The sequence below is a fragment of the Coptis chinensis genome, chromosome 2, assembly GCF_015680905.1.
Source record: "Coptis chinensis isolate HL-2020 chromosome 2, ASM1568090v1, whole genome shotgun sequence".
In the NCBI taxonomy this organism is placed as follows: Eukaryota; Viridiplantae; Streptophyta; class Magnoliopsida; order Ranunculales; family Ranunculaceae; genus Coptis; species Coptis chinensis.
Genome location: NC_141457.1, coordinates 31,627,690 through 31,699,778, shown reverse-complemented (window position 1 = coordinate 31,699,778; position 72,089 = coordinate 31,627,690). Strand labels below are relative to the sequence as shown.

Genomic DNA, 72,089 nt, shown 5'->3' with positions numbered 1-72,089 from the left:
TCCCCAACTATAGATAAGCTATGTGCTTTGCTCCTGTATGGACTCTTATTGCATGACCCAAATTGTATACACCTTACGTTCCTGCAGCGGAAATGGCAAATAGAACATGTTGATTGTATAAAACAAATTGATGGGTGGAATTGCGGAGTGTTTGTACTTGCATATGCAGACTAATTAATCAGAAGTGATCACCTCCAATTCGGAAGACCTGCAAATTGCATCCGCAATACCATGGAAAAGGACCTAGTTGACTGTGGTATTACTGAACATGAGTTTCTCGACATCGACAAAAATATGAAATACTCTGTATAGCTTTTATTCGTGGGGACTTTCACCTTTTCCGTCTTCCGTCTTTTGCGGAGTATTTGTTATAATGTAATTTTGGTCAATTGTCTACTAACCAGGCTACTGTTATGTGCCCTATAATGTTAATCTTAATATTTGTTAGTGATAAAACATAGAAACATTGTATGATATAAATATATCATCGTCTTAAGATTCACCTGAATCATTATACCTACCTACCAACATAATCTCAAATATCTCAAAAATGTCAGATGTAATAATATTCGAAGCATTACAAATATACTATAAAAACATATTTCCTCGAGTGCGATTATCATCGTCGCCGAAAAGCTTATATAGTGCCCTATCAAAACAAGTTAGTAAACTATATAAAAGTTGTTAAAGACACTATATAATAATAAGTAGAGTTAATAATTGATTAAGTGTTTTTATGACAAAGTCCATTTATGTGAATACTTTTTAAGATAAAGCAAAAGTTGAGAACTTATTGAGGCCTACCTTAAGTCCATTATGCTCGGAAAGATGCAATTACCAATCAGTGGAGAAAAGCTTGGATTAACATGCCTTCACGGACATCCCAAAACATGCCTTATCTTAGTAGAGAATTAGGGTAGATAGCTTAGAATAGAAAAGCTTATAAAATAGAACTTGTCCATTAGATTAAAACCAACTATAAAAATGCAGATTTGATCAAATCCGGAAGATCTAACGATTCATGTCTTATTACTAATTTCTTCAAAACGGCTTCAAAATTCTTGTATATTATGATTAAAATCTAAATGGAAATGATTCTTGGAATGATTCAAGGCTAAACCTCCATTAACTCGACTCCCCAACCATACCTTGACATGATTGGTCATAAGGCATTAGGGATTGGCACAAAATCTAACATTAGTTGGAATGACTCCTTATCATAGAATCAACGTAGCCGTGGTTAGATAATCTAACTAGTTGCATCTTGTGGGTAGTTGCATCCAACCTCTTTAGGGAGTTAGATTTTGCTAGAGCACTAGGAGTGGAAACGAACTTATTATCCACTATATCTCATAGGATTAGTAGAAATCTTTGCGAAAATTGATTATCAAATCTGACCACTCCTTCCATCCTCTCGGGTTTTGTTAAATTATACCACACCATTTGCCTTCCACGGCTTCAAAAACTGCAACACCATTATCTGACTTAATAGGCCAATGAAAACATCCTTTCACCACAATGCCCAAATTCATTTTTCCACAGTTAAAAATGCAACACCTCACTATTGAAGGACAACTTCAAATCATTTTCAACCTTCAAATCCATTTCCATTTTATGCGGGAATCGAACTTTTCAACCACATGGCAAACGACTACCCCCGGCAGGTTGTTGACTTCTTCAGATCGTCTTATAGTGTTTCTGCAGTCTTCTGACAAACGCAGTATCATAAACTCCAACGGTTCCACAAAACTCACATACAAACCCATACACTGTGTCCGAAATCTAGTTTTATGACTGGGCAACATAAGCATTTGCTGCGTCGTGGGTTTGCAAAGGTAGTACACGTCCTTCATTTCAACTCCCTTGTGACCTAAAAGGATACCTTGCATTGAAGACGCCAAGATTTTGAAACCGTATCCACAGAAGTCCAGAGTAGGAGTAGGAAGTGGTAGAATGTGATCAACATTCAAAGCAAAGGATGTATACGTTTCCCAACCGTGTGCAGTCTGAATTATGTAACCTAGAAGAGTTCTCGTCTTCAAAACATAATCGTTAATGAATGAGGGGTCAAACCTACTCTTTTCCCACTCATGACAAACAAGCTTTGATTTGTCGAATAATGGGAATGGAGCACAGAGAAGAATCTGTTGGCACATTTTCTGAGGAAGAATGCAACCGCCATCTTTCCCCTTTCTTTTAGAAGATTGGGCCATCATTATGAAAAGTCACCAATAGTTCATGCACCAACACCCATGCTTATATAGCGCATGTTTACTATTTACTGGAAGGTGGAAAGTCACCAACAACCTAAGGACGTTTCAATGTTTCACTTCCAAAGGACACATCACTTCCAAAGGACACATTACTTTAGGGAATCTCTTCCAAAGGACACTTCCAAAGGACGCATTACTTTAGGGAATCTACTTATTTTGTGAAAGATTATTATTTTGTATGCATCACTTTGCAAATGGGATAAAGAAGCTGAAAGAACAAACTAGAAGAAGTTAGAGAAAAGTAAGAGTCATTTCGTCAAACACATACAATTCATACATAAAGGGATAAAAACATAACAACATAATACAAGCCATGAATATGGATATGAAACAGATGAATAGTCTCCCTCATGAATCAAATCGAACTCCCTCCAGAACTGTTCTCTGAATCTAACCAAATAGATTGGATGACTTCCATCTTACGCTCACATCTTTTCACTTTCTTCCGCAACGGCACAATTTTCTTCTTCAATTTTCTTTCCCTCATTTTCATCAGAATATCACTATCAGTAATAAAATTATCCATCTTCCCAAAGAGAATATCAACCTCCTTCATTGCTGACAGATTCACTTGTCTCTTTATCCTATTGATCGTAGTTAGTATGTCTTCGAGTAAATTCACCAACCCAATTGGGGAATGAGACGACACTGACGAAGTTAACATCGAGAAAGAGAATGATTATTATAGTTAAGAATATCGGTATTGGGGAAGTAGGGCACAAACCATATCTAATAAGAAAGCTATTTCACAAGGCTATTTTAGGCCGTCCAACCTCAGGATCTTAATCTCAACCGTTGATCAAGTAATAGAGCAATAGCCATTAAAACCTTCCTTGGACGACAATCAATTAACAGACACTCTATGGGAAGGTTCTAAATGATGGTAATCCTATACCCAACTGAACCCAACAATTATGTATGGGACCTTATTTATGGTCCGCTTATTTAGAATGCACAAGTTAGATTTTAGAAAATAGCAATAGTACTATCGAAATGGTTCATCAACACTATATAAGCGTTCAAGGCGCATTATAAGCTGCTCAAGGCACTATATATGCAAGAATTCCCACGACCATGTTATATAGTGCATGTCCATAACGTATCTAGTGTCCTGAATAACCTAATTAGTGTCATGAATACGAACATGTTAATAAGCGTATATGAACGTAGTTCACAGCACTATATACGTTGTTCAAGCCACTCAATAAACTATTCAAGACTCTCTGTCCATTCACGGATAATCCGTTTAGGAGAAGGCATGATATATATGATGTCCGTTTGCATTATAAGCTGCGCAAACATGTCCGTTTAATACATACATCAGTTCTACCAAGGACAAGTCAGTGTAACCATTTACAGCCCCGAACCATTTACAAGTACCAAAATCCAATCCAACTCTTGCAACTACCAAAATAAATACTAGCCCAAATAAATAAGAGATAAAAAGGGGGCACCCGTTATTCCCACAAATTCCATCTATTACTTGCGAAATTCACATAAAAATTTGCAATAAATGATACTTTGAATTCAAGATCATCATTTACAATAAGATAATGATAATTTCACCATTTTAGTCACCTCATTTACAACCTCAATAAGAAACGTCTCAACAATACTAACCACACAACAGTTGAGCAACTGCACAAGTTAGAATCATTAAAATCGCAATTGTATCTCCCAAATCATTTGCCAAGATACCATTTGCATGGACCTAATATAGGATACTCAGAAGACTATTTAATATTGTCAATAGCTTATATCGTGTTATATACACTTATATAGTAGTATCTTCAAGAGAAACTATAAACAGTTGAAGCCACATCAGATAATTGCAAAATTAAATATAAAGCAGTTGAAGCCATAACCAATTACAAGTTCAAAATTACCCATAAAATCACATTTTTGCAACAACCAAAATATCAATAACAAATAGTTGCAATTCCAAAAGGGAAGAAGGGCAAAAAATGTTAACTGTTTTATCTTGTGTCCTAAATTGCAACAAAGTCAAAACTGTTACTATCATAGCCTGTGACGTTTGTCCACCGCTTCGGGGTTCACAAGACGATGCTCAGCCCCCTTGTCATCGACGAAGTTTTTGCATATACGTTTGTTGTGCCCTTCCATGTTGCACAAAGTGCAACATCTTTTACACTTTGAACCCTTATGCTATGCTCTTATCTTCATTCTCTTCATAGAAATCCGACCAACTTTGCGCTTCAAGGGAGGGGGCAGGATGCGCTCTTCCTCCTCATCAATGTCCCACTGCTCCTTACTCGGAATGCCAACCCACACCTCACTATAACACCATTGCCAGTTTGCAGTACTGTAGTACGAATCGACATATGTCATATGACAAGCTTGGCGGCTCACACTTATGGCTTTGCATGCATGCGCATACGCGATTCCCATATGTTGGAAATACCCACATGAGCAGACCCTATTTTTAAGATTCACACGAAATATTCGACAACGGTCGGTCTTTATTAGATACTCCCCAGTCCCAACTCTTGAGTGTGTGAATTCCAATGCCTTGGTGATGTTGGCTCGCACCAAACCAGTAGCCTTGGGTGTGAACCTCTCATCGCGAGCAACCCAGTCATCCGCCATTTTTCTGTACTTGCAGTAGTGCGCACTGAGATTCTCCCTAATTGCTTCCACTAAACAAACAACTGGAAGGGCTCTATCATCCTTAATCATGTTGTTCCAAGACTCAACATGGTTAGTGTAGGCAATGCCATATCTCTTTACTATAGGGGCGTGACAAGCCCACTTATCCAGCGGAATTTCTATAAGCTTATCGTAGACACGTGAGTTCATTTTCTTTATATTTCTCATCACAGCACGGAAAAACCACTCTTAAGTTGTCTTAGCTGCTATCTTAATCTTCCTCATAAGCGGAAGTGACAGAATCAAACCCGACATGTTCTTACAAATGTGGTTCATGCAAAAGGCATGTTTCGCCCGAGGAAACACCTCAGGGACTTTGACTACCAGACTGGGATGCCGGTCAAATATGATAACTAACGGAGTCTCATACCCAATCACTTGGTCTCTTAGGCATCGCAAAAACCAATTGTAGTTCTCGTTGTCTTCACCGCTAACCAGACCAAAAGCAACAGGGAAAACATGATTATCACCGTCAACAACAATGGCTGAAATCAGACATCCTCTTGATCTCCCCCTCAAATGTGTGTCGTCTATTTCTATGTATGGCCTACATGTGTGACGAAAGCTCCTCACAGTAATCCTATAGCTCCAGAAGTAACACTTGAAGTGATCTGTGTTTCCCACTCTTTGCAGCTCTGTAAAGCTGAAGCGATCAACCTTCCTCAATTCTTTACTGTAGGTGTTGAGTAGTTGATAGGACTGGCCGAAACTACCTTGAATATGTAGACATTACTGTTTCGACCCCTACCTACGTGGCAAACGTCCATTAGTAGGGGTCTCTATTTTATTCATTTAATCAACAGGGCTAAAGCCCAATTTGCAATATCATGGATCAATGTACAGGCCCATTAACTCATGTGTCTAAGGCTGAACCTTAGCCACATGGCTGCCACTAATGTACATTGATTTATGGCCCAGATTCATTTCTTATCAAAGAGATAATTATCAGTTGAGAGTTATATTCTATCACAATTGCTCAAGCAACAAGATTACTTGAGCTACAAGGACTCTCTACTCTACCTATATAAATACCACATTATTTTTCATAAGGAACTACGTTGAAATTTGATCCCTAGAGAATAGATCTTGGAGTGCGAGGGCAGCCATTATTTGGTTCAATTTCATCTCCCCAACATCAAATTCCTCTGTTTCTTAGTGTGTTCTTTACCATTGCTCGTTGTGTTGAGCGGTTCTTTATGAAACATAATTGGCGCCGCCTTTGGAGAATTTAGAATTTATTATCACGTGAAACAATCAAGATGGTAAGCACAAGAAGCGGACCAAATAGTCGACATATTCCTCCCCGCTAATAATACTCGCAATCCTCAAAATTTAAATCGCCAATGCAAGAACCGTTGAACAATCAAGTTGCTCCTAGTGGTAGGATCAATTAGCAACATCCAATCAGAAGAAGCCAAGAACCGCCACCTCCTCCGCCACCGCCATCGAAAAAGGCAAGACAACCGCCGGCACCAACCCTAACAGTCTTGCAACAACAAGAAACCGACAAGTCGGTAATCCTCCATGTGGTCCCGTCTCGTCCATGTCGATCCTTCAGTTGACATGGATATGGGCGTGGACATTACTCTCACACCAACTAACGGAAAAGGTGATAGTAATAGCCAATCCACCCCTAATACGGTCGAGCGTGAGTTAAGACGAGTCAAAAATTTAAATAGGAACTTGAGAAGGAAGCTGGCAAAGAGGCAAAGGCGGTGGACGATCTTTGCAAATTCAACAACATCAAGGCGACCCACGGCGGACGCAGCCATTCCAATGTATGGGACCGTCTTGAAGAACCACTTCATCGTCACCGAACGTGTTATTTCTCAAACACAATCAACCAGATTACGCTCTAAGAGTAATGACCCTATTATCCGTACTTATGGGGAGAATCGGATTGGCAGGGATAACTACTACCCTAGACATGTCCGATCTCAAAAGGAAGATTTACCTATGAGAAGCAATTTCAGGGAAGACCGCCGTCCGAGATATGTCCGATATGACTGGGAAAGCGGGCATCCCAGACAAGAGCAACAAAACATGGAGAAGTGGTATAATTATTCCGACCACCCGGCCAAGGATGACTACCGGCCTAGACAGGCTGGTTACAGGGATAGACAAAGACAATCACCGGTCGGAGCTAATCGTGCGTATCGCCAAAGATCTCTAACTCCAATAAGAGATAATGGAAGGTATCCTTCTCCACATGGGCACGACCGGGGGCATCCAGTTGTTCGAGCCAACACTTTAACTCTAACAGAACAACAGCTGAAAGAGTTGATTACAAAAGAACTTAACGATAGAGAGTCAAGGGATGTAAGAATGAAAAACTTGACAGTCAATGATGGCGTACTTGATAAGTTTTCAATCGACATTCAAGAAGCTTACCACCATCCCGACTTCAAACAACCCAATTTTGAACTTTATGATGAGTCGGAAAGAGATCCTGGCTTGCATGTTCTATCGTTCAAAAATAAGTTGGTGTTATGGGGTGGAGATGACCCGCTCATATGTAAGCTCTTTCCATCAACTCTAAAGGGAGAAGCATTACACTGGTTTAGTGAATTGCCTTCAAGATCAATTCACCAATTCAATGAACTAGAAAATCAATTTGTTAATCGTTTCCGCCACAATTGCAAGACGCCAAAGGATGTCGACTCACTTTTGAACATCAAGCAACAACGCGTGACGAAAAGTTTACGTACTTTTGTTACTAGGTTCGAAGGCGCAGCAGATGTTCTAGAAGTTTCTGATGGGATGCTTCTTTTCGCTTTTAAAGAAGCATTATATTATGAAAGAGACAGAAGTTCGAACTTCATTGTAAGGGATCTTTACCACTCTCTAATTAAAGATGTCCCTAAACCCCCGATGACGATCCGTATGTTAGGGCTGAACAACACATCATCAGATCGAGGGAGAACCTATCGGCGAAAAGCAGCAAGAGACAAAGATATTCGGAGTAAAGATTTTTTTGACAGCAAGAATTCTAAGCCGAAGCAAGGACAGTCAGATCAACAGCATAACAATGGAAAGAATGACAATCAGAAGCAAGTTAGTTTCAATCGTGATGGAAAGACTCTACCTGAGCTAAAACTGACCCCGCTCAATGCCAAGTACTCTGTTATATATGAGAAGTTGAAAAGTGGGAATCTTTTTTCCCTGCCTTATCCACTTTCAGAAGATACCAAAGGGACAAGGGACAAAGCCTTGCGGTGTAAATTCCATAATGACTATGGCCATGAGACAGAACTTTGTCGCTCTCTCCGGGGTCGGATTCAGAAATTAGTGGAGAAAGGACATTTAAACGAATATCTTACTAAAGACTCTCAACAGGCAGTTGTTGTAACTTATGAGCATGTCATTAATGTTTCCCATTCTTATGTTGAGTCTCTTTCCAAAAGTCAGAGTAAGAATCAAAAGCGTTTGAAAGTTAGTTATGTTGGTGAGTTTAACCGTATCAACAAAGTCGATTTTGTCAAAGGAATCCGGATCGAGACTTACGAAGAAGAGCCCCTCCGATTCAGCGATGATGATCTCCTTGGTGTATATCACCCTCACTATGACGCAGGTTATAATTTACGCGGTTCTATAGGTGCTTCGTGTTCAACGGGTAATGATCGACACGGGGGGCCACCTCCGTCATTTTCAGTGGATGTTATTCTCGGATGCAACTTCGAGGGTATGATCATCGCCGAAGACAATCCTATCATCGGTTTTGATGGGAGAACATCTTATTGGTTGGAAGAATTACCTTACCAATCAAATTAATGAACAAAGAAGTTGAGCTCGATTTCTTATTGATGGATCGATCCCACTATAACACAATTTTGGGCAAAGATTGGATACATTCCATGGGGTGTAGTCTCCACATTTCATCAATATGTCAAGTTCCCATTCTACAGGCATATTTGCAAGGTTAAGTAGTGACCGGTATCGCCCATGCCTGTCATGACAAAGCAATGGATGACTATAAAAATCTGAAGTTCGAGGTAATACGATCCTTGCAAGTGCCCCGCCTAATTTACGGTTGCTGCAAGCGGCGTGCCCTCCATTTATAATATTGAGGCTCATGTGCAAGGGCGCTTCTCTGATGGATCGACTTTTGGAAGTGCAAGTAGGAGATTCAGTGAGAAGAAACCACTTTTATTTCGTTGAACTTTTCGGTAGAACAAAAAGAGTTGGTTTCCCTTTTACAGCGAAATAAGCGTATCTTCGCTTGGAAAATTGAGAAAATGCCGGGAATAGACCCTTCTGTTGCCTGTCATAAACTTGACATTGATCCAAGTTTCAGGCCAGTTCGCCAAAAATGAAGAAGAATGGCACCTGATCGGAAGCTCAAAGTTAAAGAGGAGATTGATAAGCTATTTGCGGTTAACTTTATCCGACGAGTTACTTACCTAAAATGGCTTGCTAATGTCGTCGCAGTGCCAAAAAAGAACAGACAAATCAGAATTTGTATTGACTTTACAAACCTTAATGAAGCTTGTCCGATTCATCCGTATCCATTGCCACGAATTTCCGAACTAGTGGATGCCACTTTGGGATTCCAATGCCTATCTTTCATGGATGCTTCTTCAAGGTACTACCAGATCTCTTTGAATGTGGATGACCAAGAGTTCACCGCCTTCATTACCGACCAAGGCATTTTCTGCTACACTGTTATGCCTTTTGGTCTCAAAAATGCCGGTGCAACCTACCAAAAGCTTGTCAATACAATTTTTTCCGATCTGCTGGGGATAATAATGGAGGCTTATATCGATGATATAGTCGTTAAATCGAAGCTTATTGGTGATCATCTTTTCGATCTTCAACTTGTTTTTGATAGGCTTAATAAGTATAACATGAGACTCAATCCCGCCAAATGTTCTTTTGGCCTCTTTTCTGGAAAATTTCTGGGATACCTCATGACTCGTAGAGGTATTGAGGCTAATCCTGATCAGATACGTGTCGTTATTGATATGCCATCACCAAAAAATAAGAAGGAAATTTAACGGCTTACTGGTCGCCTTGCCGCTCTTCATAGATTTATTTCTAAATATTTCGATCGTTGTCATCCCTTCTTCCAGACTTTAAAGGGGGCAGCAACTTGGAACGTTGATTGTGAGATGGAATTGCAACAACTGAAGAAATACTTGGTCAGTCCTCCTATATTGACAAGTCCTTCAACGGGTCAACCTATTGGCATATACCTAGCAGCTACAACTCAAGCTGTTAGTGCTATTCTTTTCGTCGGTGATGGTAGACCCGTTTTTTTTATCAGTAAGACGTTAACCGGAGCTGAGTCTCGTTATTCAAAGATGGAAAAAATTGCACTTGCATTGGATCATGCCGCTCGTCGGTTAAAACCATACTTCTAGGGGAGGTTGGTCAGAGTTTATACTGAGTATCCCTTATGCAAGGTCTTTCGTAATGCACAAGAATCAAGCAGATTAGCCGAATGGGAAAATTATCTTAGTGCATATAGCATTGTCTTTGAAAGTCGTACTGCTGAAAAAGGACATGCTCTAGCTTCTTTGATAGCTGATTTTTCGATTGATGATTCTCCTATTGACGATTTCTTGCGCCAAGAAGAATCTATGGAAGACATTCTGCCACCAATAACTGGGGGCGACGAAGACCAACTTGCAAACGCAATTCCTAATCCCATTGACCTATGGATTGTTTACTCAGATGGCTCCCATAATAAATCTGGGTCTGGAATTGGATGCGTTTTTGTTAAACCCGGTGGAGAGAAGATTATGAAATCTGTGCGACTTGGCTTCGCCGCTTCAAATAACGAAGCCGAGTATGAGGTTGCCGTTTGTGCCTTGAGAACAGCTTTGAAACTGGGGGTGTGAAAGCTCCAGTTATACACGGATTCTCGCCTTGTGGCCAATCAATTTGGCGAGTCTTTTGAAGCAAGAAATGACCGTATGACGGCTTATCTTGGTTTGATACATAGCCTTGCTCGACAATTTGATAGCATCTCTATCACTCAAAGACCCCGAAATGACATACGTCATGCTGATTCATTGGCTTATCTCTCCGTCGCCGTTAGAAGCGAAGAGTCAAGACACATCACTGTGGAGTTCCAGAAAGAGCCAAGCATTGACCTTACCGAAAAAGAATTGCATGACTTGTATGTACATGAAAGCAATTACTTGTTTTGCTTTTACGCAACAGCGAAATACGACCCACGTATAATCGCACCAATCATGACTCGAAAGCGAAAAAGGGAGATGGAAAATTCACAACATGACCATACTTTAGATCTTCCATTAGAATCTATAGATCCATTTGTTCCTCCTGAATTCGCTCCCGAAACAGATAGTGAGTTGGTACATAAAGTAGATGATAGTCCTGAAGTTCCCGATATGATACTATCAGAGCCAGTGATGATCTCCGATGCGCAAGATTGGCATCTTCCTTATATCCACTACTTGCAAGTTTCTTCACTTCGCCGGAACCAAAACTCATTTGAAAAGAATCAAACGCGATGCATGGAAGTTTTGGTGATATCACATTCGACGGAAGTTTGCACTTATATCGCAAAGGCTTGGACTTAAACCCTATGTTGCGATGCCTCTCAAAACAGGAAGGACTTCAAGTTTTGGAAGAGATTTACTCGGCTTATCGCGGAAGCCACTCCAAGGGCTTAAGTTTAGCTCATAAGGCTATGACACGGGGCTATTGGTGACCGAGAGATGCAAAAGGATGCAAAACACCTATCCGAGAGGTGTGAGCCATGCCAAAAGCACGATAATATGAGTAAACTACACATTCTTGAGTTGCATCCCATGCTTAGCCCATGGCCATTTGCCAAATGGGGCTTAGACATTATTGGCCCTTTACCTAAAGCTCCTGGTAGTATACGATTCCTTCTTGTGGCAACCGATTACTTTACCAAATGGGTAGAAGCAAAGCCTTTGGTCCAAATCCATACTTCCAACGTCAAAATGTTTCTATGGAGAAATATTGTTTGTCTTTTTGGCATCCCTGCGGCACTTGTATCAGATAATGGTAAACAATTTGATGCTGTAGAAATTTGTCAGTTCTGTGCTAATTTGAAGATACGGCATAACTTCTCCACACCTTATCATCCGCGAAGCCAATGGCAAGCCGGCGAAGCCACCAATAAGGTGATTTTGGCTAACCCTAAAGAGGCGTTGACTGGCGCCAAAGGAAATTGGGTCAAGGAGTTTCCAGCTGTCTTGTGGGCTTATAGGACAACGCCAAAATATTCAACTGCATTATCACCTTTTAACCTTGCATATGGTCTTTGGCGATCTTACCTACTGAAACTGATTTCCAGTACATCTCGGTCGATTCTTTGTTGAAACAGTTCCAATGACACTACTTTGGCTCACCAAAAGCTCTTATTGATGAGGTTCGCTCGAGGGACTACAATGACTTATTAAGTATCGTTTGACATGAAACGGAACTACGACAAGAAGATCCGTCCTAAATCTTTTGCTCCTGAAGACTGGGTTCTCTGTAGAAACCCAAAGCTTATAGAATCAGGAAAGTGTGGAGAAAATTGGCAAGGACCCTACATCATAGATCGTCCAGCATCTAAGGGGTCATATTTTCTCCGTACTATTTCTGGAAGACTGATAGAGAAGCCATGGAATGCTTACCACCTTCGCAAGTTTTACCATTAGGAAATTTTTTGTATTTTTACATTACTCCATCAATAACGAATCTATCCATCTATGTATTTCGTTCTATTTTATCCATCAATAAAGGCATTCAACTTCCATTCTCTTAGTTTGGTTGTCATTTTACATTACTCTATTCTTCTATAAATTTACTTTCAACAATGTCATTCATTAATGTTCATTCTAGTGAGGTCATTCATATTATGCCTTTTTCGGTCCAAGAAAGTCGCATTCATGCCTACTTGACGGAAATCCGAGTCAATAAGATGGTTATTCTTGCTCGGAACAATTATTGCAATACTCCCACAGTACAATATCCATGCTAATTCCACTACTAAGGCAATGGCGTTGTGTTTTAGTTTGGTCCCAGTGCACGGGTGACAACTTTGAACCTGTGACAACTCTAACAGTTGTCAGGCCTTGCTTCACGTTCGGTACAAATATTTTAACACCTGAATAGCTAGGTTCATTGAGGACGATCATGTCCCATTTGCCTTTCAATAACTTTCTCCAATGGTTCTATATTGGGAGATTTTTCTCTCTACATGGGGGCGTCTCGTTCTTTTACATTCATAAATCAACAACACTAAGTTTTATGCAGGTATGTTATCTGACATCACAATGATATTCAATAGCCAACACATACTTTATTTTTATTTTCATAATTTTTTTTTTTAGCTCTATGGTATTACATACTCGCAATCACATGATTATTGGTTTGGGAAAATCCAATGGTTCCTTCCCAACTTTTCGCATATACAACTCGTACAAATCTTTGTAATTCATCTTCTCACGTTCTAGTTCATCCCGTTTCTATTAAAGTCTCTGTCAATTGTCTTACGGACGATTCACAGTGTGCCATTTGCATGTGATCTTGGCCGAGCTGCTCGTTTAAATCTGTCATTCGCTTGTTATTTTTCTCTATCTCTTTTTGCTCACGTTTAAGTTCCTGATCTTTGGTCACCACGAGTGACTTCAATTCTATCACATCTGCTTTTAAGAGTTTGTGTTCCTCCATTATCTCACAGGCTTTTCCAAATTCTTCGTACGATCTCTCCTCTGCTTCTTCCGTCCGCTCGGTTAAGTTTTTGTTTTCGTCTTCTAACTCTCTGTTGTTTTCGCTTAACGCTTTGTTTGCCTCTTCCAATTTTCGGTTGAGTATCTTCACTTTCTCTATTTCTTCTACGGCATTGAATTTATTCGGAACGATACTTTTCTTCGCAACTTTTTCATGAATTTCTTTGGCCCGTACTACCACCATTTTAACCTGCGGCGAAAAATATCTGATTTCATCAATCTTTCAGACTTAAACACAAGTTTGCAATAACTAATAAAAAAATACTATCATACCTGGTTCATACTGTCGAAAATCATTGACACTGCTCTATCATATTCTCCGATGTTCTCCGTATTCTGGTCACAGTTTTGATATTTTTCGAGCCCCTCCATTGGCGTGGTCCCTGGCGATACCTTCGCTTCATCTTCCAGACTTGAACATCTTTGCTTCATCTACCAATTTCATCGGTTTAGTGTTGGACATAAATTTCTTTACCGTCCTAACGCAATAGTAAAAGTCAACGGTCAACTTACTGTTAACAGATTCGTGGTTTTCCTCCATGAGTAGTAGTATTACCCCGGCGGTTTTGCGGTGGTGGTTGGATTCTTTGCTCCTGCATTTTGTTTTGCTGTTTGTTTTCTTTCACCGACTTTGTGTTTTTCGCTGCACTATCTTTTGTAAGTATCACTGTTTCGTTCTTTTCCCGCCATTCTTTTCCTGTATATACCAAACCAGAACGAGATATTACATCTCACCACACTTTTACATATCTTTTTTCTACGGTACATACCTTTTCCTCTTTATGTTGAGAATGTATTATATTTCGTCTGGGGTGTTTTGTGCATTGTAATCTCGTCTCTCGAGGCATCATACATTGTAACGTTGGTTGTCTCTCTTGGTCTCTGCTCGCCCGTTTTCTTGTGGAACATCTTCTTTTGTACAATTCACTTTTTGTGGTTGGCAAGCTCAACACTAATTCTCGCTCTATTAATTCCGTTCCATCTTCTTTTTCACTATCGCTATCGCTGCCAAATATTGCATTTCTGAGACTCTTACTCTTCTTCGCCATTTCACTATGTGTCTCCTTGGACCTATCGGGCCATTGTTCGATACCCCCATAGTGTCGAAAATCAACAATATCATCAAAGTAGCTCAAATCTACCAATCTTTCATCAGAACATTCATGAAAGAAGAAACGAAGGTTGTTCTCCACTTCCTTGTCCAATTCAATATCTGGTAGTGTACTCGCGTTTTCTGTTAAACACAAAAATAACTCGTGTTAGTCAACTGTTTACTCGTAGTACAATTTTCAATACTTATGTTTTGGCTTACCTCGAAATTTGTTCGGCACTTTAAACTCTGTCGGATTCCACTTCCCTCGCAAGCGTATGAAATCTATCCCCATCCGTGTATACTTTTGGGAACCCTTTAAAACTTCTGTTTGAATCCTTGAATTCAATTTCAAATTTTATGTACCCTTTCGTCAGTATGGCTTTCGATCGTATCAACGCGAAGATTTCTTGAGCCCCAAACCTTCTGTTAAATTCATTTTCTAAACGGTGCGCTCTCGTAAAGATTAACCAGAACGATATTAGCAGTTGTCCCGGTGCAATTTGCCACCACTCCAGTAATTGCGCTATTTCTTTGCTCAACGGAATTGTACTCCTGCAATTTAATTGTGTGTAAGCCATTACTACTTCATCTTCTTCGACTTTCGTTTCAAATTCGTACACTTCATCCATCTCAAATTTCTTGAGTCCTAGTATTTTCTGTATTTCCTTAAGCGACCATCGACGTGGTTCCAAGTAGTCGTTGTATCTGTCACCTTCTTTCCACCTCACCAAGTCTGCGATCGTCATCGAGTTTTCTTTCGAAAGTGTTTTACCCCGGAAAAAAAAAAAAAAAGGTCAGAAAGCACAAAAACCGGGTTCATTGGGCCATATTAATGTGGCACAGGTACGGTGCCCTTCCTTTGTGGGAGCTGCACCATATCATGTTTTGGTTCAAAACTTAAAACCAGTTTTGTATACTGGCGCCACCATCATCTCTCGCAACTACAGAGTTTCGTTTTTTTCTTTCTTTCGTTTTACAACCGCAACGACGACCACAAAACCCAACAAACCCAATCGTGTTTTTCGTTGTTACATTTGGTTGTATTGCTAGCTGGTCGTATTATAGTGGAATTCTTCGCCGATATTGCTCCCAAAACCGCTGAAAATTTCAGGCAATTCTGTAATGGTGAACACATAAAAGGGGTGACACCAGTTGTGTTTCTTCAGTTGGGATGAAGATGGGAACAAGAGTTATCTGAAAACAAGAGAACCGTAAAACTAAACAAACACCGTACTAACCTTTTTTCGTCTTCGACACCAACGACAGCACAGTACGGAATCTCGATGGGGTAGTAGTTTTGTTACCAAGGTGGAGTTTACTTGTGTTTTTTCTCGGTTATCAGTGCTAGCTCGTAACTTTTCTTTCTCTGAAGATTTGTGCTAGGCGGGATGGTATTCTTTTCTCTATACTTGTGTTCACTGTTTTTGCTTCGTTATTATCATGTTCCCTCTGTTTATATATATATATTTTTTTCCTTTGCCCGATCTTGCACTGGTCCAATATTTCAGTCCGTGCATAATTCTATTAGCCAAACCGACTTAAGGTGGGAGACTCGATGATAAGCATTATCCAATCCGGATTTGCTTTTGGAGTCTTCATTTTCTATGGTGTTTTCACGTGCACATCTTCTAGTTATTTCGGAACAAATGCTTGACTCTTGAACATTTTTCGAATTCCAATTATTTCGTTCACAATAATTCGCGATTTTTTTTCAACAGTTTTCAACGGTCTAATCCTCGTATCGCTATTCCGCTTGCACGCGTCGTCGACATCACTTTCGCATTGTTACGTAATGCTTTCGGTACAGTGTTCGGCACTAAATTTCTTTTGAAATTTTATTTATGTGCATCTTTTATTTTATCTGTGCATTTTCAACCATTTTTTATTTAACTATGTTATTGCGACCCGTATACGTTAATTTGACATTTTTTTCATTTCCACTAATTCACGAATTTTTTCCGATTGTCCATTTTCTTATCGTTTACGTTCACACAACACTTTGTTATACACTCCGCTTACTCTTTTATTATTTCAAGTTTTCCTTGGTTTTTCTTCTCTTCTTTTGCCATGTGAACTTTGTTCGCATGACAAAGAGGGGGCGGTGTTTCGACCCCCACCTACATGGCAAACGTCCATTAGTAGGGGTCTCTATTTTATTCATTTAATCAACAGGGCTAAAGCCCAATTCGCAATATCATGGATCAATGTATGCGGGCCCATTAACTCATGTGTCTAAGGTTGAACCTTAGCCACATGGCTTGCCACTAATGTACATTGATTTATGTCCGATTCATTTCTTATCAAAGAGATTATTATTCTATCAGTTAATTATCACAATCAAGCAACAAGATTACTTGAGCTACAAGGACTCTCTACTCTACCTATATAAATATCACATTATTTTTCATAAGGAACTACGTGGAAACTTGATCCCTAGAGAATAGATCTTGGAGTACGTAGGCAGCCATTATTTGGTTCAGTTTCATCTCCCCCAACATCAAATTCCTCTATTTCTTAGTGTGTTCTTTACCATTGCTCTCGTTGTGTTGAAGCAGTTTACTGCCAAAACAATTACAATTATAGTTATTACAACTTCTTCCTATGGGAATACAATAATATATCTAAATACAGTGTTGAACTGAATCACAGTCTATTAGGTCTTAAAGGTGTATAACATATATCATGGAATTTGGGGCGTATATAGTGTCTTTTCAAACCTATATAGTGTCGTGCACAACTTCATAAGTTTAATTTCTAAGTTGTCTTTCACATTTAATATAGTGTCTATCACAGCTTATATAGCCTCGCGAAGAACTTGTATTATGTCTAGAACAACTTTATAAGTTACATATTTAAGCTGTATTTCAATCCGCAATTATTATATAAAGGAAGTCGCATCTTATATAGGGTCGTGCAGTTTTTACAACAACTTCTTATGAAAATACAATAACATATCTTAATACAGTGTTCAACCGAATAGGTATATTAGGTCTACAGAGTATATAGTGTTGTTCACAGTGTATATAATGTCTCGAACAACTTGATCAATTACATATCTAAGCTGCCTATATGACATGCATTTCAAATAGGAACATAAACTGACCGTCTTGCAATGCACGCACCTCTTCAAGAGCCTTTTCCCTTCCCCGCCATGCAGTTTTATAACTGATATCTGCTGAAGTCCACTTTTTAACCATTGCTCTCATGTGCATTGCCTTATATGTTCTGTCATTCTGCAAAAGGTCTTTACATGACATGGAGACATAACTGCTTGACACCTCACGGTTAAACTCACCAGCCTTTTGGCAATCACATGTGTGAAAGTTATATACAGTTCTCACACCCCATATATATGAATCTTTCGTGTTGCAGTACACGTGAAACGGGCATGTGGAACTCAAACTATTCATCTCAGCCCCCTTACATCCAAACTGCACCCTTCCCCAGTCCGTTTTCAATCTTAATAGTTCAAAGTTATGTTTAATTGCAAAAGTCTTCATGTGAAAAATAAACAAACTCCTTTTAGGGAACTCCATACCCACAATAAGTAAATTTGGATCTGGAGCTACCCACTCAGTTGGAGGTGCATCTTCTATGCGACCTTCGTCAACCACAACATCCTTGTAGCGTTGGGATTTCTCTCTTCTTTCCTTCAAGTGGTCAACTCGTTCACTAGTGCACTGATTCTCTTCTGTTAGCTGCTCTCCTTCTCCATCACCCATACCAATTCCAAATGCTGGTAAAACGACTGGTGGTTTGCCAAATATGTCATTATTAGTACCAGTATATTTGGATTGTCACCGCCACCATTGTCCTGCGTACACACGCCGTTATCCATTACTTGCGAGCATATATACTCAAAAGGAAGCATTATTGGATCAAATGGGCACACTCCAGGAGCGGTGTGCGGAGTTCCGAGGACGTGCAGGTATAATACTCCGCCGTAACGTCTTGCACATATCGCCTGACCACCACTGCTTTCTTCCCCCGGCGCAACACCACTAACCTTTTCTGCATGACCACCACTCTTTTCTACCCTTGTCGCAAACACACCATCAAATCCATTAACTTCTTCAACATGACAGCCACTTTCCACACCAGATACGACTCCAGCCATTCCGAAGCATGCAGTAACACAACCTGGGCTATCACTACCACTAAATTCTCCATAAACTAGACCATCATCTTCAAGCATATAATCACTGTCCATAACATCATCCCTATCTGTATCCTTCACATTCTTAGAGTCCATACCTATAGGACCCAGTGGGTTCATATCTCTATCTATCCTGGACGTACCTGCCACATCCATAGACACATGACCTTCCCGCCGAAGTCAATGTGCAACTCGAAAGCGAGCCGTTTGCTACCCAACCCAGGTTATAATAACTAAATGCATTTGGTATGTCCGAATAATAAGCCTCAAAGTGCTTAGAAGTTGCTCAACATTGAACGTGGTTGCCTTCCCATTGAGCAGTTCAGATTCGTCGGTTCCAATACAACTACTTTGGACAAGAACCATTTCTGCCACTCCTGAAATATCCAGACTACCTGCGAACATGACAATCGACTAGTTAATGCACAACAATTTACTCATTGGTATATTGCATCTCTTGAGGGACATGTCATATAATATCTTGAGCAGCTTATGTACTAGGGCAACTTCCTAAACATACTGCCCTTCACAGCTTATATAGTCTCGACCTTTCAACTATTTAATCAGTGTAGTTTAATTTGCAAGCTGGGAAAGACACTGTATAAGCTAGGAAAGACACTATATAAGCTTCCCACAAACATATTAGGTTCTCTCTTAAGCTTGAGGGACGTGTCATATAGTACCTGACTCATCAATAGGCACATCACTATCACTTAATTCATCATCACTTGGGTCATCATTATCACTAGATTCATAATCACTTGAACCATCATCCCCGACCAAAAGATTAATGTCTTCGCGCCAACTAGAACTGTCCATAAGTTCATCCCAATTTGTCCCTTCCTAATTCAATCTACTTCGACCCACATCAGTATTCCTCCAACTCACCACTTTCTGAATAAGGGAAGTCAAGCCCCCTGGTGTGAGGCTACTTTCTCCTAGGCTTACCGACACATGACCTTTCCCTTCAAACTCACTCGGCTTTTTTCCAGGAGCACATTCGCTACCCAAACCATTTACAACAACTCTGTCAGTTGGTATATCAGGAATAATAAGCGTACAAGCGCTTCGAACTTGATCAGTGCGGGAAGACAAGATTTACGGCATTCCCCAAGACGTCCGAGAAGAGAACATCTACTCCGGCTGAAAACAACAAAGTGCTATACTTTAGTACCATTTTAGACACCTTTTTTAACGCAAAACTATGTAGGAGTCCAAAATAACACACTTACCGCCACAAGTGCCAGGTACTAGGGATACTTCAACAAACTGATTTTGAAGCGCGTCTCGCCTACAACAATGCTAACTGCAAAAGAATTTAGTCAATTGCACAAGTCAATTTGATATACATATAAATATTATACAATATCACATCCTCCAAGTGATTTCATAAATCCAATACACGGTAAGCGACACCTTAGAAAGTGTCCTCTTATTTACCTCTCATTCAGTCACAATAATTTAGAACACCATAATAACACACTTACCACCATAAGTGTCAGGTACACGGGATGCTTAAAAAACTTGAGTTTCGAGTGTCTCACCTCTAACAATGCTAGTTGCACAAGAATTTAGTCAATTGTACAGGTCCGTTTACTAAACATGTCAGTATTTTACCATCGTAACCGACAAACCACAGACACTGTTTTTGAAATACTTTATATAGCGATTCTGTAAATCAAATATACTATTTTAGATAGTTTCCTCGATCTTCTTTACCCGTCATATAGTTACGATAATTTAGAAAAACCACAATAACACACTTACCTCCATAACTGTCAAGTACACATGATGCTTCCAAAAACTGAGTTTCCAGCGTCTTACCCCCAACAATGCTAACTGCATAAGAATTTAGGAAATTGCATAGGTCCATTTACTAAACATGTCAGTATTTTACCATCGCAACCGACAAACCACATAAACATTGTTTTTGAAAGACCTTATATAGTGATTCCTTAAATCACATATACTGTCTGCGAGTCCCTATATAATGTCCTCGATCATTTCTACCCGTCCTACAGTTATGATAACTTAGAGAACCGCAATAACACACTTACCACCATAAGTGTCAGGTACACGGGATGCTTCCAAAAATTGAGTTTCAAGCGTCTCAACTCCAATAGTGCTAACTGCACAAGAGTTTAGTCAATTTCACAGGTCCATTTACTAAACATGTCAGTATTTGACCATCGCAACCGACAAACCACAGAAATATTGTTTTTGAAAGACCTTATATAGTTATTTCTTAAATCATATATACTGTCTGCGAGTCCTTCTATAATGTCCTCGATCTTTTTTACATGTCCTACAGTTATGATAACTTAGAAAACCGCAATAACACACTTACCACCATAAGTGTCAGGTACACGAGATGCTTCACCTATATGAGTTCGAGGCCAATCACCTCCAATAATACTAACTGCAAAACAATTTAGTTATTCCAAGGCAAAAATTTAGTTCGAGGTCTTCCTGTGCTTTAACAACGGTCGTCGTCATGCTATTTCATAGTTTTGTAAAACACTTACCACCAACTTCTCCAAATTTTGTTTCAGGCAAAAATGATGCTTCGGCAACGACCGTTTCAGCGACATGGTACCCAGTATCGAGCACAACGGATGGTTCACCCAATTCGGTTTCATGCAATTGAGATGGTTCATAAATATCTGCAAAATGATTTCGTCAATCGGAATATTAGTTTCGAGTGAATCCATTAAATAAAGAACAATGAAGATCACAAACATATCTTCTCTTATCCTATTCTCATAAACAGGTGATGAGCATGATTGTGGGACATCCTCCTCCATCATATCTTTGTTCTCTTGTCTGAATATCAACAAACTACCTTCTCCAACGCTTTTCTTCTTGTGCACGTCCATCATCTCGATGAAATCATTCTCATCTTCAATTATGCAAGCGTGTCCGGATACTAGGTAACTAAATCGAAGAGGTTTGATCTTCGTTACTTGTTCCAAAAAAACTTCGAAGTCACCAAAACATATGTTCATACTGCAAGACCTAAGCTTGGTTGATCCACCTACATATGTCACAACACCACTGCCAAAAGTTCTAACATTACCCCCCACTTACAAATAAAATGTCCCTTCTTGTCTGCTATTGTACTGTCGTTTGCACCCACTTTACTGCCGTCGGAGCCCATTGTAGTGCCTATTATTGTCAATTAGTATGGTTGTCTTATTTTCTACTTCTATTCATCAAATACTAAAACTTCCATTTAGAAATCTCTCTAACTTCAAAAAATGACAACCAAAGACAAAAAGATAAACCAATTACTTTCCGTTCAAAAGAAAGCCTCAAGTTGTGAATAGTCTCTAGTATGTATACAACTTTTGCGTGAAGTTGATGGCACTGTACTAACGTTCTAGGCTACTAAGCTTGATTTTTCAGAATGTATTCGATGGTACTCTACTCTAATTACTTTTTCAGCAATTAAAAGATGAACCAATTACTTTACAAGTTTGCTACTTTACAAGTTAAAATAGTCATAAATAAAAAATACTCTACTGTGGAAACTTTAGTTAAAGTTTCAAACTTTACTCATTAATGACCAAAAACTAACTTTTAACTTGGGATATTAATGTTGCACATAAATGAAACGACCCTAAATGAAACACATTTATGACCAAATACATCATTAATGACCCTATTTATCACAAACATTAAAGAAGAATTAGGAGCCATAAACTAAATAATTTAAAGCATACCGAGAAGCTTCAAAACACACCTCGACTGGACCTTCTAAGAATCTGTTGGTGGAAAAACGTTGTACACTTGGGATGCGTGCAATCAATTTCGGAATAAATGATGAAGAAGAAGAACAAAGGCAACCAGTGTTCAGTCCGAACAAGACATTCCCACGAGAAATTTTTTCTCTCCCATGCATTTAATGCATGCAATGAGGTGTCATTTAGGAGGGGTACAATTGGAATTTCAATTCTTAGCTATAAGGGTAAATATGACAATTTGTGTGGGCCCTAAAAATGGGTTCCACGTCCTATTTTGGAATGTATTAGTGGGGTCGATTTTGGCATGAAACCTGACACAGGGTCCAATTCGGTAAGTTGCCTCATCTCATAATGTTGCAACTGAGTTCTCAATATAAATAACTCTTTATTACTGAAATCTCGAAAGTAAAATCTCTTAGCAAGATTGCAAATATCATCAATCCTAAATGATCTGAAAGTATCTTTAGGGGTCAAAGCAAAACTAAAAGTAAAAAGAACTAGTAGCACATGTTTTGTTAGATTCAATCCCTTGAGAGTTGGGACAAACTTGTTTAATGGGTCCAATCCCTTGAGGATTGGGACAAAGACGTGTAATGGGATCAACTCTTTGGAGCTTCGAACGACCTTAATCATCATTTTCAATAGTTCTGGCAACATTGGATGTCTCGGTTTCTTTTGGTTTAAAGAATGAATTTATCTTTCTCACTCCCTTTGACATTTTAGACATCTGAAACGTTAAAATAAAAAAGTAAAAAAACTCACACATTTATCTATAAACTCATACACTTCGATTTTAATAAGCACCAAAATTCAAATCCAAAGAAGAAAAACAATACATTTCGACACTACGAGACATTAACACATAACATACAAAATTTCACAACCAGCGAATCATATCAACATTTCAATTTTGATACTAGTTTTATACTGGTAATACAATGTTTTGGGATGTGATATGTGAATTGAAAAACTTAAGCATACAACCTATACAAACTAATTAAAAACCAATTTTCATCACTAAAAATTAATTGATTAAAAGAGAAGGTATATTTTTTCTCTTATTATTTATAATCCGTGAGCGTGAGCAAACTCTTGAGGTCACTATTCAACACTCTCACAAAAAACAATTTCATGCGTGTAACTCTCCCATGTGTCTGTCCGTACCCCTGAATAACCCTTATTTTGTGTCTGACCGTAGCCCTCTCTTATCTCATTTTCCCATCTTTGCCTCCAATCTGAGAGTGATTTACACAGCCTCAATCTCTCTCCTTCACTCTTCCTTTCAACCCAACTCTCTCTCTCCCCATCACAAAGTCATCTCTCCCTCTCTCTTCTCCACCTCCGCTCACGCCCCATTGCCTTGCAGTTATCTAGTATATATATTTTTTTGATTTAGTGTTCTCTCACTTGAGTCACTTGTTATTGAGAACCCAAAAACCATCAAAATACCGGGTCGGTTCTCCTACTTTCATGCCACGATATATATTATTACTGTGGCCATTCATCACCGAAAATCGAAACCGAAGAGAAAAGAAAAGATGAGCGGGAATGAATTTAGATTTTTTTTATCATGTGACATAAATCTGCCAGTCACTTTCCGTATCGAAAGATTAGAAGGAAAATTAGCTCGTACCCTTTCCTCCAATTCAGAAAGTGATTGGAGTATTCAGGAAAGAAAAGCTGAATTGTATGTTGAGTGTTCATTATTTATTGATGGTGCCCCTTTTGGTCTTTCCACTAAAACAAGGTACATATATATTTCTCATTTCCAGTTCATATCTTAAAATTCTGTCAGTATTAATAATATGTATATATATGTTATGATAGGTTGGAGTCTATTGGGCAGCCATATTGTTGGAATGAACTAATAACATTGAGTACAAAGTATCGAGACTTAACTGCACATTCACAGCTTGCATTGACTGTAAGTAAACAAAAATATTAAGTTGGTGTGTTTTTTATATATTGGATGGTCATTTTTGTATGGATGTTTTAGGTTTGGGACGTTTCGTGTGATGAAGAGGATGGATTAATAGGTGGCGCGACTATACTTTTGTTTAATAATAAAAAACAACTTAAGACTGGGAAGCAGAAACTTAGACTATGGTCTGGGAAAGAAGCTGACGGCTCATTTCCTACTACTACTCCTGGAAAGGTTTGAGTAGTATAGTGTTATGGATTTTGAGTTATATTTGTGTGTTGTTTACGGTGGATTAATTTTGTGTTTAGGTACCTAGAAATGAGCGGGGTGAGTTGGAGCGGTTGGAGAAGCTTGCTAATAAGTATGAAAGAGGACAGATTCAACCTATTGATTGGTTGGATCGTCTTTCGTTTAAAGCTATGGAGAAAATTAAAGAGAAAGAGAGTAGTAGAAATGGAAGTTCGAACTTGAATCTCATTGTTGATTTCTGCAGCTTTGAGCATAGAGTTGTTTTCCAGGTAGCATTTGAAGGTGTTACATGTCCTGTTTACTCGTTTTACTTTTGTGTCGTTTTGTAAAGGTTTGTACTGAGTATTTTATGCATTTCTAACTTAGATATATTGACCATGTAGGAGTCGGGGGCAAATTTCTTTTCCCCATCTCCTGTATCTTCAACAAATGAGATTGTTACCGTGTGGGATCCAGAAGTGGGAAGAGCAAATCCTTCTGAACATAAGCAGCTGAAGCTGGCTAGAAGTTTGAATCGTGGTATCATTGACAAGGATCTTAAGCCGAGCTCTAATGAAAGAAAGTAAGCTCAATTTGCATTCTCCTTAAACAACATCATCTTCATGCCACCATTTTCTAGTTGAAACTTTTATTGTTATGGCAGTGTTTGATAAAATAGTGGGCAAATGCAAATTTTGCCACCAGATTTCCAGTGATAATTTTCCATGGAAAATCATATTGGGCAACGACATATTGTAGTTGCCAATGGGTGAATCACACTTGCTGGTGCATAGTGAATGAGCTGTTATTTTGATGGCAATTTTATTTCAAATGTGGCGAATTCTTTTGTACTTTTACCCACAATTTTTTTTTTTTTGGGGGGGCAACTCAACACATAATGGGTGAATTGTGGAAAATTTTGCCACAGATGGCAAATCTGTTATAGTGGGTGACTTCACCCACTAGTGCTTCACTGCGTCGGAAAAACTTTATCAAACACAGCCTAAGGGTTTTTCAGTGGAGAAGTTACAGGCTTTTGGCAAATAGAAACATTCTCATCAAGGCATCATCTACTTGATCTTTGTCTGTTATTTCATTAGCATTTGGATTTCACTTTTTTAAGCTATATATACTTTGCTTAGTGTCATTGCTATTTACATTTTTTGTTTTTTGCGTTTCTTGTTTTTTGGGGTGTTGAATCTGTCTTTTACCATGTGAGAAGGTCAATACAAAGAATATTGAAGTATCCTCCAACACGGACCCTGAGTGGAGATGAGCGTCAATTATTATGGAAGTTCAGGTTCTCTTTGATGTCTGAGAAGAAGGCCCTCACTAAATTTCTCCGTTGTGTTGAATGGAGTGATCTTCAGGTGAAAATAGTTATTTATGTTGTGGTCTGCTTTGCCAGCATCTACTGTATAACTTGATTAGATTGTCATATATCATGCAATCAATGTTCAATTTCTTTCTCAAGCTGGAAGAAGTGACACCTTCAAATGGATGACACATTCTTACTTAGGAATTAGAAGTATCTTTATACATAAATAAAACAACTGCAATAAACTATTTGTGCCTACTCTCTTTTTGCACTCCTTTGAAGCCAGAAGCCATAAGAAAAAAAGCTGTTTTGGTTTAGTCTTTTTGTTTTTGGGAATTTGGTTTAGTTCCCCTTTAAGTATAGATCAGATTCATTTACTGAGTGTCAAATAATTAAAGTTTCTTCTGAAGTCCTACACAGAGACATAAACTACAATGTATGAATGACAGCATCAAGTGTCATGTGGACATGTGATGTGCCCTGTTACTTTTTATGTTGGTTGTTTTTCTTATTCATTTTTCTCTTGATGCATAAAGGATACCTCATCCTTAAACTTTTCATATATTATTAGTATTATACATATAATTTTACCGATAAAAAATGATGACAACATAAAGAAATAGAAAGACTGTACAATTAACACAAATTCCCGAGTGTCATTGAGATCTCTCAATGGAGACATATAGAGACAACAATTGTATGGATCATGCAATTGGTTCTAGCCTTTTGTGGCACAAGATTGCAATGATGAAATAAACAGGACTGAACAATGGGAAAACTGATGCAAAACCCTCGCATTTCATTGTTGGGGTACCACTGAGAATATGATATTGCCCTTAGAAACAATTCGAGATGCAGCAAAAATATGAACCCCACTTGACTAGTGCATGCTTTACATTTGACTGTTGAGCAGACTTCCATCATCCAATTTGCTTACTTTCATTCATGCATCAGGATATTTGTCATTACTGCATTCATTAAAAGTTGCATGTATATTTTCAGGAGGCAAAGCAGGCCCTCGAACTGATGGGGAAGTGGGAAACAATTGATGTTTGTGATGCATTGGAGCTCCTTTCTCCTGTTTTTGAAAGTGAAGAGGCAAGTATATAGAAGCTATCAAGGGATAAAATAAAATTAAAGAGAAAAAATGTTATGCTCAGATTGTCAGATTTGAGTTTCGTTTCTGACATGATCTCCATATTATATAGTTGTCCAAACATATATGAACTATGAAGTTGTCTTTTGGGTCTATGAAAATGCCTAAGTTACATGGACACGCCATATCTTCAAATTTTAAAAATAATCCGTGTTGGACACGACAGGGACACATATTCTATGTGATATAACTTAGTTTTTGATATTTTGTCATCTCTGACACTTCGTATCCGCGTTGGATTTGGACACACGTGTCCGTGTCAGTGTAACTTAAATAGCCCTGGCCAAAACTATAAACCTAAGACCTGGTAACTACACGTGGATGATACGTAGCTGTGATTTTGATAATTTTCTGTGATAGATGCTTCTGTGCTATTGTTGGACATCCAATGGGGTAAGATGGTATTTGGATAGAAACTTCTGGGATGCACCAGTTCCACTTAGTAATAAAACAAAATTCTTCCTTCCCAAAATTGTCCATCCCGTGTCATGCATGATGGTTTCTTTTTGCAATTAAAATCTCCCTATTGCGCAACTTAACAGGACAAAAGAAATTTCCTCCCATGTGGCTGAAGGCAGTCAGGACACGTCTTGCACTCTTGCTACATGGATTGTGTGCTGGTCCAGCTGGTGGCCCTTTTTAGCTGTGCCTCGTTTGCTCTGACATGTCAAACCTGCCTTTGATTGAAATCTGTTATGTCCATAGAGAGTACTGTGCTTATCAGTATGATTGAAGAACAAAAAGAAAGAAAATAAAAATTGGTTACTTTCAGTTTCACTTGAGCAGTTTTTCGTGCAAATCCTCTTTTCAGTCAGGCAAACAATAACCCTGTCAAATCAAAGTAACTATGCATTTCCATTAACTCATTAAGTATTGCAATTGTAGGCTTGTTATATTTCCATCTTTTATGTTAAATTGCTTTTGTAATAAATCCTTGTATAGTGATTTATGTTGAGTTTATTTGGATTGGTTCAGAGTTTTTTATCTGGGCTAATAATAATTAATAGTTGCGATTTCTGTCAACAGGTCCGTGCATATGCTGTGACTGTTCTTGAAAGAGCGGATGATGAGGAGCTCCAATGTTATCTACTTCAGTTGGTTCAAGCCCTTCGGTTTGAGCGGTCTGATAAATCTCGCCTTTCTCATTTCCTTGTGCAGCGCTGTATGTTTATTTCCTTAAATTTCTCTCAAATGTTCAAATCCTAAGCCTTAAAAAGTTAAAATAACCTCTTGGTGTCTGATAACATTATTCTATAAATTTGACAGCATTGAGCAATATTGAGTTGGCTAGCTTTCTTCGATGGTATGTGACTGTGGAACTTCATGATCCTGCATATGCCAAGCGTTATTACTGCACCTACGAGATCCTGGAAGATAATATGATGAAAGTATGTCATCTTGATCTTTCATTAGCTCATTTATTTGTGGTCCCTATGTTTAAATAATATGGAAGTATCTGTGGAAGGTGGAACTTAAGGTGTAAAAAGTTAGTTAAATTGACTTGTCTAGTAGTGAAAACTTTTATAATGTTATCATCCTATTGGACCTCAGATATTTTAATATCAATGACTTCCCAAATACGTGAAGGCATTCTTTTCCGTAGTATAATTTATCACTGATACAATTTAAATTCTATTAAGTGTGGGTTACCGCAAATTGAAATCCAGCCTTACTGATACTCTCTACTTACAAATAGTTGGCAGCTGGTTTGAATGGAGATGAAAATGGATTCAAGATGTGGCAAAGTTTGGTGCGCCAGACTGAATTGACTGCCCAGTTATGCTCCATAATGAAGGACGTAAGAAATGTACGTGGAGGAACTCAGAAGAAAATTGAAAAGCTAAGACAGCTGCTTTCCGGTCTTCTTAGTGAACTTACTTACTTCGAAGAGGTACTTTTATTTCAAGTTATTTGTGTTCTACATTGGAACTGCAAAAGTTTACTGGCCTTGTTTGGCATATACATTTTTTCATATGTAGCCAGTTTTGCATTGCTCATCACTTGTGATTATTACGCTTTAATGTCTAAAATCTTATATGCTGTGACATCATCACACTTTCAGCCAATACGATCACCACTGGCCCCTGACACACTTATAACTGGGATTGTGCCGTCAGAGTCATCAATTTTCAAAAGTGCACTGCATCCATTGCGTTTGTCCTTCCGCACGGCTAATGGTGGAAGATGCAAATTGATATTTAAAAAGGGGGATGACATTCGGCAAGACCAACTGGTAATTACAAATCCTTTAAATTGGTGTTGGGTGCAGTTTAGTTCATGGCTGTTAAATGTGGTTGTCTGTGGTAACTAGCTACAAGGAGAACATTCTGGCTGCTGGAGTTGAGATATTAACTGAGTACATTACTGATCCTTTGATTCTGGTTCCTTTCAGGTTATTCAGATGGTTTCCCTTATGGATCGATTGCTGAAACAGGAGAATCTTGATTTGCATTTGACTCCTTATCGAGTTCTAGCAACTGGACAAGATGAGGGAATGCTGGAATTCATACCATCAAGTTCTTTAGCACAGGTAATCTAAATGATGTTGCTGCTGGCACGAATAAGTTAATGCATAGCTTTTGGTCTAAACTCAAGTTTGAACTATATTTTATTCAAAGAAAAGTTACGGTGCCGTAATCTATGATAACTCACCTTGCACCATCTCTTTTCGATTAGTGATATTTGTGATACTGCCTTTTCCATGACTGTAAGAGGCTTTGCATGATGTCATGTTTATAAACTCTTTGTTACTCCCTTCAGTTTTTGTGTGTAAATGTCCAATAACTATGTAATGTGGGGTTATTTGCCTAAATCAAGAAATTCAGATGGAAAATAATATAAATAAAGAAAAGACATGGCAACACTTTACATGTTATACATGGAAAATTTTAAGATTACCCGGTTACCCCAACAAAATAAATAGTAGGTCATCCTACATCCCTTATGTTATTGCCATCATTGGAATTGACTTGCAATTCTTCATCTTATTTTGGGTACCCTACCCTATGCAATTTTATTTGTAACTTGTAACCCACACTGTCTTCTTGTGATTGCAAAATTACAACATTTATACTACGTGTTTACAGATTCTATCAGAGCATCGTAGTATTATAAGCTATCTTCAAAAGTTTCACCCAGATGAAGATGGGCCATTTGGAATAACTGCCACGTGTCTCGAAACATTTATAAAGAGCTGTGCTGGGTATTCTGTTATCACTTATATTCTGGGAATAGGTGACAGGTAAGCATCAGTTTTAGCGTTAGAAAAAATTGTTGAATCTTCTGATATCACTTATAATCAAATATACTCTTTTAGCAGCAGATCTCAGCTTTACATTTTAAATCTGAAAATTATGGAACTATGGTTCCAAAATGTGGCAATGTCTATAGTTTTGGAATTGTAGTTTCTCTTGAAAGATACACTTTAAGGATGTTCAACTGTGGAAGGCTGGATGCTCAAAAAGTAAAGATATATGTTTTCATTCCGTAAATATCAAGCTTCACGTGGAAGTACGCTTCGAGGTTGCAATGTTGATCTAAATTTACATCTAGTCAATGGGCTTTTGCAGAAAGGATGAAACCAGTCACGACCTTGAAATGCCATTGGTTCTTGTTTGGTTAGTTAAGTGAGGTTCATTTTATACTTGTTTACTGTTTGCCGAGAAAGGAATAAAGACCAAGGTATAGTCATATAGGAGAATAGGATGTAGGGGGGAGGGCTGGGCTATTAAATCGTTGAGTACTTGCTGTTTAGCCGACCCGACTTACAATTTGATCCCCGATCACAATTGAGCTCAAAAACTCCCTGAGTACTCGGCCGATTAGGCCCGATTAGCCGATTAGCCGAGTAATTGTGTTCACTATTTCAACTATTTCAATGTTAAACATTGAACTCGACATTTCGCTGATTCGACCAACCCTCGATTCTGTAAAGTTCTACACCTTAATCATATTTATTTTAGTTGATTGAGTGTTTTAATTGTTTATTGATTGTTTGGGTTCTTAATTGGCTTCATTATGTTGGTATTTCAAAGTTTAATATATTTAATAATTATTTGTAAATAAATATAGTGTTATGAAAAATCGTCTGATTAATCCCGATTAATCCTCGACCAATTATACCTACTTGCTACTCGCTCTTCAAACGAATAGCGATTTAACTGCACAGGGGGAGGGAATGTGGCATGATTTTGAAGTACCCTATGTAGGCTATGAAGATGAGTATGATATGAAGTAATAGAAAAATGAATTTCTGCTTTCACGACCCACCCCAATTTTATTTCTTACTTAGCACCCTTACCTTGGTTCTCTTCTAGAAACATTCCTAGGTCAGCCCCTGCTTAGACATTGGAAGTTTAGAAACACAAATCACGGAGGCTTACTAGGGGGATTAACTGAATAAGTATATACTGCCAATTAGTGATATAATCAAGGGAATGTGAGACAGGCAGAGGAATTAAGTGAACTGATACAATAGTTTCCTATGTCACATCTGGATCTCTTTATTCTCTCCGCTTGTGCAGCTTTACTTGTGTGGATTGTGATTATACTTAACTATGCCATATGGAATAAGATGCCAAACTATCAAAAAGAAAAAAGAAAAAAAACGCCATATTGGAGTTATGGGCTTATGGCACAAATGTGGAAATTGTGTTATTTGAATAGAGTGTGACTTCCAAGCTCGTGAAGCCAATATCATGTCCTTGGTGCTGTTTTTTTTCTCAAGACTTTCTTGTGTCTGATTAGTTATTAATTTCTCTATTGCATATGCAATGCACTTAGGATCCTTCTTAAATCTTTTTTTTTTTTTTTTCCCTCTTAAGGTGACATATGAGTTTACCTATTTTTAATATAAGTTTGATTCTCGTTACTGTCTCATAGATGATGATTTGATTTTTTTGGCTTTGTAGACATCTAGACAACCTTCTCCTTACGGATGATGGGCGGCTCTTTCATGTTGATTTTGGTTTTATCCTGGGCCGTGATCCTAAACCGTTTCCACCACCAATGAAACTTTGTAAAGAAATGGTCGAAGCCATGGGTGGAGCAGAAAGGTATTTTCAACGTCTGAATATTACATTTACCCTTTTTTGTCATTGCTGCTCCGCTGTTTACTAGTCAAAACTGACTGTACTGACTTCCTATTTTTTTTTTATTGAAACAGTTTTTTTGGTTCTTGACTGGCCTTTGCTTATGTGTCTGTCAAAAATATTATCTGGATCAATATGAAACATAAAATTCAAACATGAAAACTGTTTTTATTCTGCTCAATCAGAGTGGGATTTCAGTTTTCTATTCTTTATCATCTTCGTACCCCTTTTTGTATGTGAGTGGTCTGGATCAGTTGTGTCCGGATTTTAAATTTAGGAGCAGTAAATGCTTGGTTGCTCAACATAAAGTTTGCATGTCATACCTCTGCTGGAAATCGGATTGTTTAGTTTGATAATTAATTTTTTCCCCTGCAGCCAATACTATACACGGTTCAAATCATATTGTTGCGAAGCATACAATATTCTTAGGAAGTCTAGCAACCTAATCTTAAATCTATTCCACTTGATGGCTGGTTCCAACATTCCCGACATAGCCTGTGATCCTGAAAAAGGCATTCTCAAGGTAATCTTGCATTTTCTCTATCTCCTCAATCACTCATGACTCGGGTTACTTATTCCATTTCTTGGTATTTGTTGTTCTAATCAGCTTCAAGAAAAGTTTCGGTTGGACTTGGATGATGAGGACTGTATACATTTCTTCCAGGATCTGATCAACGAGAGTGTTAGTGCATTGTTTCCTCAAATGGTTGAGACCATTCATAGGTGGGCCCAGTATTGGCGCTGATGCGAAAGCATCCTTGAAGTTGTGCAATCCCTTTGTGTCCAGCAGCTTAGGTAACAGTTCTATGTTCTTTTGGTCCGTGTATACTTCGTGTTTCTTGTTTCTTCTGGAGAAAGTGTAGGCAGCTGGAAGTGGTTTACAGTTTACCAACATGTGCATCAGTGCATAAGAGGTATTATTCTCTGGCACGAAGGGTTTTGGGGATTGTTTATGTCAAATGGTAATGCAATGAATATATGGTGAACCACTTCTCGTTTGCCTTGTAGTGAGCATATGGTGAAGCATGAGTTTGTTATAATTTAATGTGCTCACCTTTTTTGTCCAAACTACCTTGGCTGGAAGAAAGAAGATTCTATTCCATAGTTGATGTTAGTTCTCTTCAAGTTTGTTATTGATTGACGAGATAAAAAATTTCTCCTCGTCTCCGATTATGTCCTGAACTTCCGTCTAAAACTTTGCCTCGTCGATGTGGTCTTCGTTTGAAATGCTCACTGTGGACTCTGGTATAGATCCTAGAATGACAGCTTGTAAATAATATGGAACAGACCAGAAAAGGGATACTTTATCTTTTTCATATATCATAAACTTTTCATATTTTCTTGTTGCGATGGTATATGGAAAACGGTCAAATCTTTAGTTAAGTATTAGATGTCTGTAGATGAAGCATATTATATAGTGGTTATTTGATTGAGAAAGATTTAGGTATTTTTTCTAATCTGTGGAACATCTTTTCTTTCTTATATTTTGAACAGTTACAAAGCAGGTGCCCAGTGCCCCAGTGGGATCAGAAGCAACCTCTTGAAAAAAAAAATGTAGAAATGTTTACGTGTACATAATAGGCAGAATGTTGGATGTATAGTTTATTAAAATCAAAAGTAATAAACAGTGTTTTATGTTTATGTTTGTATAAAAAAAAGAATGTTATTATTGCATAATTTTACATGGATTGTATGTGATTCAATCTTTCTTAATGATCGAGTTAATATGCCTCGGCTATCTTTTACACATAATTTCTAGAGAGTATTTTTGCTAATAATCCAACTATGCTCAATCTGAAAACTTTAGTAGATTTGGTATTCTATTTCAGATCTAATGTTTTCGAGATTTTATTCCTCATGTAGGACAAGAAATAAAGTGGAATACGCACATGCAGCATGTTCATGGCGTTTGGGTCTTGACTATTTTAATGAGCAACCCAATAATGAATCTGTGACTTAAACTGAGATAGGGTAAGAAAATAGAAATAAACTAGCATCAGTGTGAACAAGATCCAAACCTGACCCGGCCCATTTGACAAACGAACACTAACCAACATCCGGGAGTCCAGAATAAAAACTCATCTCCCAAAATTCTCTATTTCAACCTTTTCATTTTTGCCATTCATTCATTCACTCTTTTTTTGCAGCTCTCCTCTCCTTTTTCCATTACGAAATCTTTCCCAAGGTAAATCATATGCAGATCTATTCATTCTTTTTTTCATCTGAAACAATTATATATCATTTGGATCTGGTTTTCTGTTCAAATTCGATTTTGTATTTTTCTATGATGTGTTGATTAGATCTGTTTGGCGTTATTAATGTTGATGGATCTTATTGATTCTTGATCTATGTGTGACTTGCCAGCTGGAATTTTATATAATATTATTAGCTTTGAATTATCACATTATTTTCCATTTGTTTGATCTAAGACTAGAGGTTTCATGATTCCTGATAGTACATATTTTGATCTACCAGATCTAATGTGATCTAGGTAATACTTTTATAGATTGCTTTTTGTTTCCTAAAGTCACAAGGAACATCTTGTTTTCCTTATGCCTGAAAATTGAGTATTAATTAATGCAAGTACTAGGTGGGATGTCTGAATTTTTGTTTTTGAAAAAGTATTTACCAATTTATGGCGTTAGGAGTTGTATGTGCTTGTCTTTCTCAAATTTTTGACCTACTGAAGTAATGCAAACATTTAGAGAACTATTTCTCATCGTGCATTATTTTTTTCTTTGAATTATGTAGCCACTTTTGTAGGTCTTTAGATTCCTGTTAGGTTTGTCATGAATTATATGTTTTCTTTCTTTCTTTTTCTCCCAGTGCTTTTGTAATGTTTTGCATTTGTGTACGTGCGCTCACTTTTTAAACGGGTTTGCAGTGAATCTGAATCATGGGGCTGACTTTCACAAAGCTTTTTAGTCGGCTCTTTGCAAAGAAAGAGATGCGTATTCTGATGGTCGGTCTTGATGCGGCTGGTAAGACTACCATCTTGTACAAGCTCAAGCTTGGAGAGATTGTGACTACAATTCCCACCATTGGTAAGTCATGGTTAGAAAAAGCAATTCCTCTTCCCTCTTTAAACGTAATCGCTAAGGTTACTATGCTTGAATTAGATGGGGGAAACATTGTTAAGCTGTTATATAATTACGTAAATGCAGCCTTCTGCCACAATGCTTTCTTCCGATCAACTTTTGTGACATATAGATTGGATAGCTTGGAAGGTTGGATTTCCAATGTTTATATTAATAATCTTTAGATGTGCAAATTGAATGGAAATATTTACAAAAAAAAAAAGGATGAATGAATATTTGTTATTAACAAGGTTACTTGTCAACTAAAATTAATTTGTGAGTTGGTCGTATGCACATACTGCCTCTTCTCGACTCAAAAAGTTATAGTGGTTTCTTAAGACTCTACAAAAGACCTTTAACTGTGAGAGGGGGTGGGGTACCAGAGTCTTGGCGAGTAACCTTGGACTGTAATTAACAAGGTGGTTGCACGTTGCCAGTGTAATGAGACGGTATTAGAAATCTGCTTTTCAGTTTTTGATGTTATTGAATGATTGAGATCACCGTTCCAGCATGTTATTATACATTTTTAATAGTTTTATGTGGTTTTTTTAGTTATTTAATTTTGGCAATGGATGTCAGTCTGATCATGTTGTTTCTACTCTTTTGTAGGATTTAATGTGGAGACTGTGGAGTACAAGAACATCAGCTTCACAGTCTGGGATGTTGGAGGTCAAGACAAGGTATGGATCCTACCTTTTCCCTCAATCCTTATAGAGTCAATAACTTAACATCTACGCACCCACACCCACACCCACACCCACACCCACACCCACACCCTTCTCCCTACTTGTACACACTCGCATACCAAAATAAGGGAAACGAAACACAATTGTTTCTTACAATTATTGGGTATTGTCATAGTTGTATGCCCTTGGAGTGGTTAAACACTTACATTTTGTACTTATCTAAGAGATGAGATATTCTTGTTAAGCATTGTTACCTGTTTTTGCACAGATCCGTCCACTATGGAGGCACTACTTCCAGAACACACAGGGTCTCATATTTGTGGTGGATAGCAATGACAGAGACAGAGTTGTTGAGGCAAGAGATGAGTTGCATAGAATGTTAAATGAGGTATACTTACCAATAACCAGTATTTTATTTCCTTTTTTCTGATTTTATTTGTTGCAATATTTTCTTATTGAATAAATATGCATGAAATTAGTTTCATCTGTTTGGTTTATGTGCATTTATTACTGTTTCGTCAGATACTTTGCATTAATTCCTTTAACAGTTTCTCTCTCTCTCTCTCTTTTCTTTCTCCATAGCTATATAATTGTTGAATTGTCATATGCGTGGTTTGTGTTGTCGAACTAAACTGTTTGGACTAATTAAGAAAGTGAATGCTATGTGACACTGAAACACATGTCTTGGTTGCAGGATGAGTTGCGAGATGCTGTGTTGCTTGTCTTTGCAAACAAACAAGATCTTCCAAATGCAATGAATGCTGCAGAGATTACTGATAAGCTCGGACTTCACTCTCTTCGTCAGCGCCACTGGTAACATATACTGTCTTGTTATGTAGCTAACATCTATGCATATGGTGATATCAGTTAATTTCTAGTAGATATATTGTTGAGACATTCTGTTTTTATCAGGTACATTCAGAGTACTTGTGCAACCTCTGGAGAAGGCCTTTATGAGGGCCTGGATTGGCTATCAAACAACATTGCAAACAAGGTTAGTTAGATTGAAAGATCAGACAATGTAAATCATTTCCTCAATAGCTGAAGGGTTTATTAGTTCAGACAAGTTTTCAAGGATGCCTACAACACCTTCGGGTATGCATCTATGTTGTGTGATTATTTGACCTTTTGAACAATTGTTTCTTGTTTGCAGGCTTGAGGCAAGTGGTAGAACTTGTTAGGATTGCCTGTGGTTTGTGGTGGCGACAACTTCAGAATTTGCATATTTTTTTTCTGTATGACGTTTTTGGTGATCATATATTGTAATAGGGGATTACTTGATTGGATATACTTGCGAGGTTTCTTGTTTGTTGTTTTGAACATGCCTTCACTGCTTTAACTTTTAGAAGGAAACTAAGTCAATATCTTTACTGTTTATCTTTGAATAACCTTAAAGGTCAGGGACCTTTGGAGTATTTTACTTGAACTCCCCAAATAGCTGCATCTTTGGGAAAAGAAAGAGTATTAATGCTATGTGTTTGATAGGACGACCATTTGACGAGTTCCCTAGAAATCCTTAACACTATGGATGACCTTAAATAGTTTAAAAAATGCTGCATATGTATCCAGATTCCAGATTATCAGTTTCTGGTTTGCTCAAGACCAAGATTGGCTGTATTTGTGCCTCGTTTAGTATGTGCTTTGAGTCCTACCTAGTCACTCAACAACCAACATTTTTCCGAGCTTTTCTATCTGGGAATGAAAAATTTTAGTTCCACTTCCACGTCCAAATTGTTTTGGAAGATTTTTGTGTAATGGCGGTAACGCTTTTTATGGGATTGACACACTTTTGACAAAAGGTTAGAAGAATAATGGTTATTCCCTATGTCTTTCTACACCCTAGTATGCCTGATAGTCTAGTCCCACGACACTGAATTATTTCACGGCATTAAATTAAATTGCTGTGAGTTCCCACATTCCACCATAGTCAGTTGTCGTGGGTCATCTCACGGAAAAGGTTTGCCGCGAACGATTTTTCTTTTTTTTTTTACTCTAGTTTTGAACACCCATGACATACAAATACTGCGATATCCCAAAACCCACGGCAAACGGATATCGTGATGTCTCCAAAACCATGCTAACATGCTGCCACGAGTATATAACTAGCTTTCGAACCCGTCCTACGAACGGGTGTCGTTATATTAAATTATTTTAAAAAATATTAGCAACTATGCAGAACTATGAGATAGAAAAATTATATTAATCACTCATTTAAATTTCTTGCGCCACTTTCTATAAAAAGAAAACACTAAACCTTGATAAAACTCATCGACTTATTTTTGTTGTTAGGTTTAATAATGAAGTTTGATTAAAATTTTGTGAGAATGCCCAATGCCACGAAGATGATATTGAAGTTTACTTGAATAGCAAGACATTTCCAATTATAATAAAAGAATTATAATAAATACTACTTAAAATGCAAAACTATATTTGTCGAGACATTATATTTTCCTATATATAATATAACTATGTTTCGGGGTTAGTTCAATGCATTTGCATCAAGTTTTCGATTTTACGTTAATTATTATTTGAGGTTAGTTCAATGTAGTTGCATCTAGTTTCCGATTTCCTATTAATTATTCTTTGAGGTTAATTCAATGTAGTTGTATTAAGTTCCTGATTTTCTTTAATTATTCATTAAGGTTAATTCAATGCAGTTGCATATAGTTTTCAATGTTTCGTTAATTACTCTTTGAGATTAGCTCATTGCATTTGCATATAGGTTCCAATTTTTCGTTAATTACTCTTTGACGTTAGTTCAATACATCTGCATCCAGTTTCTGATTTCCCGTTAATTATTTTTTAAGATTAGTTTGCATCTAACTTCCAATTTCCGGTTATTTATGTTTTGAGGGTAGTTCAATGCAGTTACATCTGGTTTCCGATTTCTAGTTAACTATTCTTTGAGGTTATTTTAATGCATTTAAATCTAGTTTCTAATTTTCTGTTAAATATTCATTAAGGATATTGCATCCAATTGTTGATTTCAATGTAGTTGCATCCAGTTTCCGATTTTCCGTTAATTATTGTTTGAGATTAGTTCAATGTAGTTGCATCTAATTTCGATTTTTTAATTAATTGTTCTTTGAGGTTAGTTCAATTCATTTGCGTTAAAGTTTTCGATTTTCCGTTAATTATTTTTAAGGTTTGTTCAATATAGTTGTATCAAATTTATGATTTCTCGTTAATTATTCATTGAGGTTAGTTCAATGCAGTTGCATCCATTTTTCGATGTTTTGTTAATTAGTCTTTAGATTAGTTTATTGCATTTGCATCCAGTTTTCGATTTCTCATTAATAACTCTTTGAGGTTAGTTCAATACATCTGCATCTAGTTTATGATTTCTTATTATTTATGCTTTGAGGTTAGTTCAATGCAATTTCATCCAGTTTCTGATTTCTTGTTAACTATTCTTTGAGGTTATTTCAATGCATTTGCACCTAGTTTCTGATTTCCGCTAATTATTCTATGAGTTTAGTTCAATAAAGTTGCATTCGGTTTTTTATTTTCTGTTAATTATTTTTTGAGGTTAGTTCAATGCATTTGCATCCAGTTTCCGATTCTCCTTTAATTATTATTTGAGGTTTGTTTGATGCATTTTTGCATACCGTTTTCGATTTCACGTTAAATATTTTTTAAGGATTTGCAACTAATTTCTAATTTCTAATTTTCCGTTAGTTATTATCTGACGTTAGTTTAATGCAGTTGCAGCAGTTTCCGATTTCTAGTTATTTACTTTTTGAGTTTAGTTTATCGTATATTCATAAAGTTTTCGATTTCCTATTAATTACTCTTTGAACTCAGTTAAATGTATTTGAATCCAGTTTTTGATTTCCTTTTAATTATCCAATATGGTTTGTAATACCAACTTTCTACTAATCCATATGTAGTGTTCTTAATTGCAAACATGACATAAAAATAAATTATGCTTGATTTACTATATGGGATCATCAACGATTATCTAGTTCCCGATTTTATGTTAATTATTATTTAAATTATACTTGACTCACTATGTAGGATCTTCAAAGATTATCTATGAACGGGTCCTATCATATTAATTATTCTGAAAAATATATGCAACTATATATGCAGAACTATTATATACAAATATTGTATTGATCACTCATCCAAATTTCTTATAACATGAAAACCCCATGTACTTTCTATTAAAAAAAAAACTCACCATTGATAAAACCCTTCAACTTCATTTTGTTATTTAATAATAGAAGTTTGATTAAAGTTATGTGAGATTGTCTAATAAGAAGAAGTTCATATTGAAGCTACTTAACCTAAGCAACTGGCAAGAGTGGTAAATCAGAACCATTTCTCCCCTCTCCACCCAGACAACAATTTGTCAACGCCTGTTGATAACCGTAAAAATAGTAGAATCCAAAATATTAATGTTAACAACACTAATACGTAATCCTACCGTTCTTACGTTTAAATCAATTATTCTTACTCTCAAAATATAATCATGCAATATAATGAGTAAGGATTCGTTCCACTCTTAACTGTCTAGACTTAAATTGAATTCAACTAATCAAACCCAAAAGGAATAATGGTGAGAGTAATGATTTGATGTGAAATTTCTATACTACCATTCCCAACACAAGAACAATAATAAGAACATGTCATTATGGAATAAGTAATTAACTTTATAAATCTAATAGAACAATAATTTAATACTGAATTTAAGGCAAGAATAAAAACTAATTAATTAATCTAAAACTAGATCTAGAACTAAGGTTTAATGGCTACTTTTCTTCTCCTAACCTAATTTATTTTCTAACCTAACTATCTACCATTAACAAAGAGTCAAACTTTTGTTTTTATACTTTCAGATCCAAAAATCGTGCATGGGCTTGGAGCCATGTTTTGGGCCGGAAAATCGGGCCCAAAACCCAATTCTTTCAGTCCGAAAAGGGCTCTTCAATTGGATTTGGCTCCAACAGACTTTTCATCCAATTTTGCTCCTCTGATTGGGTCAAGGCTTAAACCATTGGAAAGCTCTTTCCGAGCCGGTCGTTTTTAACATAAGGTAGGCCCAATTCGGAGGTCCGAGTCCAAAGATACGACGCCGGAAGTTCTCACGACTTTTGTGTTTTTTTTTCGCGGCCGACTTTTCGACTTTTGACCGGGCTTTACAAAGGCTTTGTTTTCTTGAATCTTGGCCTTTAATCATGGAACTCCTTAGCAACCGACCTTTGCTCCTTTATCTCGCTAAAGTGGCACATTTACGTACATAATGGACTTTGAAGCCCGAAATGCATAAAAACACGAATCGATTAACTCTTAATTATTACTTACATAATTGGTCTAAAAGTATGATGGTTAAGGGGTTAAAACTACAGTTTTGGGCTCTTATCAAACCACCCCAAAACAGCATTTTGCTTGTCCTCAAACAAAGATGAGAAATTAGAATAAGTGACCAAAATGGAGTTCTATCTACTCTCGTTTTTTTGAGTCGCGATTGCATTGACCATATGCAACAAGGCCTTAAACCACTAGGAATTCCCTAGTGGACGAAGTTATAGCCTCGTGAGAGTTTTCCAAATGAAGGTACTCACAAACTTCATCTATACTACAACGACTAAGAAATAAAACTATTGTTTCCTTTATTTATATCTCAATTATCTATATATCATCACACTAGCAATGAATCTGAGAATAATCATGTCGAAACCTAAGCAAATATATGCATAATAATCAATCATCTACTTAATAAACATATATACAATGAGTAATGCTATGAAATGCGATAACAGTCCATTTATGAAACTTTGGAATAGCGTCCTTAAGTAGGTTCTCACATAAAAGTCAAGACAAAAATCACTCGATTTTTCCACTCAAGTTTTGCTACTCCAATTAATGCGGTGGGCATACTTTACCTTACAATCTCAATGACACACAAGGAAGCGAAGTTGATCAAAACATCATCGCCACTTACTATCCCACTAACCTATTCCTAATTGAGCTAGAGGTCTTTATTAGGTGTTTAGGGGATTAGGAGATGGTTTAAGAATGAAGGAAACGGATATTCAAAAAAGACAAGTCCGAGATAATAAGGTCTTCATATTACGTAACTAGAGAAAACCTTGTTCTTTTTGCTTCTACACTTTGTTTCCATCCTTAGCCTTTTTTTTTTGGCTTTTCGACTACTTTTATTCTATTTTTGGAGTTTTTATTTTATTTCTATTTTTCTTTTTTTTTATTTTATTTTGGATGGAAACTTCTTTTCTTTTTTTCTTTTCAAGCAACTAACTAATTTCTGTTTACACGGGTTTTCTCTTCTATTTTCTTCACTCATCCTATTCTCGGACTTATTCTAAAATGGGTAGGTTGATTTTTTTTTTTTTTTTTTAATATTTTGTTTTGTTTTTGTACGAGGGTAAAGGAATTGTGGTTTATGGAAGGGCTAATGAAAGGCTCATTAGGGCTTACTAGCGGAAAATATACTTAAGGTCAGAATTTCTAGCTATATTGATAAAAAAGGGCCTAAATTCTCTCTTAGGACATGGTATAGTGGTCAAGCAAGTGGACGCGTGTGATTTTCTATTCGAATATACTTCTCCCTTGTGTCATTTATCAAATGTTTCACTTCATATAAGGCTTTAGGCTATATTCTTACATGATTTGTAGAATAAGTACTCTAGCCTAGATTTTAGAAACTTACTGCCAAACAATCATAGATACTCATGTAATATATTTATAGATAGATGCAAAGATTATTACCTACATATTAACCTAAGTTTCTAAAAACTATTCTAATGCAAAAGCTATTGAGACTTCTAGATTATTAAGAGCATATAAAAGAAACAATACCAATATTCCTAAGTGTATAGCATAAACTTTTTATTTTTATTTTTATTTTTATTATTTTTAAGACAAATAATACGTAATATACAACCTAATATGTGCTTAACATTTACATCGCATTTCTATACCACCCCAAACAATTTGGGAGAAGGGGTTCATGAAACAATTCAATAGCACAATTAAATTATGTAACTAACTAATTTTTATAATTTTTAACATTTTATAAATAAAAGTGCATAATTTACATCCTAAAAGTGTCTAATTTTTGCAAATGTTTCTATCCCACCCCCAAACAATCGAACGCTTTTGTCCTCAAAGTGTAAAGAGATAAGAAAAGAATTTACCATAGAAACGTGGCAAAATTGGCAATACACCAGAATGTAATATTGTAAAGATGATATGATAATATGAAGCACAATTAAACCGGCGCATTACTAATTAACACAAACTCTACTTGGAGTAAACATGATAGGCTTAGGGTGGCAACATGATTTGAAATGAATACCAAAATCGCCACCCCCAAACAAAATTGGAAAACTCTTTTTAAGTTTGAAATTTTTGTTTGGCCTATACTCCAGAAAGTTGGTATTGTACGAAAACTTGGGTCTTTTAAAGTCAGATTCCCTAGACTTACTAATATATGTTTATGTCTTTATTTTATTTAGTTTTTTTATTCGAGTCCATACCGGGACTTTTTTCGATGAACATCAGATGCTATTTTTTCAAAGACCATGGTATCCGACATTGTAAATTATTTAGCGGTGATGTTATGCCTTATAATTGGTCAAGAAATGAGCGTAAGAAGTTCTTGGCCGAGTTAAATTATACTACTTGGGATGAGCCCTACCTTTTAAGTATTGTGCGGATCAGATTATTCGTCGTTGCATTCCCGGTGGGAATATAATGAATCTATCGTTCGCCATGACAAAGAGTGTGGTGGCCATTTTAGTGGAATGAAAACAGCCGCTAAAGTTCTTCAATGTGGATTTTATTGGCCTACCCTTTTTAAGGATGCCCAAGTGCATTGCAAGGCGTGTATTCGTTGCCAACAACTTGGGCTTAATCACGGCGTAAATATGATGCCATTAAATCTAATCTTGATAGTAGAAATTTTTGACGTTTGGGGCATTGATTTCATGGGTCCCTTCTTGTTTCCCACGGTTTCATTTATATTCTAGTTGCCGTGGACTATGTGTCTAAATGGATAGAGGCCATGGCTTTGCCGTAACAATGACCATAAGACGGTTGTATTTTTATTAAGGAGTATATTTTTAAATGCCGTTTTGGCATTCCTAAAGCCATCATTAGTGATGGTGGAACACATTTTGCAAAGAGTTGTTGCATCCCTAGTGAAAAAGTATGAAGTTACACACAAAGTAGCAACTCCTTATCATCCACAAACTAGCGGACAATTAGAAGTTTCTAATAGGGAAATCAAAAAGATTTTAGAAACAACTGTCAAAATCCCGATAGGAAAGATCGGGTCAAGCGTGCCTATCGGATGCCTTATGGGCGATAGAACTGCTTTCAAAACTCCTATAGGTATGTCTCCCTTTAGACTTGTATTTGGGAAACCTTGTCATTTGCGGTTGAATTAGAGCACCGCGGCTCGTGGGCTATAAAAGCCTTAACTTCAATATTGATGAGGCGGGTGTCAAACGCAAGTTGCAATTGAATAAGCTTGAAGAAATTCAGTAGAGCGATTCATACGATCTCGCGAAAAATTATAAAGCTAACATGAAACGCGTGTCCATGATAAGCAAATCTTTGCGCAAGAAAGAGTTTGTGGTCGGTCAAAAGGTTTTGCTTTACAACTCCCGGCCTACATATTTCCCTGTGGAAACTAAAACCCGTTGGTCCGGTCCTTTTTAAGTTATTGAAGTCACCCCCTTACGGGCAATCACCTTGGCAAATCCCAAGGACAACAAGCATCTTCCAAGTTAATGGTCAACGGTTAAAACATTTTCACGAACTTCTGTCCCCTGATGTAGAGGAAGTCCTTTTACAGGACCCTGTCTTTGAGGATTGACCTTTGTCATTTGGTATACTTTCTTTCACTTCCATATAGTGGTAAGTGCACCATTCAGGTAACCGGGCCCTCCCTATGGAGTGTGTGGCTGTAAGTACCGGATCCTAAGTCCACGTTTCACATAATTCACGTTTTCCACTTTTGCATGTTTTCTCAGTTTTTGAGTCATGTTCCTCTATGGGGTGAATTATGTATTTATTGTTTTTCATTTTTCTTATAATAAACTAATAAAAATATAAAAATATAAAAATAAATATAAAAATAAAAATTCTAAAATCATAGAAATAGCAATCCAACAAGTCTTGGGAATCTACAAATTTTGTGTTGGGGGTGGGCAGTCGGTTTTGCCATCCGGATTGCTCAAACTTTCCATTTGTGTTGCTTAGGCCCATTAGTTGTAGTTCATTTGGGTTGACGTTATCTAAACTTAGATTTCCTTCGTTCGCATAACTTACGTCACACACGCACTTTGAGGCGTTTTTCCACCTTTTTATACGTCACCTATGGTTGGAATTGAGTGTTTTATGGATCATTGGATTGGAAATTCTCTACCGATCATTTCCATAACTCATTCGCCAAAATCGGCCAAGAACGAAGTTTGCAAATTGAATTTGAAATTGCGAAAATATCGAAAAAGTTCGAATTGAATTGGGCTTTGGGCCCAAACCGCGACGACGCGTCGGCGGCGCGTCTCCTTCCTTCCCAAAAACGCACACAGTTGTTTCCTTTTCCAATCCGCCCGGTTACCAAAGTTTAAAACAAACTTAAACACCAAAATAAAAAAAACAAAAAAAACAAAAACACACCTATCTACACCACGCCCATTGTAACCAACAGCCGAGTCCTCTCAAACAAATTTTCCACACCACCGAAAATAGCCACCAATTCAAGCTCCCAACCTGCCACCGTACCCACCATCGCCACCACCAGTGTTTTATGTTGTTTTACATCAAACTCGCCTCCTCCACCGTCTACAAAACCATTGGTTGTTTCAAAAACTTCAATGGCGCTACGACGAAGAATTTTGCCGGAGCACGCGTTTGCGGCCGGCCGCTTCGTGCACCATTTTACGACGCGGAGATGATTAGGAGAAATTGGAATGGACTGTGGTACTCGACTGAGGAGTTCTATCACTATGATTTGGTAGAACAGTTTTATAAGAAGCGAGAATTGGAGAGATAGGATTTTCATTAAGGTAGCAGGAATGAGGAGGGAAGTAACGAGATTGTTGTTGGCTGAGCTATTAGGAATTACGCCTGAAAGCAACCTAGAAATGACCATTCAGGAATCCCAGTATACTGGAGTTCTTGCTTTGATGAAAGATACTATTGTGGAAGGTGAATACAATCCGAGATCTCATTCGTCGGCCGATCCAACCACGAACCAATCAACTAGTCAGAGCTGGATTGGTAGGAACGCCCCGGGAAAGACAAAGTCAGCGATATCGGTCTGCAATGTCTGCACGTTCTATGGATTTTGCAAACGAATACGTATAATTTCTGCATCCTCGATTTAATTTTTAATGTGATTAGAGGAGTGGGAAAGAGCATTGCCTCTTCTCATTATTGATCACTAAGATCATGCTCTCATTTAGAGTCGCCGCAAAATCTGCTCCTATTAAGATCAAATTGCATTCTAATGCAAATATCTATACAGATTGCATCCAAGAGACTTGGCTGTTGTCTGAAGGAAATATGGTTGAGTCGGAGGATGAAAGGGAGGATATGACATGTCTGGATGACGATGCATTAGATAGTTGTAGTTCTAATTTAGAACGCATGCAAGTGTTGCAAACTGGCTTGCGTTGTGTTTATGGTATTTGTGAAGATATTCGAGATAGACAAATTGTAGTTCGAAATAAACAAACGAACCTTCAGACGAGAATTGAAATGCTCGAAAGGGGTCAGGAAGATATCTTGTCTAACATGGAGACTATCCACCAAAGATCACCAAGCCCAAGATTATGCGATACTTTCGGATGAGATGGAAGCACATCGCTTGTTCGAATAGAGATGCTACGACACATGCCACCCGTGGAGGATTCTCGTTTTGACCAAGTCCGAGAGAGGCATGGCGTCGTCGCCGGGCGACGGATGGCTCAAGCCATTCATTCTTCATCCAGGACCAATCTTCATCTCGGGTCCATCTTCATCACATGGCTAGGTGTTCACCATCGGTTTGTGTTATCTGTTATTTCATTGTTTTTATTGTTTTATTAGTTGGATTTTAATTCAGTTTTTAAATTTAAATATTAATGTGTTTGTTTTATGTTGTTTATATTTAAATTTTATTTTTAATATAATTGGTTATTTTCGAATTGTGCGTGTTTTTATCATTAATCCCACCTTCCCGAATTGTTTGGGGCGGGGTGGTAATATTTATACCGAGCATAATTCGTTATATGATCATCTTCTGTAAGGTTGTCTTGGAGTAAAGGTTGAGAATTTGGCCAATATCGGCATATCTATGATTATGTGTGGTGGTAGCATGAAACCTAGGAGAGTTTAGAAGTTACTATTCTAAATCCAGTATAAAAGATACCAGGGTTGTTATAAAATCAAAAATATGGTTTGTTTCCGTTTTCGGGTTTGGAAATTTTCTATTTCGAAATTGCCTTAAACAATTTGGAAACTTGCCGATTTGTTTTGGAAGCTCAGAACCTATTTAAACTCCCTTCATTCTACACTCACAAACCACACTACACCCCACCATCATCCCTCACCTTTCACTCCAAGCTTTTCCTTCTTTTTCCTCTTAAACTTCGCTTCAAAGACTTACGAAGCACTCTGCGTCTCAAGAAGAGAGACTCGCGCCTCTAGAATCATAAATTTTACTCAGAGCGCCTTTCGCTACCAAACACCGTAAAACTAAAACACCCGAAAGCATTTCGGCTTCAAGTTGAGCGAGCGACTTCAAACATCGTAACTCCAAAAACACCGGGCGCTTTTGCACTCCAAGTGGAGCGCGCTACCGCCTCCGTGAACACAAAAATTTCCAATTTTCTGAGGGTTGTTCCAGGATTTTTGGAGCTGTTCAAAAGAGTAGTTGAGATGACATCTCCTATAGTCATACCTGAACAGTCTTTCGAAGACGTGTTGGGAACCGATAGCTATGGAGCATCATTTCGCGAGCGGATCGTAGATTAGGATGCATATTTATCTCACGGTAAGTGATGACGATTCATATTCAAAGACAACTTATCGCTTATTTCTACGACCACGTTAGTTTCTATTGTAATCGGGATGGAGAACAAGAATTCTTCGTCGTAGTCGATGACACCACACTAGAATTCAATAAATATGTGGTAGCTTTAGTTTCGGGATTACCAATACCTGATCCTGTTCACACATGGGGATATATGACCGATAATGCATACCTTTATGATTATACATATTTCCATGAGTATTATGGGGAGGGTATTTCGAGTAATGGACTAGGCGATATAGCATTGCCCTTGGTAGCCGTGGTCCCTAAATGTAGGCACCACCATGTTATCCATCCCGATGAATATTTTGGGGAATGGCGGTTCACTTCGCAAAACAAGATGCTGCTGGTGACATTTTTCCTCTCTTTAGCTAAGGGGCGTCGCCCGATATGACATTCCCCGAAGTTTTAGTCGCTAGTCTTAAGAGAGCCCAAAGCATGAGGCGTAAAGTATCTTCTTATGCCTGTTTTGGTAAGCCGCATCATCGTAGTTGTTTACCTCAGATCTCGCGGCCCAATTCACGATTGGAAAAGGGTTGAAGTCATGAGACCCACCAATTGGGTGGTTCGCTCATTGCAAATTATGACTTGGTAGGGATGGCGGAGTCGCGACCTCATTTAGTCGCCCATTACATCCCATCAAACATAATAACACTTAACAGGCTAGCATTAGTAGATGATAAATGGCGGCAAGCTTGGCAAGTTATAATGGCCTGGCAGGATGCGAAGGAACCTCATCTTTTTTATGAGGAGGAGGATGCTTAAGCGGGAAATAAGGTAAGTTTTTAGTTTCAGTTAGTGTCTGCTTATGTCCCAAGCAATTTAATTCTGTTAACCCCATAACGGGTGGAACTCTTATAGAGTTGCATCAGTTTTCCTTCCTATATTAGTATGTTCTAACCTTGTTTTGCAGATGTTCCAGAATTTCACGCGTTTCCATGGTATTTTTCTACCCTCTTTATTTAAATGCTTTGAGGACAAAGCATGCTTCTTGTTTGGGGGGGGGGCATAAAAACACGTGTAATTAAGGCATCTGTTAGGATATAGATATGTATAATATGCATTTGTTTTCAAGTTAAAAATTTCAAAAATATAAATAAATAAGTTTATGCTATACACTTAGGAATATTGGTATTGTTTTCTTTCTATGCTCTTAACAATCTAAAAGTCTCAATGTAGCTTTTGCATCGTAATAATTGTTAGAAACTTAGGTTAATATGTAGGTAATAATCTTTGCATCTATCTATAAATATATATTACATGAGTATCTATGATTGTTAGCGATAAGTTTTCAAATCTAGGCTAGAGTACTTATTCTACAAATCCTGTGAGAATATAGCCTAAAAAGCCTTATATATATAAGCAAAACATTTGAGAAATGACACAAGGGAAAAGTAAAATCTGGATAGAGAAATCACACGTCCACTTGCTTGATCACCATGTCATATCCTAAGCGAGAATTTAGGCCCTCTTTGGATCGATATAGCCAGAAATTCAAACCTATGAATTATTTTCCGCTAGTCGCTCCTCTGAGCCTTTCTTTTGCCTTCCATAAACCACAATTCCTTTACCCTGTCACAAAAAAAACAAAACAAAAAAAAAAAATCAACTTACCCAATCTAGAATAAGTCTGAGAATAGAATGAGTGAAGAAAGAAGAAGAGAAAAACCTGTGTAAACAAAAATTAGTTAGTTGCTTCAGAAAAAGAAAAGAGGTTTCCATCCAAGGAAAAAAAAAAAAAAATAGAAATAAATAAAACTCCAAAAATAGAATAAAAAGGGAGTCAAAAGCCAAAGAAAAGAAAAAAGAAAAATATGGCTAAGGATGAAAACAAAGTATAGAAGCAAAAGAAAATAACAAGGTTTTCTAAGTTACATAATATGAAGACTCTATTATCTCGGACTTGTCCTTTTGAATATCCATTTCCTTCCTTTTTAAACCATCTCCTAATCCCCGCAACACCTAATAAAGACCTCTAGCTCAATTAGGAATAGGTTAGTGTGATAGTAAATGGCAGATGTGTTTGATCGACTCCGGCTTTCTTGTTTGTCATTGAGATTGTAAGGTAAAGTGTGCCCACTGCACACCGGAGTAGCGAAACTTGAGCAGAAAAATCTGAGTGGTTTTGTCTTGACATTTATGTGAGGACCTACTTAAGGACGCTATTCCGAGTTTTCATAAACGAACCTACTAGGCATTTCATAGTATTACTCATAGTATATATATTTGTATCATATATGATTGATTATTAAGCATATATTAGCTTAGGTTTTTGACTTGGTTATTCTTATTCATTTTCTAGTGAGAAAAATAGATAGTTGAGACATGAATGAGGAAACAATAGTTTTATTTCTTAGTCGTTGTAGTATAGATGAAGTTTGTGAGTACCTTCACTGGAAAACTCCCACGAGGCTATAACTCGTCCACTAGGGAATTCCTAGTGGTTTAAGGCCTTGTTGCATATGGTCAATGTAATCAGCGACTCAAATAAACGAGTAGTTAGAACTCCATTTTTGGTCACTTATTCCAATTTCTCATATTTGCTTGAGGACAAGCAAAATGCTGTTTGGGGGTGGTTTGATAAGAGCCCAAAACTGTAGTTTTAACCCATAATGATCATACTTTTAGACCAATTATGTGAGTAATAATTAAGAGTTAATACTGATTACATGTTTTTATGCGTTTCAGGCTTCAAAGTCAATTATGTGTAGAAATGTGCCACTTTGATGAGATAAAGGAGCAATGGTTGGTTGCTAAGGAGTTCTGTGATTAAAGGCCAAGATTCAAGAAGACAAAGCTTTTCTAAAGCCCGGTCAAAGCTGAAAAGTCAAAGTCAACGCGGGCAGAAACAGCACACAAAGTCAGCAGAACTTCCGAAGGCCGTATCTTTGGACTCAGACCTTGGAATTGGGTCTACCTTATGTCAAAACGACTGGCTCGGAAAGAGCTTTCCAATGGTCCAAGCCTTGGCGCAATCAGAGGAGAAAAAGTGGATGAAAAGTCTGTCGAAGCTAACTACAGCTGAAGATGCTTTTTTGGACTGAAAGTATTGGGGTTTGGGCCTGATTCTCTGGCCCAAAACATGGCTCCAAGCCCATGCACGATTTTTGGATCTGAGTATATAAAAACAAAAGCTTAGCTCTTTGTTAATGGTAGCTAGTTAGACCTAAAACTATAGATAATTCTAGATCTAGTTTTCATTAATTAAATTAAGTTTAGTTTAAATTCAATTCTTGTTTTAGATTAAACTCTTAGAATCATTGTTCTTCATTAGTTTGATAAATAAAATAGTTAGTTTGTCAATTTCGATTTTTGCCATTTACAATTGTTTAGATCTAAATTCATTTATTACTTGTTATTCATTTCCTAGTTATTACCTAAGATTTCAATTATTGTTTAGATAAATTTCATAAAGATAGAATTTTTATATGATGTCTAGTTATAATTAAATGGGAAATGATAGTGGTATGAATCAAGGCTAAACCTCCATTAGAGGGGTTGAAGAAGCCTTGATGACGCTTGATCTTTGTTAAACTTAGGAATCGTCATGATAATTATTCCACTCTAGAAACGATTAATTCACCATGAGAATGGGTTTAATCGCTCACATGTTAGTTATGAATTGGTAGAAGTGTCATGTATAATTAGGGATTATAATTACTAATTTGATATGCAAAGCATTCAATTTGGATCACGACGAGTCTTTGTTAGTAGGATTAAGTTGAGTTAAGGTGGATTCAATTCCCTTTAATTCTTTATCTAGATTTAAACCCTTAGCATTCTCTCATTTCGTTATTCGTAACTTGTTAATTATTTTCCCCTCGTAGCATAGAATTTCCTTCGTAAATCTCTCACTAGACTTAAGACCGATTAATTAGACTAGAAATCATTCCATGCTAAAGAACTAGGAGTGGAACGAATTTGTTACTCTACTCTATTTCGATAGAATTGAGAGTAGAAAACTTGATAAATTAAGCACATATTTAAGTTTTAATTTACTTACGTTTTGAGTTTTATCGTTCATTTCGTAGGTAAACTATCATTTTTATACTTATCAAATGGCGCCGCTGCCATCTTAGTTACCTTTAGCATTGGTTTCATAATATAATTAGTCATTTTTAAGTCCCATTTCACCCACCCACCCTTGTTCGATTCTAACTGTGGTTGTCTTTTTCAGCATTAAACTTCCTCGAACAAAAAAAAATTTTTTGCACGGAGCGCACATGTGCCCCAAAGGCTACCGCTTTAAAGTTATTGAAAATTCGAAGCGACCCGCTTCAAACCGAGGGCGACCCGTGCTCAAACACTGTAACATGAAGTTTACATCGAAGGCATTCGCTGCCAAAAAGGAGCGGCCGGCTCCCGAAATGAATTTTGCGGATTTTCCATAGGTTTGTTTGAACCGATTTTTAAGTTTTTCAATGTTCTAACTTGTTATATAAAGCTCTACCATGTCACTAAATATATGAAGCATACACATTTGGAAGGTACGGGGAGCATTACAAAGGCCAAAAAAAGGCATTCGTTTATAGGCATACATTCCAAAGGGACATGTGAAGGTAGTCTTTTCTTGGTCATCAATATCAATAATAATCTGAAAATAGCACGAGTAGCCATCGAGGAAAACAATAAAAGCATGACCAAATTTAGGGCGTTCGAAAGCATCGATCTATAAAAGGTAAAGGAAAGTGATCCTTTCGTGTCATAGCATTTAAACGTCTGTAATCAATACAGATTCTCCATTTCATAGGACCTTGTGTGACAATATAGATGCGATGATTTTTCTATCTATCCATGCGATGATAGAAAAAGTATCATCGCATCTATGTTGTCACACAACATATTACCTTAGGTTCTTACTAAACTTTAACCAGCCAAGCATATACAACCATCTTATTAAAGATATATCATTAACCAACATATTACCATAATTATATTAATTAAGGCTTTCTTTGTGTGTCACTAAAATTCACGTCATATCTATGTCTTACCTAGTTTCCCTGGCTACCACAATCGCTTCCAGCGAACATGTACATCCACATGCCTCCCCTTACATAATGAACCACTCTGTGCGTAACTACCCTGAGCGGGATGCCGCACACCAGGTAACCCTCACATGGAAGCCATTATGCAAATACTGCCACTATTCGGCATAAAATATCGCGTGTCTCGTTCTATTTTGCAAACGGAATAATCAAGCCACTATTCGGCTACGCCAGAAGGGCCATTCAGATTCACTGAAACGCCAGAAGGGCCAATCACATTACTTACGCCCGAAGGGCATTCAGATTCACTGAAAAATCATCCATGAAAACTTCCATAAAGCGCTCTACCATGTCACTAAATATATGAAACATACAACATTTGGAAGGTACGGGGAGCATTACAAAGGCCAAAAGGCATTCGTTTATAGGCATACGTTCCAAAGGGACATGTGAAGGTAGTCTTTTCTTGGTCATCAATATCAATAATAATCTGAAAATAGCCTAAGTAGCCATCGAGGAAAACAATAAAAGCATGACCGACTAGGCATTCGAGCATCGATCTATAAAAGGTAAAGGAAAATGATCTTTTCGTGTCATAGCATTTAAACGTCGTGAATCAATCTGATTCTCCATTTCATAGGACCTTGTGTGACAACATAGTCACCCTTTCAATTACGATACCATGGTAACTCCCGATTTCTTAGGAACTACATGAATGGGGCTTACCCATTCGCTATCAGAGATTGGGTATATGATACCCACATCGAGTAATCGTAAGACTTCTTCCCTAACCACCTCTTTCATGGCAGGGTTCAAACGACGCTGAGGTTCGCGAGAAGTCTTCAAGTTATCCTCCAAATGGATGCGATGAATGCAAACATTAGGGTCAATTCCCTTAATGTCGGCTAGGGACCAACCAATCGTAGACCAATGTTCCCTAATCACCCTGATTAGACGTGTCTCTTCATCCTTAGTTAACTGAGAAGATATAATTACCGGATGACTATCATCCAGATCAAGTTGAATATATTTTAACTCCGGGGGAAGAGGTTTAAGCACCGGGGTGGAAGGAAAGTCAATAGATATTTCGTCAGGGTCCTCATCTTGCGTAATGAATACTTGCTTAGGTAGCAAATCTTCATACTCAGTATATGGAGCAACCGAAGGGTCTACAATTGGTGTGGACTCAAGGATGGTGTTGACTTCCTCTAAGTAGGAGTCATTTACAAAATCTGAAGTTCCAAAAGAAAGGAATTTATACATATGGTTTTTGGGAAACGTGTTGTTAAAATAATCTTGAGCTAAGCTCTCAATCATGCTAACCTCCCCATCTATAGGCGATTCGTAATCTGTTTCATCATTTTAAAACATTTACCTCAACGTAAAGATGGCCAAAAGATAAGGATATCTTACTATCGCGAAGAATTTATAAAGCGCATTGGCGGTTGCCAAGAAGGGACCTTCTAAGATGATCGGTGACAGAGTCGTTAGCGACTTACGTATCGAGGATAACAAAATATGCGAGAATAGTAGAAATCCACGAACCTTAACAAGCACGTTTTCCACTACACCCTTAGGATACTTTATAGACACAATGCGCTAAGCTGCAACGCCATTTTTGTAGGTTGCATTTCTTGTAGACCTATTTGTTTATACAAATAAAATGGGAGTAAGTTAACACTTTCGCCCCCAAGTCTAATAAAGCGGTCGTCATGTGGGATTCTCCTAAGGTGCATTTTACAAGAGGACAACCGGGGTCCTTGTACTTAACAATTCCATTATTTTTAGGATAAAGTTGGGAACCTGTTGAGGTTAGAAAGCGTCTTTAGGTATGTTGGTCTTACGCCTAGTAGTGCACAACTCTTTAAGAAACTTAGCGTGGTTAGGTAGCTTTTTAATAGCCGAGAAAAGGAAGGTTTATCGTTAGATTTTTGAAAACGCGTTCCTAATCTCCTCAAGTTTGTATCCACGGTTAGCATGGCTAATTTCGAGGAGCGGTGGTTTCGCTCTATATTTAGCGTATGGCTCGACTTGATGTGTAACCTTGGCTTTCTGTTTCTTAGGTTGTGTTTTAACTGGTACCTCTACAGTGGTAGGCTCTTCAGTATCTATTTCGGTATCTAGTTCGATAACCGGTGTAGGGAGTACTGATGGGGTAACTATAGACATAGTTACTTTGTTATCAACCACTCTTCCAGAACGGAGAGTGGTGATGGCATTTAGGTCACCTACGATTGTAGTTTCCATACTAGTATTACCATTTACCTCAAAAGCTGTGTTTGCTGTTTTAGGATTTGGTATCGCTTGTCCTGGAAACACGCCTTTTGGTTGGGTTTTCTCTTGGGCTAATTGTTGTATGCCCTGATTTATGGATTGTAAGATCTGTTGGTTTGATTGAGTCATTGTTTGGAAAAGTTGTTGGGTAACCTGTATAAAGGCGTCGATACGATCCGGTTGTGTAGGTGTAGTAGTCACAGGTGGTGCGACTGGAACTATCTCACGTTGATTATTTATGGGCGGGGTGGGTGTGATAGTTATTATTGTTAACCAGAACGATACCTCTATTGGTATTATAACTATTATAATTACCCTGACCTTGTGCTTGACCTTTGCGTGGTTTTGCGCTTTGGTTGTTATAATTATTATAATTCACCTGACCTTGTCCTTGTCTAGGTGGAGCTTGGTTATAGTTGTTTGCTTGCCTAACATTTTGGTTATTAAACCCTGGAGGTGTAACTTGTTGATTGTTTCGCCAACTAAAGTTGGGATGTTGTCTCCATGGGGCATTAGGAATAGGATAGCTATTAATGGAGCAAACATTATCTTGCTCTAATTGTTGTTGTTCATAGGCGAGAGGACAATAGGAGTCAGGGTGCTCGGGACTCAAAACGAAATTACATGGGTTGGAGTTGACATTCATGACGGAGATAGGCTTTTGTTGAACAAAAATAGCGTCTACCTTTTTAGTTAGAGATTCGATTAAATTTTTAAGTTTCGGATCGGGTTTCATCTCAAACATAGGGCCTTAACCGTTGAAGAAGAACTAGCGAGGCGGGGATATCATCACTACCCAAATTATTATTGTGTTTAGTTTGATCTTCTAAAATTTGTAAGCCTCTCGGGCTCCTTTACTTAGGAAACTACCCCATTCATTATGTCAAGGACTTCTTTATGGTGGTGTAGAAGTCCTTTGAAAAATGCTGCGAACTAACGTGTCTTTTGCTAGGTTATGGTGTGGACACTCTATAAGCGGATCGGTGAAAACGATTCCAAGCCTCGAGAAAATGATTCATGAGGATTCCGTCGAAAAAATGAATCTTGGAAAGCATATCATCCGTCTTTAGGGGTGGGTAAAATGTTCCATAAACAATTTGAACAAGTTTAGCCCACGAGTCCTGAAAGTTAAAGCTTTGGGCGATTAACCAAGACGCCTTTATCCGCTAAGGTGAAGGGAAATACCCTCGGTTTAATTTGTTCAACACCAACCGTAGGATGATGGAATGTTGTAAGGACTTGTTCAATCCTACGCATGTGTTGATAAGGTTTTTCATGGTCTAAACCATGGAAAACGGGTAACAAATTAAATATGTTTGGGGGAATTCGAAAATCCCCCACTGGGTCTGCTATAACGATGCAAGATTTAGGGCTATCGCTCAAGGCTTTGTAAAAGTCGGAGAGAGGAGTCTCTCTTTCTTCAGCCATTATGTCAGGTGTGGTGGGTGGGATAGTAGCTAGAGGTGTAGTGATTGGTATACTCGATAGATTTGTTTTTTGACGTTGATGGTTAATTACGTTCGGTGTTTTTCTCCGACCAGACCTTAATCTCATGCAAGTCTAAGTCTAAACACGACAACACTCCAAACAATCTTGATATATTAGTATAAACCTCTAACTGAAGATGCGAGGTTTGGAAGAAAGGAATACCGACAAGGCCCTTACTTTTGCTTATGAATAGCGTCTTGTTTACGCGTGTTGATTGTATATAACAAGTTAGAACACCGAAAAACTTAAAAATTGAAGTTGAAACAAAACTGTGGAAATCCGGCAAAATTCAAATTTCGGGAGCTGGGGTGCACTCCTTTGGCGCAGTGCGCTCGGTGTAAACTTCACGTGATGTTTGTTTTTGGAGCGTCGGTTTCGGTTAGTGTCAGGATTCGGCTTCCTTTAACTTTAGCGCGGTATCCTTTGGGCGCGTAGGTGCGCCCGTCGGCAATTTTTTTTATTTTATTTTGTTTGAAGAAGTTTAATGCTGAAAAAGACAACCACAGTTAGAATCGAACAAGGGTGGGTGGGTGAAATGGGACTTAAAAATGACTAATTATACTATGAAACCAATGCTAAAGGTAACTAAGATGGCAGCGGCACCATTTGATAAGTATAAAAATGATAGTTTACCTACGAAATCAACGATGAAACTCAAAACGAGAGTTGAAATGCTCGAAAGGGGTCAGGAAGATATCTTGTCTAACATGGAGACTATCCACCAGCATCACCAAGCCCAAAACCCCGGCAGCGGCGCCATTTGATAACCGTAAAAATAGTAGAATCCAAAATATTAATGTTAACAACACTAATACGTAATCTTACCGTTCTTACGTTTAAATCAATTCTTCTTACTCTCAAAACATAATCATGCAATATAATGAGTAAGGATTCGTTCCACTCTTAACTGTTTAGACTTAAATTGAATTCAACTAATCAAACCCAAAAGGAACAATGGTGAGAGTAATGATTTGATGTGAAATTTCTATACTACCATTCCCAACACATGAACAATAATAAGAACATGTCATTATGGAATAAATAATTAACTTTATAAATCTAATAGAACAATAATTTAATACTGAATTTAAGGCAAGAATAAAAACTAATTAATTAATCTAAAACTAGATCTAGAACTAAGGTTTAATGGCTACTTTTCTTCTCCTAACCTAATTTATTTTCTAACCTAACTATCTACCATTAACAAAGAGTCAAACTTTTGTTTTTATACTTTCAGATCCAAAAATCGTGCATGGGCTTGGAGCCATGTTTTGGGCCGGAAAATCGGGCCCAAAACCCAATTCTTTCAGTCCGAAAAGGGCTCTTCAACTGGATTTGGCTTCAACAGACTTTTCGTCCACTTTTGCTCCTCTGATTGGGTCAAGGCTTAAACCATTGGAAAGCTCTTTCCGAGCCGGTCGTTTTGACATAAGGTAGGCCCAATTCGGAAAAGTCCGAGTCCAAAGATACGCCTTCGAAGTTCTCGCTAACTTTGTGTGTTGTTTACGCCGCGATCGACTTTTCAGCTTTTGACCGGGTTTTACAAAGGCTTTGTCTTCTTGAATCTTGGCCTTTAATCACGGAACTCCTTAGCAACCGACCTTTGCTCTTTTATCTCGCTAAAGTGGCACATTTCTGTACATAATGGACTTTGAAGCCTGAAATACATAAAAACACGTAATCAGTATTAACTCTTAATTATTACTCACATAATTGGTCTAAAAGTATGATGGTTAAGGGGTTAAAATTACAGTTTTGGGCTCTTATCACCTGTGCATCATCTTCTTGCTGTAAGTTAGAATTTCTCCTTCTAAGAATCAGTGGAAATAGAAATAATGTCATCGTTTAAGTACATGTCGGGCTAAAGTTCAACCAGATAAACCTATCACCAGGCAGAAAAAAACAAAAAAAAGACAACATAAAAACAAGTTTTGTGAATATTCACATTTGCTCTAAGAGCGAGTCCAATAGAGAGCTGCTAAAGGGCGCCACGTCAGCTAAATAGAAAGAGAGTCAAATTTGAAAGCAGCTAAATAGAAAAACCGTTCCAATGGAGGGATGAAAATAAAGTGCTAAAGGGATACAGACGGCATAGTTTCTGCCGTTTGTCCATTAGTTGCAAACTTAAGTTGAATTTTTTTTGGACAGATGACACAGTTTCTGCCGTTTGTCAAAATTTAACATACGGACGACAGAAACTGTACCGCCCATCTCTCGAAACTTATTATAACAGCTGCTAGCGAAGGTCTTAACTTTGGCTGGGTTTATAGCTCCTTCCAAATTTAGGAGCCTTTTAGCAATTCCATTGGAAATACATTTTGGTGGTTGGGGTGCTATATTTGCCTTTAGCGGTCCATATAGCCCACATTGTACTTGCTGTAAAGAAATAATTTAAGGATTTGAAGGCTTGTGAAATCTGGTTTAATAAAAATTTGATATCTAAAAAGTAGAGTTGGTTCATTATTGTGAGTCGCTTAAGGTCGTTCGTGTTGGCAACAATATAAGCCCAGCTTAACTGGATTTTAGGGCCCCTGAAACAGATCCAAACCCAAACCAAAACCCAATTCCTTTTTATATATATATATATATATTTATTTATGTTTCGAGATCCCATAATAATTCTGAGCAAAAGCTGTGTAAAAGAGGTAAGCCCGTTATTCAGATCTGGTCTGTTGTGTAATCGAATTCGGAATTAATACTATTCTACTTGTTTAGATCTATTATGTTTTAATGTTTGCAGTAATAAAACGAAAACATGGGGCTGACTTTCACGAAGCTTTTTAGCCGGCTGTTTGCAAAGAAAGAGATGCGTATTCTGATGGTTGGTCTTGATGCTGCTGGTAAGACCACCATCCTGTACAAGCTCAAGCTTGGAGAGATTGTCACTACAATTCCAACCATTGGTAAACTCATACTTATTCCTTTCTCTCTTCCAAATGCTCTAATTCATTCATCAATTCCATTTATGATGCGTTAATTAAATGAAAATATTTGCGATATACTCCACATGAAATCAATCTAAAGGGTTGCATGGTTAGTTCAGGTAACATATGTATGGGAGCAACATAAGCCTAAGACTGGTTTTGGACGTCTTGATCCATGCTGTCTCACCATTAGGTCTTCTTCTGTTTGTGTAAGAGTTTGAGTTGCAACAGTGTCTGGGTCTTGTAAGTGTATATGAATAGTTAAGACTTTCTAAGTTGAATGGAGATTCTAATAGAGACATACTTACAATACAGTTACTGTGGGGTTATGGTATCAATGATGTTAAAGTGAAGGTGACACCTCTAGGTTGCTGAAATGACTATTCTGTACCGTAAGATTTACAACTAGTCATAAGCAACCTGCTAAAGCCTGTTTAAGTCACTCAATTGATCCAAGACTTTTCGAGGAGCGTGTAATTTAATTTGTGAGCTATGCCTTGAATGAGAGTCCCATTGCACTTCTCAGGGAACCTATCCCTGGGGCAGAAGGTCAAGCTGCAAGGCAATATTAGAATGAAGTACCTTCAAATGCTTAGCTGTTTTTTTTTTGGGGGGGAGGTGGTTGCACCATGTTTCCGGCGTAGTGAATATCCTTGAATCTATCGGCTTTTCAATTGTGTAATGCTGTTATCGAGATTACCTTGCTAGCATGTTAATAATGAATTTTCGTGGATTTTCTACTTATATTACATTATTGCAATGGGTCTTAGACTAATCTTGTAGTTGCTACTCATTGGTAGGATTTAATGTGGAGACTGTGGAATACAAGAACATCAGCTTCACGGTTTGGGATGTTGGGGGTCAGGACAAGGTATGGATCATGACTATCCCTCAAACTTTACGAAGCCATTTCTTCCTGTCAAAGGATTTTTTATTTTTATTTTTTTTGGTGTTTAATCACTAATACATGTTTTTACACAGATCCGTCCATTGTGGAGGCACTACTTCCAAAACACGCAGGGTCTCATATTTGTGGTGGATAGCAATGATAGAGACAGGGTTGTTGAGGCAAGGGATGAGTTGCATAGAATGTTGAATGAGGTATAATTACCATCTAAACAAAGCTTAGTTATAGTTTCAATTATTACGATGTCGAACTAATCCGGTTGGACTGATTGAGAAAATGAGTGCTACATCAGACTAAAGCTCATGTATTTGGTTGTAGGATGAGTTGCGAGATGCAGTGTTGCTTGTCTTTGCAAACAAACAAGATCTTCCAAATGCAATGAATGCTGCCGAGATTACTGATAAGCTTGGACTTCACTCTCTCCGTCAGCGCCACTGGTAAAATTTACTGTCTTCTTCTATAGCAAACGTTTATGCATCTGGTTGTATCGTCATATCAGTTATTTTTTTCTAGAACTTCTATAGTTATGACATTCTTTTTTATCAGGTACATACAGAGTACATGTGCGACCTCTGGAGAAGGTCTTTATGAGGGTCTGGATTGGCTATCAAACAATATTGCAAACAGGGTAAGTACTAACTATGAAACATCAGACAATGTGATCCATTTACTTAATAGCCGAAAGGTTTATTAGTTTAGACGACTTTTCCAGGATGACTAATGCTTTGAAGACTACTTCATGCCGTGTGATTATTTGACCTCTTAAGAATTGTTTCTTGTTTGCAGGCTTGAGGCAAGCAGTAGAACTCGTTAGGATGGTCTGGGGTTTGTGTTACGACTTCTCCAGAATTTTTTTTTTTTTTTCTTGTTTTAAATGTAAGACTTTTTTGTGGTGATATATTTTAATAGGGGATTATTTGATTGGAAGGTTTCTTGTATATTGTTTTGAATTTGGCTGCACTGCTTTAACTATTAGAAAGGATGTCAATGTCTTTTATAGTTTATACAGTTGATACTGGTTTTGTTTTTTCGTTGATATAACATGGAAGTGCAGAACATTCAAGTGATTCACTTGAATTCCTTAAACCTACACATCTGTTAAAAAGTAGTAGTAATGCTATATATTTGACGGGCAGACTACTTGATGGCTTCCCTTTGTGTTCATGTGGGAAATCTGATGCATTTAGGGCAAGTAATATATTGTAACTTCGGAGTTCGGAGTTTGAACATTAGTTATCCATACGGCTATATTATGACATTGGACCTGTTTAAATATTTTGGTTATGTAGGCTATAGTCTATCCACGACATACATGTAATTGGATGGAAACAGTTAATTTCAGGCTGAAGAAGTTGTGATTTTCTCTATAATTTTATGTTGCTATCCAACATTCTTATAAGTTGCTTATAAACCGTGGAAAAATATTTTGAGGCTATTCGCCAAACTTTGAGGCTAGGGTATCAAGATCAATTTTAGAAACTGAAAATCGTAGTTCTAAGTTCAAACATGGCATCATCAAAAAACCGTTTGCCTCGGGCGTGGAGCCACAGCTTCGCTAGATATGGTTTTAGAGCCACTGCTTTTTTTTAAAATATTTTTATGGACAATGGGATTTATGCGTCACAACTCACAAGTCATAAACACTAGGTGAGCGTAGGAGATGAACCACAGGCCCTAGAACGCGCCCATAGTCTGGACTCTGGAGGCTAGACAGTAGACACCCACAATTGCGTCGATAATGCTATTTGAAATTTCGCATTTTGAGGTTGGAGTCTTGACTACTGCCTTGATATGCAAGTGTCAAGATTATGCAAGTGCCAGTAGAAGTTGTTGACAATCAAAGGCAAATGTAATGGAAAATGGGCCAGAAAAAATTAGCCATAAATGCAAAGGACACAGGTATAAGACAAAGCAATGACCATATTAACCAGGAAATCATCTTCAGATTGCAATAATTTTAGTTATTAATGGTTATTTTGTCACTACTCCATTCCATTAACGAAATTAAGCAACCGAAACGCCACGCTTTAAATTGTTAAATCTAAATATAGAGAATGAGATACGAAAATTTCTCTATATAAGGAAATTCTCCATGAAGCAAATGAACTCATTCAGCTAGAATAAGCTCTAAGGGTGATTGAAATAGTCCTTTGGTTTAATTAGGATGGCGTCTCTACTTGTAAAACCCGCATTTTGGCTACCAATCTCCCTCATGTTTCACGCAATCTTGCAAACAAAAGCTGGAGGTATCTCCATATACTGGGGTCAAAATGGTAACGAAGGAACTTTGGCAGAGACTTGTGGCACAGGGAACTATGACTATGTTAACATAGCTTTCCTTTGCACATTTGGGAATGGGAGGACCCATGATGAATTTGGCAGGCCATTGTGACCCATCTTCTAATGGTTGCACCAACTTGAGTGCTGACATCAAAGCATGTCAAAACAACGGTATTAAAGTGATTCTTTCTATAGGAGGTGCTTCTGGGAGCTACTCTCTTGCTTCCTCTGATGATGCTAGGCAAGTTGCAACTTACCTATGGAACAACTTCTTGGGTGGGCAATCCTCGTTTCGCCCACTTGGTGATGCTGTTTTGGATGGAGTAGATTTTGACATCGAAGGAGGTTCGGGCCAGTACTGGGATGACCTTGCTCCCTCTCCAGATATAGCAAGAAAGGTAAAAAGGTGTATTTGACTGCAGCCCCGCAATGTCCATTTCCTGATGCTTGGGTTGGTGGTGCCTTGAAGACTGGTCTTTTCGACTATGTTTGGGTTCAATTCTTTAACAACCCCCCTTGTCAATATGCCCCAGGAAGTATTACCAATCTTGAAGATGCATGGAAGCAATGGACCACATCCATTCCTAATTCTCAAATATTTTTAGGACTACCTGCAGCTCCTCAGGCAGCTGGCAGTGGATTCATTCCTGTCAACGATCTCACTTCTCAAGTTCTCCCTGCAATCAAAGTGTCAACCGAGTACGGAGGCGTCATGTTGTGGTCTAAGTACTACGATGATCAAACTGGATACAGTTCATCAATCAAGAGTGACGTCTAGTAATAAATTTGTATGTTGTCATCCATCTATCCATGTAATAATTTTCCCTCGTGTTCACAGTGTACATGTTTAGGGCATCTTTAGGAGGCGATACTAAAAAAATACCAAATTTTTTAACTAAACCAAATACCAAACCAAATTTACACCAACCAACTTTTAGGAGCGATATCAAAAAGTTGACATCAAATGCCGCGGTTTTGGATAAACTGCGCTATATAGTCCACACTGCTTTCGCAAAACCGCGCCATAGACGCCCACCACAGAAAGCCAAGCCCACACTGTTTTCCAGAAAATGTGCAGTGTGTCATCTTACTTGGTTATTGCTATTCATTTTACTTATAAACACTGAGCAGTTTTTCGTCATTGAAGCCTACAAATCTCAGTTCTAACATCACTGTAATAATTGAAACCAGATAGAGATATAATCGGAAATATCTACTGTTCACCAAATCATTCTCTTTAAAGTAGTTAGATTAGATTAGATACACGACCCAACTCAACTTTTAGTAAAACTAGTCATTTGGCCCGGCCTATGGCCGGACTTGCTACATAGATAGCTAATGACTCAAAAGCCTAAAGTCCACTTGAATAAATAATATATGTATATTAATAGCTAATGATTCATTGCTTATAATATATGTATACTTTGTTTGAAGGGTTTATGTTATTCTAATTTTTTTTTGAAAGGTTTTGATTTTGATTTTTGGGTTATTATTGTCCTAAATAACATTTCTTATCATCCTCACCTATATAAACTATCAAAATATAACGCAACAATCAAGAAATAAAACAGTTAAAACATACCATATGTTTAAGCGATAACCAAATTATATTCATTGCGCATAATGACCATCTTGTTGTTGAATTGCACATAACCTATGTCATATCTAACTATGAGTCAATAGGCGAATATTGAGATAGATAGAAATTTTATATCCAAAACATCAATGAGTAAATACTGAAATTTAACCTATAATAGCAAAGCTCAAGCCATTGCTTGAGGTCTCACTGAGAAGCCATCAACATTGCAAGCAAAGCATCAGGCCATTGCTTGGGTGTCACTGGAACCCATCACGTACATTGCGAGCAAAGCATCAGGCCATTGCTTGAGTCTTTATATGAGTAGGATAATCGATTGAATATACTCGAGTCATATACAACATTATAAATGGCATAGGACTTAATTGATTTATGCATCCACCGTTTCCAATCGGCGAAACACATATAAACCATCTACTAGGTTCAATCTATGCATGATTGCCTAGAAATACTACACTTCTTTAATGATTATGAAATATTTCACAGTGGTAAAACTTAAAAATATTGCGTAACTTTCCATCTCAAGGAGGAACAGAGAAGCTTTTTAAATTACTTAGTAAATAAGCCTGTCCCAACTCCCAAATCACATATACGTCAGAGTAAATGCTTTAACAACGTTTTTAAATGATACACTCCAACAACTCAATGAACTACTATAATTATGTAACATTTTGATAAAAACTTTTACATTGGACAGTACGTGTATAAACTTCTATTAGATCCTCAAAATTCTTGATGTTGGTGAACATTTCTAATTCTCGAAGATTTTATACTAAAACATTCATTTAGTAGACCAAGTAGGTCTGGTACCTTTGTACAATTAAACAGACCCTAAATAATCTGTAGTTATAACTCCTAATCGACGTAGAACCCACTCCGATTCACTACCATGTCCAATGAAGAATTACAATTGGATGTACAGCCACATCTACTTCTACACATTCGTGGTAATGTGAGAGAATCTTGCAGACAAGACAAATTACAATATCTTAACATAAACAAATAAACTAAGGTGAAATATTTTCCAGGGCACCCTTAATCATAAGATTAAGCCAGAGTTTCCTTCTAGACCAAGATTAGAGTATGATAGCCAAATATCAATTGTGTACACGGTTCACATGAAATAAATACACGGTTTAATAGAAATAAATACACGATTAGTTTACATGATAAATTACACGCTTCCTTCATAACTACATTGACTGAGGTTACTCCTACCAATCGAGAAATCAGTAACTGTTGAAGCTTTGTCGATTCACTAATAACAAAACCTTAACACGAATGGACGCAATCAATAGCAAAAATAAAGGGAGATAGTGGTCCTACAAAGACTAAAATTCTGTGTTCAAACTCATGATGAATGCTTTGTAATGATAAGGAGTTAAGGACCCATTGTAGTTAAACCCATGCTGCATTTAAGAAATTGAAACATGTAGCAAGTTAAGAATCGTATAGGTTCAATCTTTCATAAACCTTTAAGATCCATTCTTAGAAAAAACAAAAACCACAAAAAATAAGAATCTGAAAAAATGAAATCCCAGGGTTGAAGATTCAGGGAAAAAGCAATTTGTTATACAATTTGATCAACTAAACAGAAAATAACGATTTTAGCAGTACAACGACACTAATAAGAACAAACCCATCTAACAATCAGAAGGAAACAACCCTTTCCATAGCGTGACAATAAAATGTGCCATCTTTAATCTTCATTAGCATCTACCTCTATGACATCATACTAAGAATCATCCGTAGTGTCCTCAGATTCACTTTCACTCAATACATACTTTCCCGCTCGACAGTTGGCCCTTTGTGGTTTCAGTACATCAGTTATTAGCTTTGGCTTTAAACGGGTTTGACCTCTATTCCTTATAGTTGCTGCAGGCTTAGCTGTTTTAGTAGTTGTAGCAAGTTTCTTATCTCCTATTCTCCTTTTGGGCCCGGCTACAAATTCTTTGTCTTCATCTGCTTTCTCTACTATTGTCTCTTTTGGGATGTTCTCTTCAGTTTCCATGGTTGTGGAAAGAATAACACAAAGCCAGATATAAGTTTAATATATAGCTCACAATTAGCATTAGCACATTGAGAAAGCTGACAATATTAAGATGACAATACCTGCCGACTAATCTGGAAAAGTATCAAGACGACAACATTCCTTAAGTTAACAACACACCAAGTCCAATGTTAAACACGTTAATATTTATAACCATCGTAGAATAAATTGTTACTTGGCTGAGTATTACACCTATTTTAGTTGTAGAGCTAATTAACATAATTTGCTCCATTTTCAGTAACACAAATGGATGGTCTTCATTGAAACGTACTTTGTTTGATTCCGCATTGGTAGTTTTGAAGCATGCCACCTTCGTTCTTCATCTCGCCTTTCAACTGCTCACTTACAACTCTCCTTCTGCATCAGCCTTAGCTTGATCTAGAGAATTACAAAACAATCAGACAACAAACTTTAGGCTTGGGTGTTTTTTTTGGGGGGGAGGGGGGATAAAAAAAAAAGGAATTTGAACTGTTCATACATCAAGCCTGTCTCAAGTGAATCTAGAAATTTCAACCACAGGGACTTTGGAGATCCTTCTTTTCAATTGCTCAAAATATTTACCTAGTTTATCCTTACTGGCAATTAGCTCCTGAACCTTCTCCACTGTCAATGTGCCAAGTGCCAATCACAATAGATATTCATGATCACTTTAATAACCTCCTCTGTTCCTAGCGTCCAGCCTACCACTAAGTTGTCTTCAGTTTCCTTTCCATTTTCAGTTACCCTGGTAAGTACCACTTCAACATTCTTAATATTTCTAGGGAATGGTGTGAAGCCTTTCTGGTGCAACTCTTGCGATAGATCTTTTCTCTTACTATTGTTGCCGACTATAATTTCTCCTTTCATTTTTCCAAGGATGAAGCCAATTTTGTTATGAAGCTTCACCAGCTTCAGTAGAAATATCTATATAATGATAGCATTAATAAATCCATAATAAATGAAAGAACGAAGTATCTGATTTAAGTCGAGCGCATGCATTCAAATCTCAGTAAATTGAAGGAGAAACAATTATCAAAAATGCAATAAAACCATGGATTATAACTAAGGTGTAAATCTCGTCATCGAATATAATGAGAGACAAAGTTTTCTAAGGAGACGAAACCTTGGATCCCTTTGTGTTCTAGGTATATCCTGAAAACATCAATGCTTCAGATAATAGCAAGTCTCAGACTCAAATACCTATTATGTTGTTGGCTTTTGTCCTTCAAGAGGTTGACGGTGATCCTCTGGGGATAAAATCTTCTTCCTTCTGAGATGTATAATTACATGTGCAGACCACCTCTCTAATCGCAGTTCTAGCTCTAGCTAAACCTTCTTCAATTTTTTCCAAGCTACTCTTCTCTTAAAACAAATAGCAATCAAATCAAGTTACTAACAAAATAGGATAAGTTGGCTAATATAATGAGTCACATTTTACTTCAGTACAAAATGAATTTCAGTTCAAATTTTTTTATAATGTTGGTAAGGTTTGCAAACAGAAAGTTAGCTAATGAAATGAGTATATGTAATACACCTAAACTTCAATGCAAAATGAATCATATTTAATCTGATATTGCTTATAATAATAAGAGGCGGCACATCGAATATGTTAATGACTTCAGTAGTGGTGATCCATGAAATACTGTATGAAGGAGAAAAAACAGAAAAATATTGGCATGATCCATATAATAGTTTTACTTTAACACTCAATCACAAAATATCTATAAATGAAAAATTGCAGCAACTGAGGTTTGCCTGTTTGTTTCTCAAACATTGGAACACCAACAAATATTACTGTGTAAGGCCTTTTTTCTTTTGTTTTTGGAACAATAGTATAGTAACCTATTTCATAGATAACATTATGTCAGAGTTTTACCTCTGAATTACTATAAGCACGAAGAGCAGTGATAGGCTGTGGTTTCCCTCGAACATCATAGAATACCACTCGGCCATTATTAGTTCCAGCAGCGAGTATCCAACCATCATCTCTAAATGCCAAAGAAGAAAAGGTGCCTCGTAAGGTATATAGAATGTGGGTCTTCTACTTCCTGAATCAAAAGTTTATAACTTTTTATCCAGACCAACAATAGCAATAATCTGCAATATTGAAAAACAATAGGACATCAGTTACTTTTCGGTTCTTTCTTGAAAAATTTGAACTCCCATCGGAAGTGCATATAACTAAACACATAAATCAATAAGCCGTGGATGAAACCTTGTCATTTGATGGTGAGAAGCAAACACCGCTGGTTGGTTGGAAAGTGTCTTTGTTTCGACCAAGAAACCTATAATGAAAATCTATAGTCAGAGAATTTTTTTTAGAAATAGACATATGACATTTATCAAAAAGACAAGTGCTATTGTACATATAGTGGACATAAGATAAAGAATTCAATGTACACACCAAAATAGTTGTCATTCATAGACTTGATAAAGGTAGTCCTTTTTCAATTTTCCCGTTTTTTTCCTTTACTTTTCCTTGATCTTAAATGCATTTGGTATAGTAGAACAAACCTTAGGATTCCTTCCTGTTGTATCCCAAAGATGTATGGATCCACCATCACCAGCCGTCACCAAGAGATGTCGGCTTACCCGAGAGTAATCAAACACTCTCAACACCTGGACAATAATGAAAAACAGACATTTAAGAATCCAAATAATGAACCACTAAGATAGTAAACAACTAAACTATAGCCAATCAAACAACCTGTTCATTTGGATCCTTCACCAAGAGCCCCCGCTCGGGACCAAATTGTGAAGAATTAAATCCCCTCTAAAACTAATAGAAGCCAAATGCTCGTCTTTACAGTTGTACATTACACCTGTAATAGTATCCGTGTGACCTTTCAACCATTTAATACACCTCTTTCTTTGCAAACCCATATTCTCACAACTTGCCCACTTCCCCCAGAACAAATGTACCTAGAACTCTTATTACTAAAACTAATACTCGATATCGTTTCCTGCACAAAATTCCAACAAAATCAAACAACCCCAAATAATCTCCAACCATAAATAACCAATCTTTAAACACTTACATTAATATTATCACCACTTTCCGTACCGGCTATTGGAACAGTCCCTAAACTCTGTCCATTTTTATGCCACAAGGAAATCTTTTTATCGTCCCCGGCACTTGCCATGACTAAATCTGCATCCCCATTTATCAGATAATAGCAAGTCTCGGACTCAAATACCTATTATGTTGTTGGCTTTTGTCCTTCAGGAGGTTGACGGTGATCCTCTGGGGATAAAATCTTCTTCCTTTTGAGATGTATAATTACGTGTGTAGACCGCCTCTCTAATCGCAGTTCTAGCTCTAGCTAAACCTTCTTCAATTTTTCAAGCTACTCTTCTCCTAAAACAAATAGCAATCAAATCAAGTTACTAACAAAGCAGGATAAGCTGGCTAACAGAATGAGTTACATTTTACTTCAGTACAAAATGAATTTCAGTTCAATTTTTTTTATAATGTTGGTAAGGTTTGGAAACAAAAAGTTAGCTAATGAAATGAGTATATGTAATACACCTAAACTTCAATGCAAAATGAATCACATTTAATATGATATTGCTTACAATAATAAGAGGAGGCACATCGGATATGTTAATGACTTCAGTAGTGGTGTTAGTGGTACCGCTGATATTGGAGAAATCATTATTACTCTGAGTTGAATTTGAATTTGAAGAGATGTTTATACATTCCATGCAAGGACATCTGTTGGATTTCATCTCATTTTCTGCAAAAAAAGAAGACACACATATCATTAGGGAGCATAGAAAAAGTAACGCACATTTAAGTGTTTTCATAAAAGAACAATAAATAATACAGATGCAAAAATGTTGATACTGCTCTTTCAGCACTCCAATACCTTATAAAAACTAACGGGACAAAAAATGAGAGTGCTACCCAATGACCTCATGTGCTCAAAGAACAATCGCCACCCCTCATCTCCAAGGAAGCAATCATCTGCGACCCTCAATGTTGAGCTTTACTTGCTTCGTATTGCTAAGGAGAGGTAGCTTCATCAGAGAGCCGTGCATCAACATAATCAGCAGCAACAGCACCAGTTTGCTTCTTCCAATACTACAATGACACATGTGCAACCATAGCCATAGCATCTTGTATCCTCTTCGTTGCAAAATAGTTTCCAAATCCAACAGACATCATCTCAGCCAATATCGGTGCCCCCTCCAAATGTTCACCACCCGTTAACATCTTCTTCTTTTTCAATGAATCCAGTATCTTCGCAATCCCAACAGAAACAACTTCAGATCGCAGCTCATGGGATGGTTCGAAACCCCCAAGCCGTAAGTGGTAACTTGCCAAATCAAATCTTGAAGCAGCAGCAGCGGCAGCGGCAGCAATAACAACAACATCCAAGGAGGCACCATCCACAACAGCGGTAACAGTCGCGGCTTCAATTGCAGACTAAGCTAGTGAAGGGAATGGGCAAGGCGAACATGGTGATGTATCAAAACATCTCGTTGGATGCCTCCCATGCGAATGGTCTCACTATGGCTACTAGAAATCAAGTTGCTGAGAAAGGTGAGCAAGTAATGCATCTGTTGCAAGGTCAGAGTTTGTTTTCTGGTTCAGGCTCAACTCCTGTTTAGTCGAGTAAACCATTGGTTCCTCAACCCTCAAGCTCATCACAACAAAAGCCTGTTTTCGCGTTCACCTCCATCATCTTCAAAGCAAGTCCCGCAAATGCCGTCTCCCACCGGATAATAGCAATCAAGGCCAAGTACATCCGGTTTCTTCGGCAGAATGCCCAACAACCAGATTCTTCCATTAGGTATGCCTCCCAACCAAAGCAAGAATGCATAGACAGTGTGACCAATCATAACAGACTATTCGTAGAATGCTTCCACAGAATCGTAAAGCGAGCTCTGATTCCTCCATTGATCACACCAACACCAAAGTGGACACCACAGAAGTACAATGTAGAAAAGAAACACCATTTTTACATCCTTGGTATGAGATCCTCAACAAACCATGATTTAAATTGGCCACTTGCTTCTCTAGAGGGAAATCCAAACCTAACAGATTGCTCTCTTCTCAAGTGAATTGGTTAGAATTGAACGTGCTGACCTGGAGAACTTAGAATCCAAGATTGAAAATAGTTTGATTTACTTGATGAATGGAGGGCTTGAAGGGATGACCTTAATTTAATTTTGGAAGAAGAATAAGAGAGAGGGTTTGAAGAGATAAATTTTTTTTTGGAGAGTTGGGGGGTGTTTTGTACAATTGAAAAAGGGGTTTTGTTTTTTTATTTATTTTGGATTACGAATAATTGAAATCTGCAAAAAATTGCGTAGATTTACTTTTTTTATGCCGAATTATGGTAAAATCTGATGCGTTAGTATTAGAGAAAAAAGGGGGGCTGACGTGGGTTTCTGGGAGTAATTATAAAAGCCGAGGTGTCCATCT

General features: G+C 37.5%; 4 protein-coding genes and 1 pseudogene across 8 annotated transcripts; 4 read left to right on the top strand and 1 right to left on the bottom strand.

Moving 5' to 3' along the window:
* Positions 1-1,595: 1,595 nt before the first annotated feature.
* Positions 1,596-2,213, bottom strand: LOC147515791 (F-box protein At5g41720-like). The gene has a single exon (XM_086593048.1). The coding sequence runs from the start codon at positions 2,211-2,213 to the stop codon at positions 1,596-1,598; it is 618 nt and encodes a 205-aa protein (XP_086449174.1).
* Positions 2,214-23,817: 21,604 nt separating this feature from the next.
* VPS34 (vacuolar protein sorting 34) lies at positions 23,818-34,112 on the top strand. Of its 3 annotated transcripts, none has more exons than XR_015210807.1 (17): positions 23,818-24,396; positions 24,477-24,573; positions 24,646-24,804; positions 24,879-25,088; positions 25,203-25,381; positions 26,021-26,168; positions 27,119-27,214; positions 28,299-28,434; positions 28,539-28,660; positions 28,969-29,163; positions 29,335-29,505; positions 29,665-29,802; positions 30,359-30,513; positions 32,183-32,326; positions 32,738-32,885; positions 32,970-33,276; positions 33,857-34,112. XR_015210807.1 is itself a non-coding variant. In XM_086588595.1 (16 exons), the coding sequence occupies exons 1-16, from the start codon at positions 24,188-24,190 to the stop codon at positions 33,105-33,107; spliced, it is 2,445 nt and encodes an 814-aa protein (XP_086444721.1). In that variant the 5' UTR covers positions 24,006-24,187; the 3' UTR covers positions 33,108-33,696. The 3 variants fall into 3 exon arrangements, 1 of the variants encoding a protein (XP_086444721.1); XR_015210808.1 differs by having other exon boundaries at positions 24,006-24,396; positions 32,970-33,157; XM_086588595.1 differs by lacking the exon at positions 33,857-34,112 and having other exon boundaries at positions 24,006-24,396; positions 32,970-33,696.
* A 294-nt stretch (positions 34,113-34,406) lies between these two features.
* Positions 34,407-37,500, top strand: LOC147515789 (ADP-ribosylation factor 2). 2 transcript variants are annotated; one of them, XM_086588597.1, is made up of 7 exons: positions 34,407-34,547; positions 35,247-35,406; positions 36,049-36,119; positions 36,394-36,513; positions 36,820-36,938; positions 37,038-37,119; positions 37,279-37,500. In XM_086588597.1, exons 2-7 carry the CDS (start codon positions 35,259-35,261, stop codon positions 37,282-37,284), a joined length of 546 nt encoding a protein of 181 aa, XP_086444723.1. In that variant the 5' UTR covers positions 34,407-34,547; positions 35,247-35,258; the 3' UTR covers positions 37,285-37,500. The 2 variants fall into 2 exon arrangements, with proteins under 2 accessions (XP_086444723.1, XP_086444722.1); XM_086588596.1 differs by lacking the exon at positions 37,279-37,500 and having other exon boundaries at positions 37,038-37,128.
* Positions 37,501-59,369: 21,869 nt separating this feature from the next.
* On the top strand, positions 59,370-61,779 carry LOC147515788 (ADP-ribosylation factor 2-like). 2 transcript variants are annotated; one of them, XM_086588593.1, is made up of 7 exons: positions 59,370-59,566; positions 59,662-59,824; positions 60,646-60,716; positions 60,827-60,946; positions 61,071-61,189; positions 61,299-61,380; positions 61,539-61,779. In XM_086588593.1, exons 2-7 carry the CDS (start codon positions 59,677-59,679, stop codon positions 61,542-61,544), a joined length of 546 nt encoding a protein of 181 aa, XP_086444719.1. In that variant the 5' UTR covers positions 59,370-59,566; positions 59,662-59,676; the 3' UTR covers positions 61,545-61,779. The 2 variants fall into 2 exon arrangements, with proteins under 2 accessions (XP_086444719.1, XP_086444720.1); XM_086588594.1 differs by having other exon boundaries at positions 59,536-59,566; positions 59,637-59,824.
* Positions 61,780-62,872: 1,093 nt separating this feature from the next.
* Positions 62,873-63,861, top strand: LOC147515787 (acidic endochitinase-like; annotated as a pseudogene).
* Positions 63,862-72,089: the final 8,228 nt, after the last annotated feature.

Coding starts and splice junctions, on each gene's coding strand:
- LOC147515789 (XM_086588596.1), top strand. CDS start 35,259: ATGGGGCTGACTTTCACAAAGCTTTTTAGTCGGCTCTTTGCAAAGAAA. Junction 35,407..36,048: donor GACTACAATTCCCACCATTG/GTAAGTCATGGT, acceptor ACTCTTTTGTAG/GATTTAATGTGGAGACTGTG. Junction 36,514..36,819: donor TGCATAGAATGTTAAATGAG/GTATACTTACCA, acceptor TCTTGGTTGCAG/GATGAGTTGCGAGATGCTGT.
- LOC147515791 (XM_086593048.1), bottom strand. CDS start 2,213: ATGGCCCAATCTTCTAAAAGAAAGGGGAAAGATGGCGGTTGCATTCTT.
- LOC147515788 (XM_086588593.1), top strand. CDS start 59,677: ATGGGGCTGACTTTCACGAAGCTTTTTAGCCGGCTGTTTGCAAAGAAA. Junction 59,825..60,645: donor CACTACAATTCCAACCATTG/GTAAACTCATAC, acceptor ACTCATTGGTAG/GATTTAATGTGGAGACTGTG. Junction 60,947..61,070: donor TGCATAGAATGTTGAATGAG/GTATAATTACCA, acceptor ATTTGGTTGTAG/GATGAGTTGCGAGATGCAGT.
- VPS34 (XM_086588595.1), top strand. CDS start 24,188: ATGAGCGGGAATGAATTTAGATTTTTTTTATCATGTGACATAAATCTG. Junction 24,574..24,645: donor ATTCACAGCTTGCATTGACT/GTAAGTAAACAA, acceptor TGGATGTTTTAG/GTTTGGGACGTTTCGTGTGA. Junction 24,805..24,878: donor CTACTACTACTCCTGGAAAG/GTTTGAGTAGTA, acceptor TTTTGTGTTTAG/GTACCTAGAAATGAGCGGGG.